This window comes from Gossypium hirsutum, chromosome A08 (assembly GCF_007990345.1).
Source record: "Gossypium hirsutum isolate 1008001.06 chromosome A08, Gossypium_hirsutum_v2.1, whole genome shotgun sequence".
Lineage (NCBI taxonomy): Eukaryota > Viridiplantae > Streptophyta > Magnoliopsida > Malvales > Malvaceae > Gossypium > Gossypium hirsutum.
Window position 1 is genome coordinate 11,269,858 of NC_053431.1, and position 72,089 is coordinate 11,341,946.

Below are 72,089 nucleotides of genomic sequence, written 5' to 3' on the forward strand. Positions count from 1 at the left end.
GGAAGAGACAATGAGAGCACAGTATCCTCATCTTTTCTCAGGTAAATTTCGAGGACAAAATTTATTAAGAGGAAAAAAATGTAATGACCCAAATTCACGGGTACCGAAAAAGCGAGTTATAGGGCCTCCGTCTTAGTAAACTGAGTTCATAAATATTTATTAGAAATATTTGTGAGTCTAGTTGTGTATTTAATTAGGCTTTAATTAAGTGAATTTAGCTTAATTAAAAATAATTAGGGAAAAAGACTAAAAGAATAAAAAAAAAGAAATGAAGGAAAAAGAAGAAATAGAAAACATTCGAACAGGGGAAAGAAAGAAAGGAAGAAAAAGAAAAGAAAAAGGAAAAAATAGGGTTTTAAGGTTTGAAGCTTTAAAAGGTAAGTCAATTAAGTTATTTTCTATTAATTTTGATGTTTTAGAAACTTTAGAACAAAGTTTTGTTGGAATTAAGTTGAAATTTTGAAAGTTCTTAGGTTTTTGAACATAGTTCATGTTGAACAAAATAATGAATTAGGGGTTTAATTGAATGAATTTCAAGTTAGAATTATTAAAGGATTAAATTGTAAACTAGGCTATAAGTTTTGTGTTGTAGGGATTAAATTGAAAGAAGTTTTAAATTAGGGTTTTATTATGAACATTAGATAGTTAAGTAGAATATGGAAGGAAATTGAATAGAAATAAAGTATAAATTGAGTTAGAAAAGAAAATGAGTTAATTAGGATTAAATTAGAATTAGGGTATAAATCGGATAGAAATTCAATTATTATTAATTAGTGTTGTAATTAATAGTGTAAATTACTATTTTCGTAGCTAGCAAAGAACCCGAGGCATCAGCACAAAAAGGAATAGAGAAATTTATTGAGGAGTAATTACGAAATTCGGGTTTGTATTACTATAATTTAAGTTATTTTTATTAAATGTTAAATTTTTAATTATATGTATGGTAAGTAAATTATGAGGTAAGTATTATTAGGGAATTGAAAAGGAAATTGAATTGATGATGGATAAGTATTGATAATGAACTGTATATTGATGAAAAGTGAAATTGAATTGATTCGTAAATGAATTAAAAGTGATATTGAATTGAAAAAGTGAACTGAATACCCTATTAACTAGTCGGGCTGAATTGGATATAGTTGGCATGCCATAGGATTAAAAGTGTTCAGGAATTCTTCGACCTCGAGTCGATGAGACACTGGGTGTCACTATATTTCTTCGGATAAATTCGATGAGGTACTGGGTACCAACTTTCTTCAGCTTTGCCGATGAGACACTAGGTGTCAACCATTGCTTCGAACTATCCGATGAGGCACTGGGTTTCATTCTGGTGTGTTTGGTTGGATCCGTGTATCCGTTAAGGTCCGAGTCTTGTTAATAGGGGTAAATAAATGAAATGATAAATCACTTGAAATTTATTGATTGAGCTATAATGCACCAAATTTTATGTTTCGGCTTTTGTGGTTTATTGACTCAAGTGTGTATCTGCTTCAGTGGTTAAGTGTTCTGGGTGTGTGTGTGAGGCCTTAAGTTCAAGCCTTGCATTTGGAAAATTTTGGGTGGATTAGTGGGAGGGAAATTAGGGTGGTGACGGGATTGCCGATTCTGTCAGTTGAATTCTTTTTTCCAAAATTTTTCCAAATTGACATTTTTCTTTTCTCTCTATGTTTCTTTCTTTTTTTTTCCTTCACTACCGAAATTCTGCCATCTTCCTTCTTCTTTGTTGATTTTCTTATTTCAATTCGCATCCTTTGTGCGCACTTCCTATTTTTGTGGGTCGGTAAGTGGAGTTTAATGCTTTGATAATCTATTTCTTTGACCATTTGGACTGATCTCCAAGTTTTGACAGTAGCAAGTCGTGGGGTTTAAGGTTTCCGCCGCACTGTTTTGTAGAGAGTCGATTTGAAGTTCTGCGGTAAGCGTTCATTTCTTTTTGGATGAATATTTTTAATTTTGGGATTTTAATTAATCGCAAGTAGGATTGATTGTGGACTCGGAATTGTCGATTTTATGTTCTAGAGTGCTTGTGGTTGAGTTAGCAGCGAAATCAAATGAGGTGTGTACTCAATTACACAGAAAACGAGAAACTACGAAAGTCGAAAAATAATTCTGTTGATGCCATACGGGCGTGTGGTCGCCCGTGTGGTAGGCCTGTGGTAGTATACGAGCATGTGGTCTACGAACCAGGCCGTGCGCATAAGACACGGGCGCATGACACGGCCGTGTGTTGACCAGTGGGGCTGTGTGCGACACACGAACTCGATGTATTAGGCCATATGAGCCACACGGGTGTGTGGGCCCACACAGGTGAGCAAGCCACATAGGCGTGTGAGCCCCTTTTTTCTGAAGCAGTTCTGTAAGGTTGCACAGGTCGCCCAAGTCGACTGTGACCTATCGTAGGGTCGGTAAGCATTATTTGGACCTCTAAATGTATGATCTATTGTGTGATATATGTACTGAGTCTGATAATACTGAACTAATTGTTTGAATGATTATTGCATATTAGCATGCCATTCATTGTATGTTGCATTGCATCGGGGTGGGTTGATGATTTATTGGAGGAAGTGTCTAAAAGGCTCTTAAGCCTATTATCTGGCAGCACAGCTGTAAATATCTGTTTATGTGCCGTGTTTCGGCACAACATGGTGTGTAGGGATGGGTGGGTGTGAAGGGTTGGATGGAGATGGTGTGTAAAAGCTGGTGGGTAGGATTCTGATATTCCGTTCTGCATCTGAATCTGATTGGGCTAAAGCCCTAATTTATATCTGATTCTATATCTAAATGGGCTAAAGCCTGAACTGATTCTGTAATGGACTCTGGCCCCAGACTGTTTATTTTTGACTTCTGATGATTATTCTGTATGTTTTCTGTGGGGATTTCACACTGAGTTTGCGAAAACTCACCCTTTTCTGTTTAATCTACGCAGGTAATCCCCAGTCTTGACGGATCGGTGTAGCGGAGAACTCAATGGTGACCACACATAAAACTTTAGACTGACTTTCCATTTACTTCCAATTTTATTACTTATTTGGGGTTTTTGATGTAATTTTAGACTTGGACTGTTTGGTTTTAACTCGAAACTTTATACGGTTTTATGATTATTTAAACTGCAACTCCTTAAAACTCGATTTTCCTAAAAACTAAGGTTTTCGTAAATAAAAACAGTTTTCCTAAAATAGAATGTTTCTAAAGCATCCGTGCAAAAGAGCTACATTTTAATCACAACAAAGATTAAGTAACTGGAATGGTTTTAACTCGTCAAATCCAATTTCAAACTCCATATCATGTGACATCGCCAGATTCGGCCATAACGTCTTTGGGGTGTTACATGAGCCATTGAAATGAGAAGAGAAAATTGAATTATGAATTAAGATTGAAATTAAGATAGAGAATGAAAGGCATGAACTAAATGTTCATAAAGTGACTTAAATTCAAGTTTATGATATGTGTATTGAATGATGAATAGTTAAATTGAATTGTTATTGTGAAATAATGAAAGATAAAGAATGAATTAGTATATAAGAAATTAAATTGTTACATGTTTAATATCTATATTTTATTATTGTTAATATAATTTGAATTATGGTAATACCACTGAGTATACCCATATTCAACATACGATTATTTCTGTTCGCAGGTCAATAGAAGTCAAGAGTCCCGGATTAGCATCCAAAGTAATCCCGATTTTGGAGAAAATTTGGTGATATAATCTTTCTTTTGGGTAAAAGTGACATGTACTTAGGAGTTGTATAGGTCACTTGAACATGTCTTATGTTTCGGTTGTAAAGGATGATTTATAATGTTTTGATGGTTAAATGAAATGGTAAGAAAAGTTATATGACTCTGGTATTTTTGATACTAAGTTAAATAGAAATGAAGAAAATTATCAATAAATTTTGAATGATATTATGAATGTTTATTTAATTAAAATATTAAGCTAATGTTTTAGATATAATTTAGGTGTATTTAAATGTGAATTGGGTTGGTTGTGATTTTTGTTTGGATTGGTCTCGATTTGAATTTGCATGGAATGTTTGATATTTATAAATGGGTTATATTGAGTTCGCACAAAAAAATAAAAATAAAAATAAAAAAATTCCCCAAGCACCCGAATTAGTCCTGAATCACTGCTAACTCGTATTTTAGGCCTCGAGGCTTCATCTAAGGGACTTTAAGATTATTTTATATTATGTTCGATAATTATTTGTATATTAATTGTAAATTGTCCGATAGGTCCGGTAATGCTCTATAACCTTGTTCTGGCGACGGTTTGGGGATAGGGGTGTTACAAGCTTCCAACTCGAAAAGCTTCTGAATTATTATAAAACACAAAAATTAACTCGGTGTAAACATTTAAGCTTAGTAAGTTCGTATAAGAAAGAAATTAACTTACCATTTAATCACATTTAAGGTAAGCATATAAAACATATCCAAACTAATTTGGCCAAAAGCCTAAACACATATCATCAACAACCATGTTAGTCATGTAATTCAACCATTATTCAAATTCCATATACATGTAACATCTATACCACGTATCCATATTTCATATATAAATCATTTCCAAGTAATTCATGTAAATACCTGTACTAGTTCGTATTGAACTATTATAAACTCGTAACAGAACTATGCCCATTGAACCATTTAGAATATCATTGGATACGCGGGTAGTACACTCGAGGTGTACTGAATTGTAATCCATCAATTCATATACATGTCTGCTCATTCGAGCTATGAATCGGTATGCTCTTACGAGCTATGAATCGATAAGCTCATACGAGTTGAGAATTGGTAAGCTCTCACGAGCTGTAAATCAATAAGCTCATATGAGTTGTGGTGTGTCCACAACACATGTAAGACTTCAACCAAATCGGTAACCCTAATGACATATCATTTGTATCCTACGAATTCCTAAGGTTCAAACAGGACTCAGTAATCGTTGGATATATGATCGGTATTTATACATGACAATTATACAAATCACATACATATAATTCAATTTAAAACTTATAAATATACAATTTAATTACACGAACTTACCTCGATAAGTGTACATATATTATAAGACAACTAATATGATATTTTCTCTTTGTCTCGATCTAACTCTGTACAAGGTCTAACAGGATCTATACGAATGAATTTAACTCATTTCAATATAATTCTCATTCAATTTAATCTAACATGGAAATTTTGGCAAAACGGTACTTTTAATTCCTTTGTAATTTAGTCTCTAGGCTCAAAAATGAATTTCATGCAATTTAATCCTTACTCAATCCCAGCCAATTTTTATACCTATTAATAGCAGCCCATATAATTCACAATTTCACCATAAATTTACCACCTTTTTTTTTAGTTTAGTCACTAATTGATGATTTCACCAAAATTCTCTTTACAAAAGTTGTTTATCTAACAACAATCATTCATTTACTATCATCAAACTTCAAAACTCAAGCATTTTCATCAATAGCAAAACCCCAATACTTTAACAGTTTTGCAAATTAATTCCCGGGCTAGCTAGATTAAGCTACAACGATCTCGAAAACATTGAAATCATAAAAAACGGAACAAAAATACATACCTGATTAAGCAAAATAAGCTTGCCTAAATTTCAAGCTTCCATGGCTAGGTTTTCTTTTTCTTTTCTTTTTTTTTTGTGGAAGATGATGATAACAAATTATATTAGTTTATTTTATTTTATTAATTATAACTTTTATCACTAATTTCCAAAATTAACCTTAATAATTCATTCAAATTCCAATGATGACTACTCATGCTTATCCACTAACAAACTTAATGGCTAATTACTATATAAGGACCTCCAATTTTAAATCCTATAGCTATTTAATACCTTTAGCTATTAGAACATAATTTTTGCATTTTACGCAATTTAGTCCCTTTTATCAAATTAAGTATGTAAACGGTAAAATTTCTTAACAAAATTTTTATATGGTATTTCTATCATATAGTAAAACATAAAATAACAATAAAATAAATTTTCTAACTTTGAATTTGTGGTCCCAAAACCACTGTTCCGATTTCACTAAAAACGAGCTGTTACATGAATGCTTTAAAGAATCAAAGTTATGATAAAACTCGATCTGCTTAGACTTGACAAATACTCGAACATTGGTATAATCGAAGTCTCCACACCCCGAAATGGGTTACGAGATGATAAGACAACTGGTAAACGCCACAAACTTGTAAAAGTTTGATAAGTTTGAATGAGGTTCAGTTAAGAACTTTGAAGAGAAGAATCTCACAAATAATGTTTTGTATTAAAAATGGTCTAACCATGAAATGTCCTTTTACACAGTTTATATAGCACCTAAAATGGCTATTCAAATTTGGCACAAAAAGTGTTTCACACTAGACTTAATCATGTTCACACCTAACACTTAAGTTGTTCATACTAGGCTTTAAAATTTGATTCATGCTTAAAGGATGGTGCATGCTTTGGCCGAATGGTCATGTTGTTTCACTTGGTATATTCATGCATTCTTAGCCATGAAGTAAGCTTCATATTCCTTGACTGTTCAGCCATTAATTCTTCTTAATCTCCCCTTTGGCCAAATGTACATTGCATGGAGCATACATGTCTTTAAATGTTATCTTTAAGGAACTTATGATGTATGGATGGAAACATGATTCTAGAAGGTCCTTCCTCCACCATCCATGTATCTCCATTAATGCCATGTATCCTTCCACTTTAAGAAATGTATGTTGAAATGTATTTGGCACACCATATGAGCAACCACACGAACCATATTGAAAGCTTGATTCATGAAAATTATGGAAGGTTCCTTTGTACATGAATTTGGCTTGAATGTAGAAGCTTAAAGAGTCAATCTTGTCCCAACCATATGGTCACCTGCACAAGTATTAGTAGGCATCAATTACTTGCAACACTCACAAGCTCATTCGGCTAAGACAAATAACTTAAGAATTAGACACTCGAATTCTTGACCCCACACGCATGAAATTCAAGTTAGCTATATATAATGGACACAAACACATACACATAACTAAAATATATCAAATGACACAAACTAAACCATGTGATAATTAACACACGCACATAGGCTAAACATAATTATCAACTTAGTAACTTGAACACAAAAGACATATAACAACATGCATGATAAAAATTTGTGGAATTAAATGAAAAGAACTCAAACTTATTAAAATAAACTTAAAATAATTAAAAGTCTTAGAATTGGTTGGTTAAATTAATCAAGCCCTTTAAAGAATTCGTCCAAAATTTGAATGATTTGGACTCGTATGAAAGTTGGACTCGACCCAACTTGGGCATAACCAGATTGGGCTTGATTCCAATGTTTTTGCATAAGCCCACAAAAGCCTTCCACGTAGCTTGAACTTAGGATCACATCACCATCAACATCTCCACATCCCTTCCAATGATTCTCCATTTCCTTCCATCACCAAGAATAACCTTTCCTGTATCACATTTTAAAATGTCCTTCAAAAAGCTCTTCTTTCTAGTCATATGCCTCAAACACCCATTATCAATGTATCAAATCTCATTGGTCACAACTTTTAAGGATGTATGAGCTACCAGCAAAAAATTATTCCTTTTCTTGACCCAAACTTGTTTTATACCAAACTATCTTGTCCTTCTACCTGTTTGAACGATTGTTTAAATAGCTGCTGAACCAAATTTGAACTTCCATCAGTTATTTTGCAACTTGAAATAGTAAGGCTTGATATGACCAGCCTTTCTACAATAGTGACGAATTATCCTCTCAAATCCTTTTTCTTTTTTTTTTTGGCATAAAGGAAGTTTCATTAACTTTAACAAGCTTAGCAGATGGATCAACTTTCTTACTTGTAACCAGGACTCCTATGGCCATGCTCGAATCTCCTATTTGCCAAGAACTCATCAAGTTTTTCGTTCTACCCACTAAACCTCTTCAGAACAACTTTGGACTCAACAATCTCTTTTTAATGTTCTTTAAGACTTCATCTTTCTCGTGTACTAATTTCTTGAGCTTCTCTTTTTATTCCTTCAAATTGTTCACCTCTTCTCTTAAATCATCATTCATCTGACACACAATTTCTAATTTTTTTATCATTTAGAAATATGCATCTCTAAGAGATCCAATGTCGTAATCTAGTTCCTTAAATGTTTCACAAGCTGCCGGGAGAATATGACAATTCATGATAAATAAAAATATATTATATTAAATTAATAAAAGCATTTAATAATATTTATTGGAAGTGATTTATACTTGTACGAAACAAATAAAATAATTTTAACTTTTCTTTCTAACCTTGATCTCGTATATTTTTAACTTCATATAAAAAATAATAATATCATAACATTTTATTACGTGATCACCAATTAAAAAATAGAAAAAATAAAAAAAACATCATAAATCAACAGTTGAACAGTTTTGAAGCACATGGCATGCGTTTATGGCATACAACGTTAAAAGGGGTATCTGTTACAATTTTTAAAAAGTAAATCTGGTGCTAATATTCACTCCCCTTCGTTGTTAAACTTGGACACAAATCAAGAGTGTTCTAGAATTTCAAACTAACATAAATGTGGAATGTCACCATGTGTGGTTTCTTCGACACAAATGCAAAGCACAATTGTGCCATTCTTTCTGAGATATTTTAATTTATTACTGCTATTCATAATTTTTTTTAAATATTACTTGATTGAATATGTTTAACTATTATAAAATTTTCAAGTTATAATTTTAATTTAAGTAAATAAAAATTAGGGTAAACAATAAAAATGGTTGCTAAATTATTGCTTTCGTTCTATTTTTGTCATTAAACTATTAATTTTTTCCATTTAATCATTAAACTTTTCAAAATAAAATATTTTGGTTACTCAAACTTATTTGGGCTTATTTTATTAGTTTACTAACAAATTTAGCTTTTTAATGTTTACACATTATATAAATTTGATCTTAAATATAAAATATTCAAAAAAAATTAGCCTTCAATGTTTACAAAATTTATCATTTTAGTTTAAATTCTAAAAAATTCAACAAATTAATCCCTCAAAATTACAAAAATTTGTCAATTTAATTCTAATTCTAAAAAATTTAATACATTATTTTTTGGTCCTTTACAAAAATTAATAATTTAAGCTTCTTAACCTAGAAATGTTGGCTTTAGGTTTCAAAATTTTATAAGTTTGTCCTACTCCAATATAAAAATTCTAACATCATCTTTGGCATAGATTGTTTTTATACACAACGTTTACCAACCCAACAGATGGAAAAGGAAAAAAAAAAGAATGAAAATAACATCATATAGTAATGATATTTAAAATGTTACAATTTATGAAGCAAAGTTAATTACAAATCTCTGCCAAAGGCTGCAATAGCCAACCAACCAACTTATAGTAAAAGCCGTCACCAAACAACAAAATTCAAAACCTGAAATAGAAAAAAAGTGAGCTCAATTGCCATCTCTAGCTTCAAAGCAGAAGATAAAATTATGTGAAATTGATGGTTTAATTATAAATAAAGTTATGTAATCTTTTTAGAATTCAAACTAAAATGATAAATTTTGTAAACATTGAGGGCTAAAATTGTTGAATGATTTATATTTAGGATCAAATTGATATAACTTGTAAACATTGGAGGGCTAAATTTGCTGTTAGAGCAATAAAAAAACCCAAGTTAACTTTAAGTGACCAAAATATTTTATTTCAAAAAGTTTAGTGATTAAATAAAAAAATTAATAGTTTAGTGACCAAAATAGAACAAGGACAATAATTTAATGACATTTTTATAATTTACCCTAAAATTTAATTATATAACCTTTTTAATAGAACTAACCTTTAAAAAATATCTACCTTATACTACTTTTTATTTTTAACTAATAAATCTAAATTATATTATAATTATCACAACTTAAAAAAAAACCTACTATATACAATTCTTTTTAATTAATAAATCTAAGGAATAATATTTGGTACACTACTGGTAGAATTTTTAAATTTCACAAATAGGTCAAAGGGTTTATAAGTATCCTATAAATGTATAGTAAAATATTAAAAAGAATAAATAATAAAAAAGAAAAAGAGACACATTTTAATTAAGTCTTAGCTCAATTGACATCGACATTATTGCTAATGTAGGAGGACGTGGGTTCGAGTGCGCTAAAGTGTATTATCCTCTTATTTAAGTGTTGGAGAGGGGTTATGGATAGTTCTAGGCACTATATAAAAAAAAAAGATATGATACGAACTTATAATAAAATTATTATTCAAAAATATGAAAGAAACATATGGTAATTTTTTTAAAGCTAATACAATCAATGTACCAAATACTAGTCCTAAATCTAAATCTAAATTACATTATAATTATCACAAATTTTTATTATAACTATCATAATATATTTCTTTTTTCAACTTTTTTTAATTATATTAGAATTATCATTAAAAAAATTTAATATAACTATCGTAATCTACTTTAAAAAACTACCATTATCTATTTTTAAAGGTAATTTATTTATTTCTTTTTAATTTTATTATAATTACTTTTAAATGCGAATTTAGTAATATGATAGAAAGGGCATCCTTATCAATTTAATTAGTAATATGATTGAAAGGGCATTCTTATCAATTTTTTTTTTAAATTCACCAGCGAGCTTCAAACAAAAATTCGATGATCGGTATGGTGGATTAATACCCATCGATAAGTAGAAGAACACATCTTAGATCCAAGTTGATCTGACAGTTAGTGTTGATGGTAGGAGAAAAAAGTTGTTTGAATTTCTCTTTGCAAATTCGTGACTCCCAAAGTTATTTCATGAAAACAAATGAACTATAAAAGAGCAGGGGAAAGAGAGGTTTCAGTCGATGCAAACAATGCGAATAGAGAAAGCCATATAGCACTGATTTTAACAGTCTAATGACTTAAATGAAAACTTTCAAATAGTTCAATAATCAAATTGTTTTTCTGTTAAGTGACCGAAACGAAAACTTACCAATAATTTAGTGACTAATGATATAATTTACCCTATTTTTATCTATTACTATTATTTTAAAGGGTGAATATTTAGTACATTGATTTATATTTTTTATTCCACAAACAATCTTAAAAATTGAGCACATGTTTTTTTTTAAAATATTTTATTGTATCGTTATAGGAGACTCCTAATTTTCCCATTTAAAATCATATCATGTTTCCTCTCTTTTTTAAGTGTTACAATAAAGAAGTAATGACTAAATTACTCAAAAATGTCCTTTTGTTTTAATTACCAGAATAGGCCGATTTTTGGAATATTTACAAGTATAGGCCGATTTAAGGGAAACACTTGGAAGCGTTTCCCTCGTGTTATATTGGGGTTTTAGGGTTTTTAGTGTGTTAAAGTTTAGGGTTAGGGTTTTAAAGTTAGGATTTAAGGGTTAGGGTTTTAAGTTGATTACATTCTTAACATAATAATTGCAATTATTGAATTCGATATTTAAAATGTTTATATTTACACAAATCGTATGTGGTTGCCTGTATCGAGCGCTCTATTTAAGTTGTTACCTGATAGGTCTTACGTCACAAAATAAAAGGTCGACCAACATCAACTCGAATACTCGACAACATGGATTTTCGGAACAGGTCAAATCAACCAAGGAAGATGCAAACTAGAAAACAAATATCAATTCCATTATAAATGTAAACGCATGGTTCTGTGAAATGATAACAAATATCAACTTTCATTTTGTGAAATGGTAACAAATTACAACTTCAATTTTGTGAAATAATAACAAATATCAATCAGATTGTGCCACATCAGGGTTGTCGACGGTTGCGCGCTGGATTCCTTCTTGGTTCAGCCTTCGGGCAGGGTTGTGGTCTCAGTAGCTCTTCTTTTTCGCCTTCGTCAATTGTGATCCTTGCATTCTTGGTTGCCATCATGCATCCTCCAGTCTAGAAATGGTGGTTGGAAAGATGACCCAGCTTGGCAAAACAAAGATCCTAGAGGTGTTTGTGTCACAAATAGTGAATGAGCATAACTATGTTGAGTCCCATACATTGATGGGATAACGAGTGTACTCTCCGTCGGTGCCTGGAACATATAAGACCTATACATTATTGTCAATATTTTCATCGTCAAAGGTGCCGATGGCATAGGTGTGTAATACATCAGGGACGAATGTATTACACTCCAATTTGATATAGGACTAGAAGTAGAAAAATGTGGTGCAATATATGGTGCTTGTGTGAAGATTATAGGGTTAGAATACACAATAGAATAAGACAGTACATACTAACCGGTGGGTGGTATAGGCATCGATTCTGTGGTCGTCGGTGCTGGTTCTTACGTGGGCTCTAATAATGGACCTGCCTCGCCGGCCTTTGGATTTAAAGGGGGTCGTTGTGGCCTACTCATATGGGGATGCCAAGGCCTCGCTTCTTCTTCGTATAAATATGGTTTGCCATGGATCCTAGACCATGGCATGTACTTCGAATTGCATGCTAACTTCGAAATGATAATAGATTCACGAGTAGGTAAGAAATCATACCAATTATTCCACCTGTTGATATGTTGGGAGTGGAATACCAACCAATATCTCATCTGGCCACTGTAAGTTTATAGGATGCAGATCACTAAGGTCTTGAGGTGCCACAGGAATAGATTGTCGGAATCTAAACTGCCACAACACTCTATCAATCTTGTGCATCTTAATGGTAGCGTACACTACCAATGGGACCTTCACGAGCCAGATGTTGGGATTCACAAAGAATTCATCGGGGATGACTTCTCAAATTGTCGGATCCTCGTATGGTGTCCATTCAAACTATATTAACATGATAAAAACATTAACTATATATATACTACTAAATACGAAATAGACTACGTTAATATTATATAATTCAAATTTAAATAAAAAAATATCTCTGCTTCTAATCGCCGGTCTAATAGAAGCCGTATATCTTAAAGGTCAGTAGGTAATCCCACTTAACTTAGCCCATGGTTTCACCTATTTAAATAACTTGTCAGCATAATAATATTTATTTAAATAAATCTTATTATTAAAATGTCTACTAAATTTTATCTTGTTACGAGTGGGAATGTATACAAGTAGTTTGCTCGAGAACATAAAAATGAAAATTAGTACCGCATCCATGATTGCAATAGTAAAATCCAACTACCAATTTTGATTTTTCCTAGTTGTGTCGCTCGACATATCTCTCGGTACAATGTTACCAACACGACAAACCTCCAACTGAAGTTTCAACAACCATCTTAGATGGACGAGTGTTCATGACTTGTCCGGCATTAGGATACCCTTGATGATCTGAAGGATGTACGTCCAAGTGTGTCATTCTCTTTTGACTTCAGTCGAATCCTCATCCAGCGCGGCGAAAGTTGTTCTTATCCAAGCTATTTTGATCCGACCTCCGTAAATTGTTTCCGAAACTGAACCCAAAAGTTCACCACATATGCCTTGTCACTCACCAGACTAAACAGACCTGGTGACTACTGACCCATCTATGGTCAAACCCAACTGTAAATGCACGTCCTCTAGAGTGATAGTACACTCACCATATGGAAGATGAAATGTGTGCATCTCGGGTCTCCACCTCTCCACCAATGCGCCTACGAGTTTTGAGTCCAACTTACATCCCCGGCCTACAAGGGCCATGTGCCAAAACACTGGTTTCCCTTAAATATGTTCAATCGACGATGATGGAAGACTGAGTGGATTACGGATATAGCATTGAAAAATTCGATATTTCGCCTATTTACGTAAAAAATCAAAATATTAAGTTAATATATAACAATGAAATAAAAAATTAAACAAAAATTGAAATTTATTAAAATTTATTCTTACCATTTGCAATTGAATGACGAAAATGTACTTGTCATCATGATTGATTAGAGAATCGACCATTGCTAATTATATAGAACACGAATTAATTTAAAAAATATATTTTCAGAAAATATTAATAAAAAATCTAATAGAAAATATAATTTAGATTTTTGAAAAAAAATTGAAAATTTGAAAGAATTTTGAGAGTGGTTTGAGAAATTGAGAGAATTTTATGAGAAATGAGTAAGGGTGGGGGTTTTATAGTTTTTTTTTTACCATTGGAGAGGGGACAACAGCTATTTAAAATAGTCGTTGGAAAAGTATCCATTGAGGGGAAAACACTTCCAAAATAGTCGTTGGAAAAGTATCCATTGAGGGGAAAACGCTTCCAACTAGAAGTGTTTGGAAGCGTTTTACTAGTGACACACAAAAAGTACTTCCGGCTGAAATCGTTTTTCTAGATTTCACCTAAAAATACTTTCAGTCCTAAATCGGTCTATACCCATAAATATTTCAAAAATCAGCTTATTCTAGTAATTTTAAAAAAAATCAGCATTTTTTTAGTAATTTAATCAGAAGTCATGATTCGGCCCATTGATGTGTATTCTTTGGAAAGAAAGGGCCATCGAAAGTCTATGATAGACCTAGACCTGCTTTTTACAATCAAATGAAACTTAAGAAAGCCTTGTTGGGACTCTCTCAGGCCTCAACGCTCCAATGGTTCACTTCTCACTCAAATAAAATCCAAAGGCCGAACTACGAAATTCTTCAGGCTGAAAAGCTTTTTTTTTTTTTAACGTGAAAAGCTTGTTACAAATTAGTGAAAAAATAAATGGAAGACTCTGTACGACTCCAGAGCTTCGATCAACTCCCATCAGCTGCACAGTTCGCCTCTCAGATTGAATCTCGAAATGTTCCCGCCGTAATTTTTCTGTTTTCTCAACTTTTTGTTTCTTTTTTCCCTTTCTCTGTTCGTTTTTCGAGAAAAATTGGTCCGAACTTTTTTTTTCCTTTTGCTAATTTATATAAGCGGTAGTTGCTTCAATCTTAGTTCATTGATTTTTATTTCGTTTTGAAAGGTGTTCGTTGGATGCGTTAAGGACTGGAAAGCCGTTTCCAAGTGGAATCCTTCTAATGGAGGCCTCGGTTATCTGGAGGTTTGCTTATCCTTTTATAATTACTACAATTTTTATGCTCGCTTTTCGAGTCAAAATATTTTAAGTTGCTGGATTTTTAGTAAAATGGATAACGTTTTGGAAGTAAATAATATTTTTGTATATAATGTTGAAAGACATAATTATGCATTGAGTTTCAAATCTAGAAAAGTAGCACTAGTTTTACATTTGTTTTATTTACATCTGTGATAGTCTATTCAATAAGTTAATTAATAGGCAAGAGCTTGAATTAGTGCGTTATACATGTTGGATATGGTTTCTAGAGTTACATTTTTTTAGTGGAATTGTGCATTTTATATATTCAATTAAAGTATTTATTTTAGTATTTTTCTTGTTTGAGTATAACTTTAGGAACGGGTAGGATCATTCATGGTGGAGGCTATGTTATCTCAAACTGCACCGGTGTTTTACGGTGATCTTAGAAGCCATGAGAGGGTAATTCACTAATTCTCATGTTCTTCATACACTGAGGCTTGTGATACATTTTCTCTCTTGGGTGGATGCGAGAATTGTGATCAATTTGGTTTTGCATTTGTTTACAGGTTCCATTACCATTTTCCACTTTTATTGCCTTTTGTAAATGGCATAGGCAAAATGTCGGTAATTCTTGCAGTATTAATTCTAATTCACAAGGGCATCAACTTGAAGAATCTGACACAGAGCAAGGCTGTTCACCATTTGTAGATGCTGCTCCAAAACAAATCTACCTAGCACAGGTCGCTACTCAAAGTTCTGTGATCACTGACGTCTCTGTTAACATTTTTTTCTGCTTTTGCTTTGTTTATTTAATATGTTGAGACCAGATGGATTTCACTTTTCCTGTGTGTCCTTCATTTCAATTTTCTTTTTAAGCATGAATGTAATTGTTGAATTTTTATACTTCCGATTCAGATTCCAATTATAAATGCTGAGAATGAAGAGAGAGTTCAATTGGAAACTCTACAGGAGGACATTCAGTTGGTCTGCATATTTCTTTCTCAACTGCTTGTTATTACTAGTTAGTTCTCTAAAGAAGAACTAGTAATGCTAGGAAATTCTGATTGCAACTGCTTGATTTGCACAGCCTGCAATTTTGGAGGAAAAAAATCTTTCTTCAATTAATTTGTGGATGAACATTGCTCAAGCTAGATCAAGTGCTCACTATGACCCTCACCATAATCTTCTATGTATAATCACTGGAAGAAAACAAGGTGCATCTTCTGTTTTTACAAATTAAATATATAGATTTGTTAGTTTTTTTGTTTCTCTTGGTCAGCTCTCTATAGATAGGTGTTCTCATTTGTAATCTGTAGAATCATAACTTTCATCAACATCCAGATTGGAGGATATGACATTCTAACTCATAAATTTGTATTGCCTAGCACATATCAGCTCTGGATATAGGACTGCTGTAACTTTCTTCTTATGCTTAATCATGAAAGGACCTTGCAGACCACAGCATGAATAAGGGATATTGTCCACGTGCTGGTGTTTGAGAATGCTTGTGTACAAGGCATACAATGACATTACATTTTTACTTCCTTCTAAGTCATTCATATATGGGATGACTGAATAAGGAATATTGTCCACATGCTGGTGTTTGAGTTTCATTATCTTACTCACGGTTTTTAAGTTGTTTGTAAATAAATACTGCAGACCCAAAAACCCTAGCCGAGGTAGTCCTTTTTTCCTTTGTAAGCCATAATGGTCCGTTTCTATCTGCTTTACTTGTCATTGATTGTTAATAAGAATACACGTCTTTCACCTAGCTTGTCTTCCTTTCTTGATCAATGCATTTATTATGTGAGTAATATTAGAACGAGTTTTTGTTTTCTTGATGAACTATATGGCGTTGCAGTTGTTTTATGGCCCCCTTCTGCAAGTCCTATGCTATATCCCATGCCTATATATGGGGAGGCCTCAAACCATAGGTATGCTACTTTGTCTATCTGCATCAAGAACCTAACTTTCCTTCTATTTTGCTTTTTTTGAACTACTCTGATTATGAAAAAGGAATGCTTGGCTGGCAACATGATTGACTTTCAAATTTACTTTCTTAGCATGTTAAAATGTTTGATGTCTTTAACATTATCTATGCTCTTTGGTTGGTTCTTTTTTTTTTTTTTTTTGGGGGGGGGGGACTGTCTTGGCAGCTCTGTTGCTTTGGAAAACCCTGATTTTTCAATTCATCCAAGAGCACAATGTTCCATGGAATACTCTCAGAAGGTTACTCTTCAAGCGGGAGATGCACTTTTCATTCCCGAAGGCTGGTAAGATTAAGCTCTTATTTTTTATAAAAACATCATCTTTACAGGCTTCTCTTCCCTTCTCTTTTTGCTTGGCCTATAAGTTCCAGCATAAGATTGATTCTTTTTTATTTATTAATTCTCTCTCTCTAGAAGCTCAGCAACATCTTAGTTATAAATTACTGAGAGCATCCACTCTCTTCGTTAATGATCTTAGATTTGATTGAGTGTAGTCAAGCTAGTGCTGTCAGACTCGCACTAATGGTTTGAAGTTAGATATTCCAGTAATGATTTTGATTTGGAATTCAAACTTTTCTTTATGAGAATGGAAAGCAAGAGTGATCTGTGCCTTTTTTTTTTTTTTAACTAGAATATTTGTGACCGTACATTCAACAATACTAGCTAAATGTGATCTGTGCTTTTTCACATTTACTCAGGCTGGTGGATCGCTTAAAACATTATCTCCTCTTCCATTTTTCAAGTTTGAAAATTTCATTTCCTAAGAAATGTTTGCTTGTTATTCCTCATTTGCAAGTTTTATCTCCTTTTGAACTAGAGTTTCAAAGACATCCAATCCTACTTAGTTTGTTGTAAATGAAAAAACAAAATATGGAAAAATCTCTTTTTGATGCTACCAATACTTCAAACATACCCTCATTTCTCTCACTGGTTATATTCATGAGAGAAATGTTGAATTTGGAAGCAACCCCATTGCTTTGATGCCTAAGCACTTTGCTTTTAGATAATAGCTACTGTTTTGGATGGGAAAAACAAAATTCGAAGTAAAGTTGGCTTTCTGGTGCAAGTCAATATAGTATCTTTTTGTTGATGCCTTGACGGATGTGGTAGAGAATCATAAAAGCTGCAGTGAATGAACAAAGCATATACTGTGAGGTATCTCATAATAAGACAGTGTAAAACTTGTTGAGTAGAATTAAGTTGTGGAGTAGAATTAACAATGAACTAGAAGTGTTGTACTGGAGCTACACTTTCTTTTGTACTGCATTGAACTTGGTGATTTTTGTTTCCTATTGATACAGGTTCCACCAAGTAGATAGCGATGAGTTGACTATTGCTGTTAATTATTGGTGGCGCTCCAGCATAATGTCTAGCTTGGCAGACCACATGGATGCATATCATTTGCGCAGAATACTTAGAAGGTAGCTGTGGATCATCATCTTTTAAAATATTTTGGCTTCTTATAGTTTATCCCTCCCCCCCTTAGAAAACGAATCTGTTATTGCTATTGGTATTATTATCTGACTTGAGTTTATGTTGCTCATGGAATGAACCTGTTGTATGAAGATTGACAGACAGAGAAATGGTATGTACACTGCTATACTATTTGTTGCAGTTATATTTTTAAGTCTTGATCAGCACAACACTACTCTTGTCTGGTCATTTTGACATTCTATGATACACCATATGCTTAACAGTGGATCTTTTTTTTCCTGGCTTGTTATTTCTATCCAAATTATAGGTTTGAGTTTGCACAACTTGCATCTCTCATCAGGATTGTCTTTTCAGATCCTTTTCTTTGGTTTAATGGTTCATTTGCAACAAAAGAGCCTGTTTTCTTTGAATTTGGGTTAAAATCTTTATAGCTGTAGGGGAAGCATGAATTTTATGTTGGCAAATATGATTCTTCATCTGCTTTTTTGAACCTGTTTTTTTAAATATCATAAATTCTTAATGAGATAAATCAAATCATCTCATAAAGTTAATTAAGTTAAAGCTTCAGTGAGTTTCAGATATCTTACTGTCAATTGATCCTTGACTAGTATGGACTGGACCATGATAAATGATGCATTAGGCAGCACTAGTTAATGCAATGGACAACATTGTACATTTTTTACCGGTTATACTGTATTCCTGAGGATTTACATGTACTAAACTCTCTGCTTTTTCTGATGGTACTTTCCTTTTTGTTTCCATGTCTATCAATTAATGTGTTGTGTATTTTATTTTGAAACTAGGACAGGATCAAGTGCTTCTGAAGGGTTCTACTCCTACGTGGAGACAGGAGAGTAAGCCACATCTTCTGTGTGATGAACGTTAGATTCTGATAAGCATGCAGACTTGTGCCAAAAACAAGAGAAGATAAACATGCTGAGAAACTGATTATTTTTCAGCCATGATTAAACTTGATAACTTTTTCCCCAGGTAATGTAGACCATAGCTTGGATCAGGCTGGGCAGAGCAAGGATTTGAAAAGGAAAGAACAAGAACAACATAGCCTTCTTTTGCATGAATTGAGACCCTGTGCTCTCCAGGCCCTTCATGAACTGGTTGCTTTAGTTCATGACCGTGTTAATGCTTCTGATCAAAATCAACCAGTGTCGTCTGATTCAACAAATGGATTGATGTGTTCTAAGACAAATGAGCAAGATAAAACTTTAACAACTGAAATATTTCATTTAGAAGAAGATCCTGTAGCTAAAAATCTTTGGATCCTTGAACCAGGCATCTTTAAGGATATTTTTGTTGCCATGGCGGTGAGTTTGCAATCTCCTATAAGCATTTTTTACACTTTCACTATGCACCTAGAATTTTCATTAATTCTATTTTAAATTTTGATGAGTTTGGAAGAAATATTATTATTTTTATTTTAAAATTGAAGGAGTTATGTTGGGGATTTTTATGTCACATACTAGATTTGGTGCTTGTCTAAGTGAGGCTTCTGTTCTAACATTTGTGGAAAACTAAATATGAGAAAGATGGATTCTACTTGAAGGAATTTAAGAAAACAACAGCATAATGAATGGGTTACCCATCTCAGTTTATTTTAAATTGTCTTGGTTTCTTTCAATATGCCTTGATGGTTTTCTTTGTTACTCTTACTTTTTATGAAGGAATGCTTATTTGTTTGTTTGTTTGTATCGTTTTCCAGCATAACTTCCCCAGAACTTTGGAAGCTCTAGTACTGCACTTACTTTCACCAGTGGGGGCGGAAGTCCTTACACGGAAGTTTGATGAGATAGATCAGCAGAACACCGAAGAAAATCGGTACGTGTCAATTATTCTTGGAGTCAATCCTGATTTAGTTGTTCTTTGCTATGTAGTTGCTTTGGCATCAGTATTATTCTTTTTCATGGTTTCAGGAACAAATTCTACCAGATATTCTATGGGGTATTTGATAACCAATTTGCAGCAATGGATGCTATTTTAAATGGGAAAGAATCATTTGCACGCCAGGTGATGCATTGACCCTTTTGAACTTTTTCTTCCAAAGAAATTAAGTATTTACCAGTTTATGATATAGATTTGGGACATCATCTGCTATGAGATATATCTATAAGACAAACCCTTCTGCTCAAATTCAAGTCCAACAAATGTTTTGAGTTCAGTTTTCTTCTGTCGGTGAGGAGGTAGAGGTGGGTGGCTTGAGTTTATTGGAGGAATAATTGCAATCTTCATCCTGAACTACATGTTGATTAATCTAAATTTGTTTTTCTGAGGAAATTATATAGTCAGGCCAACATTGTTTTTTTAACATGATATGCCTAATTTGGAGCTGCATAAAGCAGCAAAAAGAATATTTTCGTTACAGTTTTCTGATCCTCTTCACCATTGAAGACCTTCTTTCATCCCCCCTACCTTTCCTCTTAGTGACACTTCTTCTCATTTGTTCTTTATTCTTTTCCGTCATTACTTCTTCAGCAGGTTGGTATGTTCTTTAGCTAGTTTGTGTTTCTGTTCCCACAAGATATCCAATAGGAAGTTTTGCTGAACTATGATGCTTCATACTCTCAACACAGTCTAAATTCTGAACTTTGCATTCTTAGCCTTATTATTTTCTAGCGCAGGCATTCAAAAATGTGTTGGATAAATACGTAGGAGGGAACTTTGATGTACCAAAACTGAGTGTTGGGCGAGACATCTCATGACGCAATATTCTTCTTTAGGTAATTGGTTCCATGGAGATCTGAGGATAGAAATTGATGCATATTTCATCTCAGAAGCTTTCTATTGCAATCGGTGCTTCTACATGTAAGTCTTCAACAAATTTGTAGAATACAAATCATTTCAAAACTCTTACGATCTAAACTACAAAGCTCTTACTGTTGCATTAGATGATTTCTCCATTAAGACTCTATATATAGCTTCACATAAACAACAACTTTAGGTTAGGAATCCTCTTGTACGTAACCTAGATGAAAATGGTAACTATATTTTGCTAAATTCTAAAATTTTTTTATTGATGAAAATAGCAAGTATTGATGAAAATGAGCTTTGACAGTTATTGCCTTAAGCAACACGGTAGAATGATGCTTTTTATATGCATTTCATGTTTTGTCCATGTTAGGCTTTGAACTTGATAATTGTCCTCACATTGGGGCCTAAACTAGGCAACCGCTTTTACATTGGGGTTTGAACTTTTTTTTTTCAAATTAGTCCTTGAACTTGGCAAATGTTTCCATGAGGGCCAAAACTTGGCAATTATTCTCATATTGAGATTTAAACTATAAGGTTTTCAAGGAAATATCAGTGACTAAATTGAACAAAAAAAGTTCAGGTCCCAATGTAGACAAAATTGCCAAGTTTAGGGCCTAACATAGACATAAAAAAGTTCAAGCCCCAGAATTGGAACAATTGCCAAGTTCAGGGCCTACTTTGGACAAAAAAAAGTTTAGGCTCCAATTTGGGAATAGTTGCCAAGTTTAGGTCCCAAAAAGTGATTAACCTTTTTTTTATCTGTAGTGCGATTGTTAATACTGAGGGGAGGGGTGTGGAAAAGAGGGATTTGCAGCTGAAGGTAAAACAAAAGGAAAGCATAGAAAAGAAGGGTTTGGTAATTATTAGAAAAAGGGCAGAAGTAAGGTATGCTGAGATGAGATTCCCTGATGTAATATGACATATAGAATATAATATTCAAACTCCTATTGAGAGAGAGAGAGAAGAGAGGTGAATTATTGCATGTTTAGATATACTCATAAACAGTGAACTACTTTGAACTATTTTCATTAATCCAAATGCTGTCTCTGTTTGAATGTACTAGAATACTAGCAAGGATTTGTTTTACGTTTCCTCCTTTTGCCCTTTTGGTGGTTAAAGTTGTTAAAAGAGTAAATGGTAATTGGTCTCCCATATGTTACTGTAAAGCAAAGTTGACCTACTGTTTGTCTCTCTCTGTTCTGAGGCTCAGTTTGGTACATTTGAACTATTCACAGCTCTTAATAAAATAAATAAATTTATATAGACTGAGCAAGTAGCACATTAAGTGTTATAGCTACAGTTTTATTCTGTTCTTGCAATGAAAGCAAGTAGATGTTGTGAACCAGAAGAGGCCCAATAAATTATATACATATTGTGAAATAAGAATTACAATTAGAATTGATTATTATAAAGTAATTATTTATGAATCTAGATCATAATAAATTTAGATATAACTCACATGATTTTGTACCTACATAACAACTAAAGTAAGACTTCATTCCAATTTCAAAACTTCAACCTTATAGCGCTAAGAGTACAGCATCAATAGAAAATTGGTAGAGGAGGAAGGGTCATCAAGGAATAAACATATACATAAACTAAATTTGTTCATTCAAACTTTCAAAGTTGTATCTAAACATCTTTCTTCATTTTTCTTTTGTAGCCTCTCCCTCTCCTATTTAGAAAAGGTTATAAGTTTTCAAATTTTTAAAATTTAAAATTTATGTCTATCCATTTCCATCCGGTCCTTATATCTTTGGAACTCGTTTGGTATCTGAGCCAAGAAAGAACATATAATTCTATTTGTTTTAAATATTTTTGAGTTTTGGTTTAACTGTTTTTATTAATGTATTATCATTTTTATTGAGTATTGATACATAAACCAGTTAGCCATGGGTTAGACGTGTTAAAGACCAAGACGTGCTAAAGACCAACTATCCCTATATGTAGTTTTAGTTATCCAAAAATTTTGATATTAGAATCCTTTGTTGGAAATCCGAAACAAAAAGATTTTTGCTTTGCTTAGGAGAACCAATTCTCAAGGGTCTGACCAAACCTCCGATAACACTGTTAATGAACAATAACATTATGAAAATGTTCCCCAAAGATGTGACAATTGAACTCTTTCGAGAGTTCCAAAAATCCAAATGAAAAAAAATAATATTTGAAACTTTAAATGTCTTTTGAAGTTATGTAATAAAAACAAAAGAAAAAAGTTTATCTATCTAAAAGGAATATGAAACTATTATTAGATAGAGTCGTCGTCAATAAGCTTAAGGAACAAAATTATAAACATATCCATTTTGGATTAGTCTAAGTCGATGTTAAACCATTTAGGGTCAGTTTGGCAATGCTTTTGAAAAGTGATTTTGAAAAGTGCTGTGAAAATGTGCTTTTGAGAAGTGCTTTTGAAAAATTTAAGTGTTTGGTATTGCTGTAAAAAAGTACTTTTATGAAGTAAAATGTCTATTTTAGACATGATATTATAAAATAATAAATATGTATTTAAATAATGTTTAAATTAGTTAATATTATGATATTTTAGCAAAAATATAAAAAATAATTTATTATAACTTATTATTAATATTTTAATATATTATTAATATTTTAATATATAATATTAATTTTAAATATTTCTAAGTAATTAATATTGATTAATTATTAAATTTAATTAGAATATATAAACTATATTTAAATATTTAAATATAATAATTAAATATTTGCAATTAGATATTGACACAATTGTATTATTTTAAAAATTATTTTATATTTTTAATTAATGCTTTTAATATATTTGTAAAACTCATATTAGATATTAACATAACATAGAAAACATAAACCTAACAAATTAAAATATTACATATATTTGGATTAAAGTTTCAAAAAGGGATAATATTTATCTACCAAATATAAATACTAAAAATTTTATAATAGCATTTATAATTTAAAGTGAATTCATTAAACTAGAAGCTATAGCATCTCTTGTTAATTCCATTTCAAAACCACTTGAATTGCTTGATTCACCATCATCATCACCATCATCATCATCGTCGTCATCATCATCACTTTCTCGACTATGCGTATTTTCTGAATCAATAGTATTCTCATATGCCCAGTTAATATCTTCGTATTTCATAAAATCTGCATCATTTCGACCGACATGTTTTCGGATAAAATTGTGTATCGTCATTGTAGCAACAACGATCATCGTTTGCTTTTCAAAACTATAACTTGGCATATCCCTTAAAATGGCCCATTTTTTTTCAAAACACCAAAAGTTTGTTCAATCACACTACGTAATGATGAATGTGAATGATTGAATATCTCTTCTTTACCAAACACCGGTCTACCTCTACGAAAGTCAGGTAAATGATATCGCTGACCTCTATATGGTCCAAGATAACCTTTCATTTGAAGATATCCAGAATCAACAAGATAATATTTTCCTACATGTCATAATATAACAAACAATTAATTCAAGAATTTTTTTATAAAAATTATCAATTAAAGAACTTATACTTTTTTTTTAAAAATCACATATAAATAAAATATCTAACCATTTGGTGGGTGCGGAAATTTGTATTTTGGATCTCGAATTGCATCAAGAAATATTCTAGTGTCATGTGCCGATCCTTCCCATCCAGTCATGACAAAGGTGAAACACATATTAAAATCACATACTGCCATAACATTTTGAGTTGGGATACCTTTTCTTCCAATATAGGGAATTTGTTCATTTGGTGGAAGAATAGCGGCAATATGAGTACCATCAATTGCACCTATGCAATCCTGAACAAATAATCATATTAGTCTCGTGCATATTTTTAGTCGACCAAAAATATTAAAAATATAAAAAGATAAAATTAAATTTTAACCTTAAAATGCGGCATATATCTAGAATCATTACGTATTTGTTTAGGTATTGAGCTAAAGAAAGGATCTTCGGGTGCAATTAGATCAGTGGCTATCCTTGAAACTTTCTCAAGCACAATTGCAAAGTATCGACTTATTGTTGATCTAGACCTTTGAAATCTTTCTCGACATTAGGAAACTTTTGCACCGGTGCCCAAGATGTATAAAAAAATTCCCAACATTTCACTAGAAGATATGTTTCTTGAAGTTTGCAAGTTGTATGTTATCTCCAAAACTCTCAACAAACTTGTGAATACCATTTTAGACATCCTAAAATTAATCATACAACGTGATTCGTGACCGTTAAGGATCTCTCGAATCCATGTCTCACCTGACTGTTTTGAATTCATGCATGGTTGCTTTAATATATACTTCTCGTAATATAATTGTACGGAAGAAGATGCAACAACAAATAATTGGTTAAAACATTCCATGCGTTGTAAAATCTCTTTCTTTTCCCTTTCATCATCACTTTCATCACCGCTGTAATTCTCAACTATACTCATCACCTGTGAAAAAATTTGAACATCTAAAATCATATATAAACAACTATTGATAAAACTAATTTAGTATAAATAAGTAGAACATAAATCAATATCCAAATACCAAACATAAACAACTTTTAATAAAACTAGATTACACATAAATAAGTAGAACATAAATTCAATATCCAAAAACCAAACATAAACAACCATTGGTAAAACTAGATTACACATAAATAAGTAGAACATAAATTCAATATCCAAAAATCAAACATAAATAACTATTGATAAAATTAGTTTAACATTTTTAGTCGACCACATAATAGATATCTCCGAACCCTAGAAGATCAGAAAATTTTCAACTATCCTCCATTTCCGTCTTAAGCCACAAAGCTCTAATCTTGGGATTAATTGATAAAAACATAATTCGCTTGTCCTTATTGAGCAATAATCTAAGTGCGAAAAAGTATAGCGGACTAGCTTCAGGAACTTCTTCCGACATGCTGTCGAGCACTTTGACTGCTTGTGGAATACCATATGGATCCATAACAGGAGTCAAACTAGATGTGGCTTGACTCATATTGTCAGTTGCATTGCATAATTTTTCTATTTGACTGGACAATCTTGCAGCCCCTTCAATTTGCTTTGAGGATTTCTTTCTTCCAGTCTTAAAATGTGAACTTGATATCTCAGGGTTTTTTCTTTTTTGACCGTTTCCATCAATTTGAACATCATTTGAAATGTGAACATCATTTAAAATGTGAACATCATTTCTCACATTTTCTTCATCATCCTCTTCATGTATTTCATTGTTAACATCTTCAAAAAAATCACTACGCAGTGTACCAGAAGAAGGTGCCCATGCTTTATCACCTGTTGCAACTATTCCCATAAATATTTGGTCCAACTTCCCTTCGAATTCAGGATCAATGCCCAATGTTCTAAATTTTTGAGCTTCAGGCACAACCTACATATCAAATAATAGTTTAATAACAGTAATTATCAATAAACTCATAAATAAGAAAAAAAATATTCAGAATTATTAATGTATCTTTAGCCTACTCTCCCACCAATCATCCGAAGCATCGACAGTTCTTTTAATAGGATTCCACCCTAGACCAGTATCTTCACCTTTAAGTTTCTTCCAAGCTTTCCATTCTTTTTTTAGGGCATCCCACCTATTTTTAAGTTGTCTTTGTGAAAAAGCCTTGCCCGTTTCTTTCTCAAAGTTGATCATTATTTTCAACCATCCATCTTTTGTGAAATGAGTACCAAGCCTATTGCCTTTCAATATCTCTTTAATACAAATATCACAAAATGTTTCTGTCAATCTCTTATCCCACACTGCTTTCACTTTTTCACCACTAACTTCAATCGCCGACGTACTCATCTATTTTGTATACGAAAAGATTCGTTTCAGCCAGTAAAGCAATCAAGAAAATTAAATGTCACAAAAGTATATTTTTTTACATGTGTATCAAAATCAAGATAGGATCCTAAGATTTTTTTCTCAATCAAAATCAAATTTCCAAGACCTGAATAATAATCAAGAAAGAGAACACAACTAATAATAGCATCAAACACAATTAAACCATGCAGCTTCAATGGCAAAACAAGCATACTAATAAAACATAGAGAGGTTGTTTAACGCTAAAACATATACAAGCTAATACTAGGGTAATCACGCGCATAAGATAATATATATAAATATATATGGTCATAGTATAAAAATATTACAGTCAATATGTAAATATATATGGTCATAGTGTAAATATATATGGTCATAGTCTAAACCAATGGAGAAAAGGATAGAAGGATCGTTTGTCTTGCAAGAATGATTCATGGTTATATATAAATATATAAATATATATTGGGTTCATTGACTACAGCAAAAATAGTTCGGGCTTTTGATTTCAGTCTTACAGATTTTAAACCATTAACTTATATATATACCATTAGCAAAGTTCAAATTAATCCAATTTTCATGAGCAGGGATGTTATGATTACTAGCTTTTCGGGTTTAAATATTTTACATTCATTTGATTTTTTATAAATAAAAGTTTTATATAACACATATAGGTGAATATTTAGTATATTGACAATATACTTTTTTTCATACCTTAAAATTTTAATATATGTTTCATTTTTTTTTATCAAAACATGTTTTTTTTTAACATTTATTTTTAAATATTTTATACTTATCAACTCGCTAACCTTACCTTTTTTTTACCATAATTCATCGTATCTGTGGGGGACAAAATTATTTTTAAATAATAGTTTTTCAAAACAATTATATTTTGGGGTAAGATCCAACGTGCCTATAACGTTGATTATGGATTGTAGAATATGTCGGTATTGCTAAAAAGTGAAGATCCTTACAGTTTAATCCCCTTAATAAATAAATAAAAAACTGATAATCTTTGGTTTATAAAATCATAATGGAAGAACAAAATGCAATTAAGTAAAAACCTACAACTTCCATGACTAAAATCATACACAATAGAACATCATTTCAATTTAGGCATTTATATATGTATATATATATCAAGTAGTTTAGCAAAATGGATTAAAGAAAAAAGTGCCTAAACAGGGTATTGGTAATATTCTAATATTAGAAATCATTTTATCAACCGACCTAGAAAATCCATACCATTTCTGCAGTTGACATTGTGTGAGAATGCTAAACGTGCAGTGTAAAAACTAGAAGCCAAAGAAAGCTAAAGGAAGCTGCAATCAAATCTTTGAGCCTTCAGGTAATAGCAAGCACGGCACAAAAAGGAAAAAATGACTTTTTTCTCAAGAGGGTATCCAACTGTCTCCCAACTAAAGGAAAATGAAAGGTAAGCCAATTCCAAGGAGAAATAACATTAAACTAAAGGAAGAAATTTTAGAACTTTTTTGTGCCAAATTTGTGAGACCAAATTTCTAATTACACAAACTACCAGATTATCATAGGATGTCAGATTATTGCAAAGACATCTCCAACTAGACAACTAGATGAGCATCTAAAGATTCTAAGGATCAGTTATATTTTTTAATTGAGAGCAAAAGATTGACAAATGCAGACACAAACAATGCACCCTGCAGGCATGATTGATGGAGGCACAATGAGTACTCCTTTGACAAAGAAATATACTAATACATCAGGTAAAATAAACGATAGAAAGAAACCAAAGTTTTGATACCTCCAGCGACATGCATCAAAAAGTGAGGTGGGTACTTATCAAATATTTTATATGAAATGGTTTGTAATCGAGTTAAAATCCAAACAAGAAGTTTTACACATATGCTTACAAAATCCAGTGATTGATTGCTTGCACATTTATGACATACTATCAGCACAAAAATTGATTTCTTGTTTAGATCATTTTTTTGACAGAAAACTCAATTTGTATACTTTATTATTTAACTTAATACAAAGGAACTGTAAGGATTCGTCAATTGGGTTTTGCTGGGTCATCAAAGATTGAAGATTGTTATCAGATGAGGAATCGTAGAGAGGAACCAAAGGAAGATCAAAATGGAAGTGCTCATTGAATGTATCAGGCGGAACAGATATATTGTAAGACATTTGAAAACCCAATTGGCTATGTTAAAAGAAAGATAGTTTCTTAGCTGCGGCATCTACAAAGCAAACACCATCTGGTTTTTGGCTACTGAACATAAGCTTTTAAAAATTTTCATTAAAGTGAATTCAATGTTGTAGTATCACATAGATATCTACCACACAAATGCAAGCCAGTATTAGACCATCACAGATTATTTTATGAGCAGTAAAAACACAGCAGCAGGTTACAATGTTTCTCTTTTAAGCATAATCCTTGCCAAAGTACCAAAGATGAAAAGGATAAAACCTTGAATATGAAGCAAAACAGCAGTTGCAGAGATGTTGAAAAGCTCGAATATGAAGAAAAACAGGATGCCCAGCTGAAAAAAAAAGTGAAAAAATGTGAACATCATTTCATAATTATTTCAAAAATGAAAGAGAATAAGAGATGCAAAAAATAAAACTCACCACCAGTGGAGAATAAGAACAAAGCAGAGAAGAAAGAGTAAAGTTACAGAGAAGAAAGAGTAAAGGCAAAGAAGCAGGTTAAAATAGGAAATACAAGCCAAAGAAGCACTTTTGGCTGAGAAAAGCCAAATTTTTCTGCTTCTCCATCTGTGCAAAAGCACTTTTTTAAAGTTAGATTTTTTTTTTCACTGATGCTTGTTCTGCAATGCTTTTAGGCAAAAAGTACTTTTTTGAGCAAAAGCTCATTACAAACGGGGAGAAGACCGGGGCCTTAGTGTTGAAGGCACCAAAAATATCTCAATTTTAATTATCCTAAAGGACCAAAGACACATAATGTTTAATGATTTCTAACTAGGAATAGTTGAAACAAGCCTATGTATTGACTTTATACATTTTTGTTACCCAAATTTTATGGTTTCATTAACTGATAAAAACATTTTAAAATCATTAACCTTTCAAATTCATACTCATAATTACAAAATGCACCCCAGATCCGAAGTACTAACGTGAGTTTATCGGGGCTATTTCAAAGTCATGTATTTCGTTGTTAACACCAAGGCTTTACTCCAAAACCCAAAAGGAAAAACCCTTTTAATAGAATTAGGCACCTCAAGATCTCATTTCACAATTCCAGAAACAATACAATGGCATGAAATCAATCTCCATGCCAAATGGAAGTTAAAAGGTGTTATAGACCTTGTTGCACCAACCTCTATTAGAAACACTTCATATTTCTCAACACCAAGATGACACAGTTGAACTAATATTCAATAAGTCACCCATAATACCCTCAAGACATTTCTTTGAAATAGGAAGTACTAGTACAACCTTTAGAAAGCTAAATATAGAATAAGAATCAAATCTTGTAACACAAAGAAAAGACTTTAGGACTGCTAGAGCCTCAGTTTTTTCTGTCCCAACAATATTTCGAAGTAATTTATAAAGAATAGATAAATCCTCAAATATAGCTCAAACTATCTATACCAGACAGAAAGGGAGCCCCCAAAATTCACCTAATATGTCACCAATATACTCATCAATGACTAATAGTGCAAGTTAGAAGAAAATTTAGAAATTTTTGTACTAGAAAAATCTTTTGAGATCAATAAATAATAGTGTAGAAGACACTTCTATTCCAACAAGAATAAACAAACAAGAAAAGATTACTTTAAAAATTATAATAATGAGAACGAGAACATTCTCCAAGAATATTAAAAATTTATAAACACTCATAAAATTTATATAAAATTCTTTGAATAATTTGAAGAACATTATTTGGAATTTATCAGTACAATAAAAATTAATACTAGATGGAAAACAAATAGATGAGAAGTTGAATCTCAACATCCCCGCTTAACGAAGGTTCAATATCTTCATAGAAATATTGGAATAAAAATAAGCTCTTTAAGAATAAGAGCTCCTGATGCATAAGAACAAATTACATCAAAAGACACTAAGATGATAGTGGAATAAAACAATTATACAAATCTTAGCCTTTATACAATAAGAAAATAATTAGATTCAATTGAAAACCTGATTGAAAGCCAACCAATTAAGAAAGAATTAGTAAAAGAAATAATTTGAAAGAAGTTTTAAAGAATCAATATTTATACCATATGAAATACCAAAGTGATTTCTTAAAATAAATCTAAAATAGACTTGATGCTTTGGAAGGTTACAAGTCTGAATTAATAGCCTCAAATAACCCAATGCAAGCTGAACACTCAGTAAACATTTTACACCAATCTTCCCAATATAACTTTGACCAGTATAATGAACAATAAATTAACAAAATGGCTTGGAAATAACCAAAAAGATTATATTACCACGAATCACTGCACCTGACCTATGCTACACTATTTATGAATGAAATATGGGCGAAATCTGGATATAATATTCTCTGTTTATTACAATAAATAAAAATGGTTTCAAATGTTTATAAAACTCAAAACCAAAATGGGCTGATTAATGATCATACTATAGTCAATCTTTTAATTGCTGGATTTATTGGTTAATTAAAGGGGTGGTGGGACTATACATTCACTAAAACCCAACAAAAAGAAATTCTAAAAGCAATAAAATAGGATGATCAATGAAAATTTATTTTAGATAAACAAAGAAAAGAAATTCAAGATGCAGTTGTAACTTTGATTTTCTCAATCTTTAAACATTTTATAAGAGATCTTTCTCATTGTAAAGATAGGAATTCAAAATTATTATCAAATTTAAAATAAAAAATTAACAGATTTTAAATTGTATAAAGATGTCTTTATTACCAGGGTCATACAAAGATCTGATAATCAACAACTATTCTGGAAAGAAAATTTTCTAACAAGACTTCCCTTCTTTATTAGGAGAAAAGTTAGAAACCAAATTAGGGAGAATTACAAAGATATTATTCTATATGAAAAACTTGCATAGGGTGAAACTAATCCAAAAAGAAGGATTAAAAATCTGTCAAGATTTAACATTACAAAAATAACTTCAAAAGAAATATATCAATGCAAAAAGGAATTGAGATCATTTCGCCGTCAATTTGAAATTAAAAGTAAACCTTTTTCCTCAAAAACATGTTGTCCTATAAAGCCAAAAAATAGGAAAAAGAATATCTCATAATATTATAAAAAGTCAAAATATAGAAAATATAGAAAATAAAAGAAACAAAAAAAATCTAAAAACAATAAAATGTTAAAGATGTGGAAAAGTAGGACACATCTCAAAATATTGTAAGATTAAGAGAAAGATTAATAATTTAAATCTAGATGAAGAAATAGAACAAAATATAAATAAAATTCTTCTAGAATCTACTACCTATGAATTACAAAAAACATTCGAATCCTCTGATGAAAATGAACATTCAATAAATATTTAACGCCCCAATTTTCGGGAATTCTGTGAATGTTGGCAAAATTTCATGCTTTGATTTTGTCATTTGTGAATGAAATTATGAAATAGGACCTATGTGAAAATGTTTGAAAATGTTATAGGCTAAATTGAAGTGGCCAAATAAATAGGAGTGCAAAATAGGAGGATTTGCATGACAAACCTCTCATTTTACATGAAGTGGCCAGCCATCATGTTGTTGTAGACAATATGAGCACTTGATATCCATAATTCATGGTACAAATTGATAATGGGTTAGGTAAATGTTCCATGATAATGGATTAGGTAAATATTCCATGATAATGGGTTAGGTAAATGTTCTATGATAATGGTTTAGGTAAATGTTCCATGATGGGCATTTCATGTCTTTTGTATTAAAAAATTAAATGGATGAAATATTAAATTTTATTAAAAGAAAAAGGCGTGAAAAGAACAAAGTTTTGTCCATCTTTGTTCATCATAGCCTAAAGTTAGAGAAGAGAAAGGAGAGGAGAAAGCTCTTGAATGTTCGGTCACTTGGGGAAGAAAATTGAAGGTAAGTTCATGGCAGTTTGCTTCTATCTTGATGTTCATGAGTTCTTCTTGATTCGACCTTAACTCTTGAAGCATATTTTGGTTTTTAGCTGTGTTGTGAGCATTTAGTCATGAATTAAAATCAAGGAAATGGTTGTTGTTACATGTTCTTTTGATGAAAAAAATGGAAGATAGGTGAAGTTGAGCCAAACAAATGAGCATGCATGTGCCTTAGATGTTAAAGGGAAAAATCAGCTAACATGTTGTGCTTTAAAATGATGAAATGGAGATTATACTTAAGTAAAATCATAGATATGTGATGATTGATTGGTGATATACATGTTTAAATAACAAGCATGCAAGTTAGGTGTGAAAGAGTGATTTGGTAATAAATCTGCTTGGGACAGCAGCAGTAACGTGACTTTGGAAAATCACCATAAATTGTGGGAGATGAGTTAGAAGCTGCATAAATTATGTAATTAAAGATTAATGAGTCTAGTTTCAAATGGAATAAACGAGAACATATTTTGAATTCTGTACAATGAGAAATTTTATTCCTAATGAATAGTGGTCAGATTAGTCAAACAGTGAAACATGGGAAACTTTGAGAAAAATCTGGTATTGATTGGCTAAACCAAAAATTCTGAAAATTTTATTGATAGAAGATATATGAGTCTATTTTCAAGGAAAATTAACGGAACTTGATTTGGAGTTTCGTAGCTCCAGTTATAAATGATTTAGTGACTGTTGCTCAGGAAGACAGCTTGCAGTGAAATTATGATTATGTGGTAAACATTGACAAAAATTTGTTAATGAGTTGCTTATTGTTTTCTTATAAGCTTACTATGATCTGTAGGTGTGGTTGGCCGAATATTGTAAGGGGTTAATACGTAGTTTGTATTTGAATAGTTAGATTAACGTGTTAGTAATCCAATTGTAGGCGGTTCGTGTGTGGATCTCGTCAGCATATCGTCGCAAATAGGTGTGTAACTAACACCCTCTTTCTTAGTCTGGATCGGCAAAAGTCGAAAAGTCGAAATGCCGAAAACCGGTATTTTGTAGATTTGCGAGTGTGCGAATGCTCGTGAGGTAAATCGATTAATATTTTTGGTAAGCTGTAAAATTTGGACTGCAAAGTGCATGATTTCTGTGCCCTCGATATTTTTGGGCTTAATGAGCCAAAGTTGGAAAGATGGGCCAACGGGCCCAATTCGGTAAGAACCCTCGGTACGTGATTCTGTTAGTACGTGAAAAGTAGGAATATGCATGAAAAACCCTAAAATAGATAAATTACTGAAATACCTTTAAAAGTGAAAAATTTACAGTTTTTCCCCTAGTAGATAAATTACCGAAATACCCCTAGGGTTAAATTGACCTAAATGCATGTTTGACTGTTATTATTTACTGCATGCCATGTTGTTATTATCTGATGCATGGGATTGGGATATTGACGGAAGAAGTACTGAAAGTGGCTTGTCCACGTACTGGAGGCTTTGTCTCAATTTACTGTTAACTGAGCAGCAAGGCTGCAACTGTGGAGTGTTGGGCTGGGTGGGTTGAGCTATTCCCCACATGGAGTGTAGGGCTGGTACGGGTGGAGTGTAGTAGTTGGTAGGTTGAGTAGTCTCCCCAAATGGGCTTGCATATGTTATTGATGTTGCATGTATTTTAAAATGGGCCTATGGGCCATACTGTTATCTGAATAATGGGCTAAGGCCCAGTTTATTGTAATCTGAAAAGGGCTCTGGTCTAGTACCACTGTTACCTGAATGGGCTTAGGCCCAATAGGCTTGAGCTGACTTGGGCTTTGAATGGGTTTTCCTTACACACTGAGTTTCCCCAAACTCACCCTTTTTATTTTTATCCACGCAAGTAATCCCCAACCATAGTGGGCTTGGAGCTGTGAGGGAATTCGGAGTGGCCGCCCGTTCTGAAAGTTTGATTTTCTTCTGGTGAACTAGACATCCTTTTATTTACGTTTGAAGTTTTGGGTTTTTAAATGTAATAAGGCCGCTTAATTATTTTTGATGGTTTTAATATGTATATCTAAGATAAGTATTACTTATTTTAACTGTTGAAGTTGGAAAGCTTTAGGGCGCGTTTTCAAAAACAACAATTGATTTCAAAATACCACGATGACAAGCAAAGCTTTCGCAATGAAAGTATTTTCCAAAATTAATCACTTTTCCTAAAAAGGACTTAATCAAATCGGTTTCCTAGAAATATACATGACGTTAAGGTGTGGTAATGGCGGTGTGCATGTCTAGGATTGAATCTGAAGGGAGCTTGGTACTTAAGCAGTCCGATGGACTCACCTCCTCTTTTTCGGTTTCCTACCTGGTGCACAGCTTCCATCCACTTTAACCTATAATCATCTTTTAAAACACTAAGTAAGTTTTTCTAGATCAACAATATAAAATATTTTGAACGCTTCGATGTGGTATGTCGGATCCGGCCATAACGTCTGGGTCGGGTTTGGGGTGCTACATTTAGTGGTATCAGAGCCTAGGTTGCAACAACTCAGCTGTGGAATTGGTTTACAAAAACAAAGATTTTCGAAAACGAAAATTTTATAAAGAATGCGAAAAACTCGATTTTTAAAATTTAGATCTTTAGAAGGTGGCATTCCGAATCTCCGGCTCAAGTCTGTAAGTATTACTTTGAACTTTTCTGAATATTTTCCTGAATTATCTGTCTGTATTGAAACCCTATTAGGATACTCTAGATAGGATGATACTGAAACCATAGGAAAATCTGATAAGAGACTGAAACTCTAGCTAGACTTCGATTCTGCGAAAACAAACTCTGAACTACTGTCTGATTCATAAAACATCTGTAATAAATATTGGAATATTGAATCAATGCATAAAAATTCGTAATCAAGATAATACGATATGAGTACAAGAGCCGTTCGTGGAAGAGGCCGTGGACGGGGCCGAGGAAGTGCTTGAGCGAGACATATACCGGCGGTGGATGCACCGGTACCACCGCAACAGAGGTAGAGTCTCATGACCGCGGTGCCGAGGATGATGCCCTGTCACAGGCAATGCTTCGTGTTCTGGAAAGGGTTGCCGGGGCAAGTAAGGGCAATGGAGTTCGGGGATCTATTTCTGAATGACTTCGGGCTAACGGAGCGGAGATCTTTAGGGGCGTGTCTGGTATAGCCCCGAATGTAGCTGAATATTGGTTAGAGGCCACAGAACGGATTATGGACAACTTGGACTGCTCTGAGGAGATTGTGAGTGGGGTATCTGTACTAAGTCCTTTGGGTCACTTGGTTAGGGTAGACAAACTATATAGGGATGTACCCTTAGAAACTCAAGGTAGGATTTTCCCTGGAGATCTGATGGAGTTACCGTTCGGAGAGTTTGATCTCATTTTAGGAATGGACTGGCTTGTTAAGCATAAGGCCATCCTGGATTGTGCTACTAAACGAATGGTGTTAAGGACCACAAAGGATGAGGAGGTTATGGTGATAGGTGAGCGAAGAGATTATTTGTCCAATGTGGTGTCAGCATTAAGAGCCGAGAAGTGGATTCAGAAAGGTTGTGAGGCCTATTTGGCATTTGTAAGTTAGTTGGAAGAGGAGGGACTGACAGTGGATAAGGTTAGGACCGTAAAGGAGTTCCAAGATATTTTTTCGAATGAGCTTCCAGGATTGCCTCCGAACCGAGAAGTGGAGTTTGGAATTAACTTATTGCCTGGAACGGCACCAGTGTCTATCGCACCGTATAGAATGGCACCGAAGGAGTTGGTGGAGCTAAAGGCACAAATTCAAGAGTTGTTGGATAGGGGCTTTATTAGGCCAAACGTGTCTCCATAGAGAGCACTGGTGCTATTCGTGAAAAAGAAGGATGGTACGTTGCGGATGTGCATTGATTATCGCCAGTTGAACAAACTGACGATTAAGAATAAGTATCCACTGCCAAGGATTGATGATTTGTTCGACCAGCTTAGAGGAGCTTTTGTATTTTCCAAGATCGACCTTCGATCTGGATATCATCAGTTAAGATTCAAGGAGGCAGATATCCATAAGACGGCATTCAGGACTCGGTATGGTCATTACGAGTTTCTGGTTATGCCATTTGGACTGACGAACATTCCTGCAGCGTTTATGGATCTGATGAATTGTGTGTTCCAACCATTTTTAGATCAGTTCGTAGTCGTCTTTATTGACGATATCCTGGTATATTCTGAAACTGAAGCGAAACATGATGAGCATCTCCGTATAGTGCTGCGAGTGTTAAGGGAGAAGGAACTCTTTGTGAAGTTCAGCAAGTGTGAATTTTGGTTGAGGGAGGTAACCTTCTTAGGGCATGTGGTCTCTGCCGAAGGGATTAAGGTGGACCCTCGAAAGATTGAAGCAATTTTGGAGTGGAAGCCACCTCGGATGGTGTCGGAAATTCGAAGTTTCCTAGGGTTGGCAGGATACTACAGAAGGTTTGTGGAAGGTTTTTCTGTGATGGCAGCACCTTTGACAAAACTCATAAGGAAATGAGTACCGTTTGTATGGACTAAGAAGCAGCAGGAAGCTTTTGAGAAGTTGAAGAAAGTTCTGACTGAAGCACCTGAGTTGATTCAGCCGGAGTCTAGGAAGGATTTTAGTGTGTACAGTGACGCATCAGACGTGGGTTTGGCCTGCGTGTTAATGCAAGAGTGTAAGGTGGTTGCATATGCATCACGACAGCTTAAGCCTCATGAGGGGAACTATCCGACTCATGATTTAGAGTTGGTAGCAGTGATATTTGCACTTAAGATTTGGAGACATTACTTGTACAGAGAAAGGTGTATTATATACACTGACTATAAGAGTCTTAAGTATTTGTTGACTCAGAAGGAGCTGAACCTTAGGTAAAGGAGATGGATTGAGTTACTTAAGGATTATGACTGTTCGATCGAGTATCACCTAGGCAAGGCTAATGTGGTAGCCGATGCTTTAAGTCGTAGAGCTGTATCTGATCTGAGAGCAATGTTTGCTCGCCTGAGTTTGTATGATGATGAAAGTCTGTTGGCTGAGTTGCAAGTTAGGCCAACCTGGGTGGATTAGATTAAGGAAAAGCAGTTGAACGATGAGTCTTTGGTCGCTCGTTTCCAACAAGTTAAGGAAGGGGAAACTTCTGAGTTTGGGTTAAATGGCGAAGGAGTTTTGTGTTTCCGAGGAAGAATTTGTGTTCCGAAGGACTCTGATTTGAGGCAGACAATATTGAAGGAAGCTCATGGAGGATTTTGTGCCATGCACCCTGGAGGTAACAAGTTGTATCACGACTTACGAGAATTGTACTGGTGGCCTGGACTTAAATAAAAAGTAACGAAGTTTGTAGGGAAATGTCTGACATGCCAGCAAGTGAAAGCTGAGTATCAATTACCCTCTAGACTATTACAGTCAGTGAAGATACCACTTTGGAAGTGGGAGAGGGTAACTATGGACTTTGTGAGTGGGCTGCCCTTGACACCATCAAAGAAAGACTCGATGTGGGTGATTGTGGATAGGTTGACCAAATCGGCCCATTTCATACCTGTTCGTACTGACTTTTCACTTCAAAAGTTAGCCAAGTTGTATGTGGCGGAGATTGTGCGACTTCATGGAGTCCCAGTTTCAATTATTTCTTATCGGGATCCCAGATTTACATCTCGGTTTTGGCAAAGGTTGCATGAGGCGTTGGGGACGCGATTGAATTTTAGTACGACTTTCCATCCCCAGACTAATGGTCAATCGGAAAGGGTTATTCAGATTCTGGAGGACATGTTGAGGGGATGCGTGATTGACTTTCGAGGTAGTTGGGAGGATTACTTACCGTTGGCAGAATTTGCGTACAATAACAATTACCAGGCGAGTATTCAAATGGCACCGTATGAAGCACTGTATGGACGAAGGTGTTGTACACCTAGTTGTTGGACCGAACTAGGAGAGTTACAAGTTCTTGGACCAGAGTTGGTAGCTGATACTGAGGATAAGGTCAGAATAATTAGGGACCAGTTAAAAGAAGCATCTGATAGGCAAAAGTCGTATACAGATTTGAAGTGTAAAAAGATTGAGTACCCAGTAGGTGATATGGTCTTCTTAAAGGTTTCTCCTTGGAAGAAGATATTAAGGTTTGGTAAGAAGGGCAAGTTGAGTCCGCGGTTCATTGGGCCTTATCGGGTTTTGAAGCGAGTAGGCCCAGTGGCTTATCAGTTGGAATTCCCTCCAGAGTTAGACAGGATTCACGATGTTTTTCACGTCTCCATGTTGAGGCGTTATCGTGCTGACCCTGCTCATGTCCTACCAGTTGCAGAAATTGAAGTTCAGACTGATTTGACCTTTGAGAAGGAGCCTGTGCAAATATTGGCTCGAGATGTTAAGGTTCTCAGAAGGAAATCTGTCCTGTTAGTGAAAGTACTTTGGCGTAATCATGGAAGGGAAAAAGCTACTTGGGAATCAGAAGAAACTATGCGTCAACAATACCCTCAACTAGTTGGATCAGGTAAATTTCGAGGACGAAATTTTTTTAAGGAGGGTAGAGTTGCAACGCCCCAATTTTCGGGAATTCTGTGAATGTTGGCAAAATTTCATGCTTTGATTTTGTCATTTGTGAGTGAAATTATGAAATAGGAACTATGTGAAAATGTTTGAAAATGCTATAGGCTAAATTGAAGTGGCCAAATAAATAGGAGTGCAAAATAGGAGGATTTGCATGACAAACCTCCCATTTTACATGAAGTGGCAAGCCATCATGTTGTTGTAGACAATATGAGCACTTGATATCCATAATTCATGGTACAAATTGATAATGTGTTAGGTAAATATTTCATGATAATGGATTAGGTAAATATTCCATGATAATGGGTTAGGTAAATGTTCTATGATAATGGATTAGGTAAATATTCCATGATAATGGGTTAGGTAAATGTTCCATGATAATGGTTTAGGTAAATGTTCCATGATGGGCATTTCATGTCTTTTGTATTAAAGAATTAAATGGATGAAATATGAAATTTTATTAAAAGAAAAAGGGGTGAAAAGAACAAAGTTTTGTCCATCTTTGTTCATCATAGCCTAAAGTTAGAGAAAAGAAAGGAGAGGAGAAAGCTCTTGAATATTCGGTCACTTGGGGAAGAAAATTGAAGGTAAGTTCATGGTAGTTTGCTTCTATCTTGATGTTCATGAGTTCTTCTTGATTCTACCTTAACTCTTGAAGCATATTTTGGTTTTTAGTTGTGTTGTGAGCATTTAGTCATGAATTAAAATCAAGGAAATGGTTGCTGTTTCATGTTCTTTTGATGAAAAAATGGAAGATAGGTGAAGTTGAGCCAAACAAATGAGCATGCATGTGCCTTAGATGTTAAAGGGAAAAATCAGCTAACATGTTGTGCTTTAAAATGATGAAATGGAGATTATACTTAAGTAAAATCATAGATATGTGATGATTGATTGGTGATATACATGTTTAAATAACAAGCATGTAAGTTAGGTGTGAAAAAGTGATTTGGTAATAAATCTGCTTGGGACGGCAGCAGTAACGTGACTTTGGCAAATCACCATAAATTGTGGGAGATGAGTTAGAAGCTGCATAAATTATGTAATTAAAGCTTAATGAGTCTAGTTTCAAATGGAATAAACGAAAACATATTTTGAATTCTTTACAATGAGAAATTTGATTTGTAATGAATAGTGGTCAGATTAGTCAAACAGTGAAACATGAGAAACTTTGAAAAAAATCTGGTATTGATTGGCTAAACCAAAAATTCTGAAAATTTTATGGATAAAAGATATATGAGTCTATTTTCAAGGAAAATTAACGGAACTTGATTTGGAGTTTCGTAGCTCCAGTTATAAATGATTTAGTGACTGTTGCTCAGGAAGACAGCTTGCAGTGAAATTATGATTATGTGGTAAACATTGACAAAAAATTGTTAATGAGTTGCTTATTGTTTTCTTATAAGCTTACTATGATCTGTAGGTGTGGTTGGCCGAATATTGTAAGGGGTTAATACGTAGTTTGTATTTGAATAGTTAGATTAACGTGTTAGTAATCCAATTGTAGGTGATTCGTGTGTGGATCTCGTTAGCATATTGTCGCAAACAGGTGTGTAACTAACACCCTCTTTCTTAGTCTGGATCGGCAAAAGTCGAAAAGTCGAAATGCCGAAAACCGGTATTTTGTAGATTTGCGAGTGTGCGAATGCTCGTGAGGTAAATCGATTAATATTTTTGGTAAGCTGCAAAATTTGGACTGCAAAGTGCATGATTTCTGTGCCCTCGATATTTTTGTGCTTAATGGGCCAAAATTGGAATGATGGGCCAACGGGCCCAATTCGGTAAGAACCCTCGGTACGTGATTCTGTTAGTACGTGAAAAGTAGGAATATGCATGAAAAACCCTAAAATAGATAAATTATTGAAATACCTTTAAAAGTGAAAAATTTACAGTTTTACCACTAGTAGATAAATTACCGAAATACCCCTAGGGTTAAATTGACCTAAATGCATGTTTGACTGTTGTTATTTACTGCATGCCATGTTGTTATTATCTGATGCATGGGATTGGGATATTGACGAAGGAAGTACTGAAAGTGGCTTGTCTACGTACTGGAGACTTTGCCTCAATTTACTGTTAACTGAGCAGCAAGGCTGCAACTGTGGAGTGTTGGACTGGGTGGGTTGAGCTATTCCCCACATGGAGTGTAGGGCTGGTACGGGTGGAGTGTAGTGGTTGGTGGGTTGAGTAGTCTCCCCAAATAGGCTTGCATATTTTATTGATGTTGCATGTATTTTAAAATGGGCCTATGGGCCATACTGTTATCTGAATAAGGGGCTAAGGCCCAGTTTATTGTAATCTGAAAAGGGCTCTGGTCTAGTACCACTGTTACCTGAATAGGCTTAGGCCCAATAGGCTTGAGCTGACTTGGGCTTTGAATCGGTTTTCCTTATACACTGAGTTTCCCTTAACTCACCCTTTTTATTTTCATCCACGCAGGTAATCCCCAACCATAGTGGGCTTGGAGCTGTGAGGGAATTCGAAGTGGCCACCCGTTCTGAAAGTTTGATTTTCTTCTGGTGAGCTGGACATCCTTTTATTTATGTTTGAAGTTTTAGGTTTTTAACTGTAATAAGGCCGCTTAATTATTTTTGATGATTTTAATATGTATTACTAAGATAAGTATTACTTATTTTAACTGTTGAAGTTGGAAAGCTTTAAGGCGCGTTTTCAAAAACAACAATTGATTTCAAAATACCATGATGACAAGCAAAGCTTCCACAATGAAAGTATTTTCCAAAATTAATCACTTTTCCTAAAAAGGACTTAATCAAATCGGTTTCCTAGAAATATACATGACGTTAAGGTGTGGCAATGGCGGTGTGCATGTCTAGGATTGAATCTGAAGGGAGCTTGGTACTTAAGCAGTCCGATGGACTCACCTCCTCTTTTCGGGTTTCCTACCTGGTGCACAGCTTCCATCCACTTTAACCTATAATCATCTTTTAAAACACTAAGTAAGTTTTTCTGGATCAACAATATAAAATGTTTTGAACTCTTCGATGTGGCATGTCGGATCCGGCCATAACGCCTGGGCTGGGTTTGGGGTGCTAAAAAATATGTTAATCAAATATCAATGATTCATGATTGAAATTATTGATAAAATTCAAGACTCGGAACTTAAACAAGAATATATCTTAAATTAAAATCCTCATTGAAATGCAAACCAAAAAATGAAAAAGAAATTATTCCTCGCCAATCACAAATGTACAATATATAAGATATAATATTTAATAAATATAAAAAACAAATGAATAATAAGAAATAAAGAAACAAATGCAAACTTTAGAAATTAAGTTAATACACAATCGGAAATAAAACAAATTAAGTTAGAACTTTCTCAACTTAAAAATGAACAATAAGAAATGAAGAAACAAATGTAAACTTTAGAACATGAAATCTTAAAAGATAGTTTTTCAGAAACTAAACTCGAGCCAGAAGATAATACACAATGGTTCTTACTGAAGTATCCATTCAAAGATAACTGACAAAAATAAATCTTATTATAAATAATAAATTTTAATTTGAAATAATAGCCCTTTTCGACACATGAGTAGGTCAAAATTGTATTAAAGAATGCATAATTCCAACAAAATACTATGACAAAACATTAGAATCATCATAATCTCTTAAAACTGCAAATGGTAAAACCTCAAAATAATACCTACAAAATTTCTAATGTTGAAATCTATAATAAATGTATCAAATATCAAACATGTTTTTTAATGGTAAAAGATATTACCCAATACGTCATATTAGAAACCTCATTCATATATTTACCCAAACCCTATAAGGTAACAAATCATTCAATCTCCACCAAAGTTTTATGGGAAAACCCAAAATAAGAAATATGAACTTGTTAAGTCTCTATCCATCTATAATTGGGAAAATCAACAATTTAATTAGAGCTAATTTAGCATTACTTTTGAGAAATACTTTTAAAAAAATTAGTTTAAGATTTAAGTGTTTAATATTATTGTCAAAAAGTACTTTTGAGATGTAAAATGACCATTTTAGACATGGTGTTATAAAATAACAAATATGCATTTAAATAATGTATAAATTAGTTCAAATTAGTTAATATTATGATATTTTAGTAAGAGTATAAAAAATAATTTATTATAATTTATTTTTAATAATTTAATATATGAAATATAAATTTTAAATATTTTTAAGTAATTAATATTAATTATTTATAAAATTTAATTTGAATATATAAAATATATTTTAAATATTAAAATATAACCAATAAAAATTTAAATATATAATATTATTTAAAATAAATTTCAATAGAAAAGTAATTATTAACCCAATATAAATATTATATAAAATACTTTGTAAGGGTTAAAATTGTTATTTATTCCTAAAAACATTTTTGCCAAAAGCAGAAGTACTTTATAAGTGGTCGAGGGTTCAATCCTCGCCCTGGGTATAGAGCAACTTTAAAACCCGTGGCCAACATCTATCCCATAATGGGCTTAAAGAATGCGAATGATTAGTTACTAGGCTCGCTCGGGTAGATATCTTGAAAAAAAAAAGCAGAAGCTAGAAAAAACTTTTTTGTACTTTTGGGTTCAAAAGTATACCTGACTCCAAAAGTTATTTGTTTAGTATTGTTTATGACTCCAAAAGCACTTTTGAGAAGTAATACTAAACTACAACATAATCGTAAACAAAGACAAAGTTATTTTCTAAAAGAAGAAATATGTTTTAAAAAATTAATTGAATAATTAGCAAAAAAAGATCCAATAAAGCATAAATCAAATTAAAGAAGAAATAGAATCAACAATATATTATGATATTCCTAATGCCTTTTGGAATAGGAAAAAAACATTAAGTAATTACCCTATGAAAATGATTTTGATGAAAGACAAATTCCAACAAAAGGTTGATACATATGAACAAAGAAATGGAAGAATTTTGTATAAAAAATACAAGGTTTTCTCAATAAAAAATTAATCAGAAAAAGTAGCTTTTCTTGGAGTTATTCAATATTTTATATGATAAAAAATTTAGAACTAGAAAGAACTACGCCAAGATTAGTTATTGATTACAAACCTTTAAATCAAGCTTTAAAATGGATCAGATACCCAATCCCAAATAAAAAAAGATTTATTATAAAAATTTTGCAATGTCAATATTTTTCCAAATTTAACATGAAATCATGATTTTGGTAAATCTAAATAAAAGAATAAAGATATAAAACGACATTTATTGTATCATTTGGGCAATACGAATGGAATCTAATTTCTTTGGATTAAAAAAAATCTCCATTTGAATTTCAAAGAATTATGAATGATTTTTTTATCTATATTCCCAATTTACAATAGTATACATTGATGATGAGCTAGTGTTTTTTGAAAATCTAAAAAAAATACTTAACCATTTTTATCAAAGTTATAAAAAATAATAGCTTAGTAGTATCTAAATCCAAGATTAATTTGTTTCAAACCAGAGTAAGGTTTCTAGGTCATTATGTTACCTAGTGGACCATTACTCCAATAAAAAGATCTATAGAATTTGCCAACAATTTTCCGAATGAAATCGTTAATAAAGTTCAACTACAAAGATTTTTAGGTAGGCTAAACTATGTCAGATTTTTATCCTGGTTTTAGCAAATTATTTAAGCCATTGTATGAAAGGCTCAAGAAGAATCCACAGCCATGGACAAATGTTCACACCAATATAATTACCCAAACAAAAAAAAACAAATCATAAAACTTCCTTGATTGTTTATAGCTGATCCAATTGTCCCCAAAATAGTAGAAAATATGCTTTTGATATAGGGTATGGTGGGATTTTGAAACAAACCAAGGGAGGAAAAGAACAAATAGTCCATTTTACATTTAAACATCGAAATCCAACTCCAAAATATTATAGTACAATCAAAAAAGAAATTTTATCAATTGTTTTATGAATTACAAAATTTCAAAGTGATTTATTAAATCAAATTTTTATGTATTAATTGCAAATCTACAGAACAAGTTTTACAAAAGATGTTCAAAATATTGTCTTAAAATAAATTTTTGCTAGATGAGAAGCAATTTTGAGTATATTTGATTTTGAAATTGAATATATCAAAAGAGAAACTAATTATTTGCCTGATTTTTTCACCAGAGAATTCCTTCAAAAATGTCTCTAAAACTTAGAGATAAAGGAAAATGAAAAGTAGAAAAATTCTCCTCCAAAACAAAAATATCCTTAAAATCGATCAAATCATGATCATGAAATTTTTCTGCAAGAAAAAAAATTAGGGATCATCATCCACATAAAAATTTGAATGAATACAATTCGCAAATTAAAAAATAGACATAGTCTCTCTCAATCCTCAAAAATGGTGTTAGTCATAACCCAATCCAAAGAGGAAACTCCTTTCAAACAAATTATTGTTGAAGCAAACAAGATTTTAAAAAATAGAGAGATCGTTTTACACAAATCAAAATCTCTCACAAATAATTAAAAAAAACATATCTTCAAGAGGTTTTTCCAAAAGAAGTAGCATCTTCGCAAAATGCTATACCAAAATTCTCACAATATTTTACAAACAAATGTATTGAAAGAAATTTCATTATGAAGGAAGAATTTTCTGAAAAATTTCCACATAGTGTTATCAAATAACTTTTCAATGATGGCATTTGAAGCCATTAGATTCACAAAAAATCAACAATATTATGAAAATATACTACTTTAAATTGGATCAATATTTGTTCAAACATTACACCGATGCAAAAGACCCTAACTTCATTACCCATTCATCAACCCAAATAATAAAATTATTAGACCAAGAGATTGGGGTGAAAACCCAAACTCTCCAAAGAAATTCCCAACCAAATTTACCACCAAAATAAACCATCACTCATATTTTACATGTTGGGACTATCAAATAGAATGCCTTCCTTATCAATAACTAACATATGAGACATTCTTAGTTCATATGTTTCAAGTATGACACCCAATTCAATTCCCAAATTGGTTTTAAGAATAGTGGAATTGGGTATAAATAATCTTCTTTTGATATCCTACTAGCAAAAATCCAAAATTTATGGCCCTTGACAAATTTCAACCAGAACTAGACCAAAAACACATATACAAAATAATTCATTTCTTTTCAAAACTGTATATTTCTTGGATTGTTCATTGCAATTATGCTTGTGAACAAAATCCATACATAGGAATGAATGAAATGGTGGGACAAATTCAATGATAAAAAATATGATTCTAGGTATTTGGATGAATTTTTTTAACAAAACCCCGATAGTATACAAATTCGTTGCCCCAACCAAAATATTGCAAAGTTTCTTCAAGAAAAATCAACTTCCAACACATTATTGGCTCTAGCCAAGACAAAAAAAGGAATACAAAAAATTTATGGCTGAGATACTCAATTCAATGGATTCCAACTCAGAAGATGAAAAATCCTCAACATCTTTAATCAAAATGGTGGATCTTGCAAATGACACCACAACAATATCAATCACCAATATTAGAAAGAATTTTTGTAAAAAATAGAAAGATGAAGAAGAATTGTTTTGCAACCTTCAAAGATTCCTTGGAAGACAAAAGACAAAGATGAATAGAAGTAATTCCCTACAAAGAAAAGATGGAGATAAATAGTAAAGATCCTCTACGAAGAAAAAATGGAGATGAACAGAAGTGATTCTCTACAAAGAAAAGACAGAGATGAACAAGAACAATTCTCTACCAAAAAAAAAAAAAAAAGAAAAAAAAGATGAATAGTAAAGATTCTTTGCAAAGAAAATACAGAGATGGATAGTAACATTTCTTTATAAAAATTCTCTCAAAAGAAAAAGAAGATACAATAGAGATTCCTTGAAAAAGTTTTGTATTTTAGAGAATTTCATTTGCGATTGTAATAATAGTCTTGAAAATAGTAATTGTGTCATCTTTATAATAATAATGTAAGGTATCACATTCCCCAGAAAGACGTTGTAAAAAGGTAAGAACCCTCTATAAAAGGCTCCCAATTTAACAATGTAAGCCACAACTCAGAATATGAATCAAAATAGAACTCAAGAGTTCTCTTGTGAAAGGTTTCTTTACTTTCAAAAATTTCCTATTTTCAAATTTAAGTTTTCAAAATTTCAAAATTTTACTTCCATCCACTTCCATTCAATCCTCAAATCCTTAGGACTCGTTTGGTATCAAAACCAAGGAGGAATAGGTAAATCTAAGTTTTGAAAATCTTCAAATTTGTTTTCAATATTCCTGAATTTTGGTTTAACTATCTTTATTAATTTACTATATTTTTTTTAGTATTGATGCACAGTTTGGTAATAGTCAGTTTTAGTGGTGTCGAAAATGGTGGTTTTAGGAACCACAAATTTAATGATTGACCTTGTAAATATTATTAATTTAATATTTATAAGTCAATTATAATATTATTGAAATTTTTATTTAATAAATTTCATTAATTGATCGTATAGTTAAGTTAAGTGGTTCATTCCTTAATTCAATTGGTTTTGAAAAATGAAGTATTGAGACCTCATTTATAAAAATCAAACCCGTAAATATTTTTATTAAATATTTATTGAGTTATTATATAGGTATATGAATATTTGGTTAGGAAATTTTAATTTTTAATTAGTTAATTAATTGAAAAAGGACTAAATCGTAAAAGTAGAAAAATCTAATCACTATTGAATTTTAATGGTTAAATAACTTAACTAGAGGATGTGTGAGGACTTATGAAATAATTATACCATGTTTTCATATTAGTGGATGGTTAAGACATTTATTTATAGATTATATATGTTATATTATATAAAGTAAATAAAATAAGTAAAGTTAAAAATAAGAAAACTTAAAGAATTAGTGTCATCTTCTTCTTCTTTTAATTTTAACATCGAACCATCATGGGAGAAATTGGGAAGCTTCAGCTTTGATATTTCCATTGCATGTAAGTGAGTTTTTCACTCATTTTTTTGTAGATTTTATATTTTTGAGACCGTTACAAGTAAGTACAGCTAACATGTATCTCCGTTTTTAAAACTGTTAAAGATTTTGGATTTTTCCATTAATGAATTTTAGTTGTGTTGAGAATTTAATTGATGGATTCTTGAGTTTTATAGCTAGATATAAGTATTTTGTTAAGTGATTTTTAGTAATTTCAATGTTTAGGGATTAAATTGTTTAAATAGTAAAATTCAATGAAAATAGTGTGAAATGATAAGAAATAGGGGCTGTAATGGACCCTTAGGAAAATTGGCTAGCATAGTTTTTCATTAAATGTGATTAATTTGTGTGTTTCGGATTTAGGGACTAAATTGCATAAAAGGTAAAAGTTTTGAGTAAAAGTGTAAAATGATGATTAAAGGTCAAATATATGAATTTTAATATTTTATAATATTTTAATTGGTTAATTGAATAAATTTATTATATTTAAATCAAGAAACGAGCTAACCTGACATTAATTGTGGGAAAGTTAAGTTAAAGGAGAAATTGTCGGTGTTGTGTTTGTAACTATTTTTAATTAGGTAAGTTTGTAAATTGATTAAATTAATTATTTGTTATTTTTGTGACTTAATATATATATATTTATGTTTTTATTCAATTTAACTACTTGAGATTGATATGTGATGAGTTGGACTAAGTTATGATGATATTTAAGTTGAGTATTGTGTTTGGAAAATGTGAAATACATGGATGTGAGTTTGAAATGGTATAATGGAAATGAAGTTAAATGATTAGGATATGAAATGTGTCACATTTGAACCATGTGAGTACTTAGGATACAAATGACATGTCATTAGGAGGTTATTTACAGTTTCGGGTGCTGGTCTTGGATGTCCTACCGATGGTTGAGGTCCTGTATTTGTTGTGGATTCTCAGCAGCATCGTGTAGCTTAATATCTCGGCCTATAGCTTGTGTGAGCAGGCCCATTTCACAGCTCATGTGAGCATATACTATTACATGTTACAGTCACAAATTGTGTGAGCAGTTCCCGAGTATCCGATGTTATTTCATTTGGTTCAACAGGTAGTAAAAGTTTAAACGAATATGCACATATATAAAATGTTATATGGTCAAGACCTGTGAATTGGAAAATGTTGATATAAATACTTGGAATGGGAAGCTATGTTTATCAAACACATGATGATATAATATGTACTTGTTATGTTATTATTACATGTTCCATTATTGTTGGAATTATATGTTTCTTTGCAATACCTATTAACCTTGTAAGGTTGTGTTGTATAGAAAAGAAATGTAAGTATAAGATTTAATGAATGAATGTGTTAAATTTTAAATAAATATGTGATGGTTGATTATGCACCAAATGAGTTTTTAGGTATATGTTTGATGGCATGATAAAGTTACATGTTTTATATATAAACTTACTAATCTTGTGAGACTTGTGATGTGTCTAGGAAATTAACGAACTCATGACCAGGGCATAAAATTATCTTGTAAAATGTTTTATTAAATCGTTTTTGGTACGTCAAAGTTTAAGTTTATCACAAACTTACTAAGCTTTATGCAAACTTACCTCGTTTTGATTTTTCTTCTTTGTAGATTGTTGGATTTGATCTGTCAATTAGATTACTTTTGGAGATCACACTATTTGTTCAATGATTTGGTGTAAGATGTGATTATTTTTTATTTAGTTTATAAGTGGCATGTTCTAAGAGCATATAAGTTCTTTTGCTATAATGATGTAACCTTAGTTTAAGCATATATGTGTATAGATTTAGCTTGTATATGTCCATATATGTATGTCTTTAGTTGTTTGGTATATGCTTATTGGATGTGTCTGAAATATGGTAAGATTGAATGTGAATGGAATGGTTGAATTGGTAAAAATGTTTAGGTAATTTGATAAATCTTGGTTGATAATTTTGGTCATAGTAAATGAGGTAAATTTGATAGTTGAAGAAGTATGAAATGCTAAGTAGTTGCACTTGAATGGATTATGTTTCAATGTTTGAATTGTGGTGCCAAGTGATGGCATATTGTTTAGGCATATAAGATGAATGATTTTGGCATGTTTTAGGTATGTTTGAATGTGTTTTAACCAAGTGAAAGTGATTGGAAAAGGTTTGGTTTGGTGACCAAGAAATGGATATTGAATTGCTTGTATTAGGGGTCATTTTGGGTGCACGCGACCTGGGATACAGGCTGTCACACGGCTACGTGCCACACACGACCACCTCATACGGCCATGTGTCTTATTAATTTTAGGTGTAGGATTTTTTATATGGTTACATTCAGTTACACAATCTGAGCACACAGGCGTGTGGAATAGCCACACGGGCTGGCCTTTGTCACACAGCTGTGTGACCCCTGTTTTTGTTTTTTTTTACATTTTTCTATTTTGTTCAAATTAATTCTTGTTTGTTTGCGAATGTTTCTAAAATCCCATAAGCTCAATTAATGATGTTTTTGTATGAATTCTATGATTATTGATTGGACATTGATTTATGATATTTAAATTGATTTTTTAATTATGTTTAAATATTATCAAAAATGTTAATCGTCGTAATACCATGTGACACTATTCTGACGACGAGGATGGGTTAGGGGTATTATAAGTTCGGTTAGGCATGTTAAGGACAAAGTATCCTTGTAGGGTTTAGAGTTAGGGTTCTTGTTTACATTTAGTTGATCCAACCGTCTCCAAAATGGTAAAATCAGATGCGTCTGAGATTGAGTATGTTGGGATTTTGATACAGATCAAGGAAGAAAAAGAATAAATAGTCTAGTTTACATCTAGACACTGGAATCTAACTCAACAAAATTATAGTACAATCAAAAAAGATATTTTATCAATTGTTTTATGTATTACAAAATTTCAAAGTGATTTATTAAATAAAAAATTTCTATTACGAATTGATTTCAAATTTACAAAAGAAGTTTTACAAAAAGATGTTCAAAATATTGTATCAAAATAGATTTTTGCAAGATGACAAGCAATTTGAGTATATTTGATTTTGAAATTGAATATATCAAAGTAGAAACTAATTCTTTACTTGATTTTCTCACTAGCAAAATTCCTTAAAAAATGCCCCAAAAACTAAAGACAAAAGAAAATGAAAAGTAGAAGAATTCTTCCAAAAAAAATATCCTCAAAACCCATCAAATCATGGTATGAAATTTGCCCGCGAGAAGTAAATGAGTGATTATCCTCATCAAAAACCTCCAATCATGCATCCTCGAATGAAATTAGTTCACAAATAAAAAAAATTAAGTCTCTCTCTATCCCCAAAAGTGGCATTAGACATAACCCAATCCAAAGAGGAAACTCCTCTCAAACAAATTGTTGTTGAAGTAGTCAAGATTTTAAAAAATAAATAGGTTGTTTTACATAAACCAAAATCTCTCAAAATAAACATATCTTCAAAAGGTTTTTTTTCAAAAGAAGTAGCATCTTTGCAGTCCGCCACACCAAAATCCTCATAATATTTTACGAAAAAAAAATTTGAAAAAAATTTCATCATGGGGGAATAATTTTCTGAAAAACCTTTAAATATTGTTATCAAATAAATTTTCAAATGATGGCATTTTAAGCCATTAGATCAGTATTGTTCAAACATTACATAAATGCAAAAGACTCTAACTTCATTACCCATTTAACAACCCAAATAATTAAAATTCTTAGACCAAGTGATTGGGGAGAAAACCCAAACTCTTCAAAGAAATTCCCATCCAAATTTACCATCAAAACAGGCCACCACCTATATTTTACATATTGAGACTATCAAATAGTCTAGTACAACACCTTTCTTATCAACACCCAACATATGAGAAATAATTAGCTCATATATTTCAAGTATGACACCCAATTCAATTCCCAAATTGGTTTCAAGAACGGTGGATTGGTATAAACCATCTTCTTTTGATATCTTACCAGCAAAAATCCAATATTTGTAGCCCAAGTTCTTTAACAAATTCTAGCTAAAACTAAACCAAAAATACATATACAAAACAATCCATTTATTTTCAAAGTTGTGTATCCTCTTAGACTGTTTCCCAGAATTATGCTTACGAAAAAGTTCCACACATAGGAATCCCATTGTTAGTTCAAAATTTCATAACGAAATGGTAGGAAAAATTCAATGATGAAAAATATGATTCCAAGTATTTAAATGAATTTTTCAACAAAAACCCAAGATTATGCAAGTTTGCTACCTCGAACCAAATTATTGCAAAGTTTCTTTAAGCAAATCGACTGTCAACACATTGTTGGCTTAGGCCAAGACCAAAAAAGAATACAAAAAAACTTATGGTTGAGATGCTCAGTTCAATAGATTCTGACTCAAAAGATGAGAAATCCTCAACATCTTAAATAAAAATGATGGATCTTGCAGATGACCCTACAGTAGTGATAATCACCAAAACTAGAAAAAAAAATAAAGATAAAGAAGAATTGTTTTGCAACCTTCAAAGATTCCTTAGAAGACAGGATACAGAGATGGATAGTAAAGATTCTTTATGAAGAAGAAATATAGATGAGCAAGAGTAATTCTCTACAAAGAAAAGACGGAGATGAACATGAACGACTCTTTGCAAAGAAAATACAGAGATGAATAATAAAAATTCTCTGCATAGAAAAAAAGATGAACAATAACGATTCTATTCAAAATTTCTCTCAAAAGAAAAAAAAAGAAAGATACTATAGAGATTCTTTACAAGAGTTTTGTAATTCAGAGAATATATTGTCTGCAAGTTTAATAATAGTCTTGAAAATAGCAATTATGTAATCTTTGTAATAATGTAAGGGATTAGAGTCCCTAAGAAAAATGTTCTAACGAGGCAAGAGCCCTCTATAAAAGGTTCTCAATTTAGTAATGAAAGGCATGACTCGGAATACAAATCAAAATAGAACTTAAGAATTCTCTTAAGCAAAGTTTCTCCAAAAAGTATCTTTACGTTCCAAATTTTAAAATTTAAAATTTTTACTTCCATCCACTTCCTTTCAACTTTTAGATTTTTGGTACTCGCTTGGTATCAAGGCCAAGGAGGAATAGGCAAATTTAAGTTTTGGAAAACTTCAAATTTGTTTTCAATATTTTCGAGTTTTGGTTTAACTGTCTTTATTAATGCATTATGACTTTTTTAGTATTGATACACAATTCGGTTAGCCATGGGCTAAGTGTGTTAAGGATAAAGTATCCTGTTGGGTTTAGGGTTAGAGTTATCATTTACATTTAACTGATCCATTTGCCCCCAAAATAGTAAAACCAGACACTTCTGAGATTAGCTATGGTGGGATTTTGAAATAAATTAATGAAGGAAAAGAATAAATAGTCAAGTTTACATCTGGACACTAGAATCCAACTCAGCAAAATTATAGTACAATAAAAAAAGATATTTTATCAATTATTTATGTATTACAAAATTTCAAAGTGATTTATTAAATCAAAATTTTCTTTTACGAATTGGCTGCAAATCTACAAAATAAGTTTTACAAAAAGATGTTAAAAATATTACTTTAATAAAAAAATTTTCAAGATGGCAAGCAATTTTAATTATATTTGATTTTTAAATTGAATATATCAAAGAAGAAACTTTTTTTTTTGCTTGATTTTCTCACTAGAAATTTCCTTTAAAAATACCCCCAAAACTTTGAGGCAAGGAAAAGGAAAAGTAGAAGAATCCTCCATCAAAAATAAAAATATCCTAAAACCCATCAAATGGTATAAAATTTGCCTATAAAAAGAAAATGAAAGATGGTCATCCTCATAAAAAAACCTCCAAGAATGCATCCTTCCTGAATGCACAAGACTTAAAATGAAATAAGTTCGCAAATCAAAAAATGGATTTAGTCTCTCTGAAGTTGCATTAATCATTACTCAGTTCAAAGAGAAAACTCCTCTCAAACAAATTGTTGCTGAAGCAATTAAGAATTGAAAAAAATAAAGAGATTGTTTTACACAAACCAAAATCTTTCAAAAATATTTCAAAGGAAATATCTTTTAAAGAAGTTTTTCAAAAGAAGTGGCATATTTGTAGACTACTACAGGCAAATCCTCACAATATTTTGTAAACAAAAGTTTTGTAAAAATTTTCATTATGGGAGGAATTTACTGGAAAATCTCTACATATTGTTATCAAAGAACTTTTCAAAGTATGATTGTAGAAGCCCAAAATTTGCCACTAACCCACTAACCCATCAAAAGCCCCAAAACCCATTTACATTAAACCCCAATATAAACCCAACAGAAACCCAAATCCCCTAGCCCAATAATATAACCCAAAATCACAAACAAACAAAAAAAACCCCTAAATCTAACCCTAGCCACCGCCCTAAGTCTTCAACCAATTGCCCCCTTTCTAACACCACTCAACCGCTCCACCACTGTTGCACCGGTCACCGCCCAAGGTCACTTCTACCAGCAAGTTGCACCTACAAAAATTGAAATGGAAAGGACAGGAATTAATAAAAAAAAAAGAAAAGAAATCCATGAACATGGCTATAAAAGCCAAATTGAAATTCTTTGTAAGGGGTTCGGCAAGTTTTTTTTAGAAAATACAAAGCATTTGATTTTTGAGTAAAAAGAGAACGATTCCAAAATATCAGAGTAAGAAAATAGCATCAAATCAAACCGAATATCAAAAATCAAAGAACCCAAAGACCAAAAGTCGAGATCAAAGCCCTAAGGTGAACTTTCTATTTTCATTTCCATTTTATTTTCGAAGCTACTCCTATAAATACATAATATATATTAATAATGATAAAAGAAAATATTTCAAAACATAAAAAAAAAATTACCTTTTCCGGCCACCGTGTACGGTGGCCGGCAACGGTCCGGCGACCGGACGGTGACCGGCCCTGTGGCCGAAAATCCCCCCTCTCCCCCTCTTCTTTCTTTTTTTTTTCTCTTTCAAATGATACAAATGATTTTTTTTCACAAAATTTGGCCTTATATAGCCCCCAAAACGACGTCGTTTTGGGGGCTGCCCTTTAACCCCAAAACGACGTCGTTTTGACTTGGACCCGGTCCGACCCGACCCGACCCGACTCGCCTCAGGATCCGCGTGTTTTTGGAAAAGGGGAAATTTGCGCGTGCGATCCTTCCGCTTTTTCAAGCTTTTGTAATCAAGTTTTTTTATTTTAAAATTTGCCCCATGAAGTTGTCGCGCTTTTCAATTTAGTCCCCACTGATGTGCTGTGTTTTGATGGGAAGGAATATTTGCTATTTCAATCCCCCTACGTTTCACGCATGTTCAAAATGGTCATTTCCCTTTATTTTTATGTCAATTTCGCCCCAAATATTTTGTTTTTAGCTCAATTTAATCTTTGTTTAGCTATTTTACTATTTAAATTAATTATTTTAGTATTATTATTTTCATTGTATCTATTATTAATATTATTACTATTATTAGTCTTAGTATTTATTTTAATTAATACTCATATATATATATACGTTTTGAAATAGTATTAAATTATTATTTTTAATATTTTAAAGAAATATATATATATTATTAACTTCCATGTTTTATTACTATCACTATTATTTTATGTATCTCTATATTATATTTAGCTTTATATATATCACGTCTTACTATTATATATATTATTATGTATATTTTTAGTATATATATATATTTATGAAGTATTATTAATAGTTGTTTTTAACATTATTATTATTTCTAATATGTATATATTATGTAAATATTCTAATGTTATATTATATATATATTCATAATATTATGTATATATGTTTTTAGTATCACACTTTTATATTATTATGTATATATCTATATATAGTATTTTTATTATTATTACTTTATTTTAGTATTATTATTATATTTTATTTACTTATGTGTGTTTCGTATGTATTTTTATATATGCATATATATACGTATTCATATAATAGTATTTGTAATTACCTTATTTTGTATACGTATTCATATAATAGTATTTGTAATTACCTTATTTTAACATTATTATTATATTATACATTTTCCTTTTCATATTTATTTATCTATTACTCTATTAATAATTAACTTAATTTATTGATTATTATTATTATTATTATTATCACTATTGTTATATTTAATATTACCTTTATTTTCATTATAACTATTCCTATTATTAATCCTCGTATTATTATTATTGTTTTTTTTGTTTTTATATTGTATTATATTATTAGTTTTGCTACTATTAGTATTAGTTTTAGTTTCAATTAGTATTTTAACATTCATATATATATACTTTTATGTAACATTGTTAATAATTATTTTTAAATATCATTATTATTTTTAATACATGCATATATATATTATGTGTATATTCTTTTCATAGATATTATGTATATATATATTTTATATATTATTTTTAACTTTGTATTATGTATATATTTTTAATATTATCCTTTTATATATCATATACATACTTTCAATACTATTAATGCACTATTAATACCTATTATTGTATATATCTTAATGTGTATGTATGTAGCGTCATTAGTATTATTAATATTACATTTTTTCACCACCTTACGTACTATCATATGTTCATATATATATACGTTTATTGTTTTTATTTCGTGTTTAACACTATTATTACGTTTAATATCGTATGCATGGTTATTGTTTTTAATTTTATTATCATATTTATTATTTGCCTCGATGCATTTCCAATTCTTTTTGGTTCTTATCCATTCTGCATTAGGTTGCTTTTCTTATTGTATTATTAGCATATCGTTATTTGTATTGTTATCTTCTTTCATTGTAAATATTGTTTTTATTTTTATTTTTATCCTAATACTCTTATATTATATGTTAATATTTTTCATTCATTATATCGTTTGTTTGCACCGTTTATTTATTTATGAATTTTTATTTTAAGAAAAATATTTTATTCAATTTTCTTTTTATCAATAAATAAGGCAATGAACCGATTTAACATTAAGTCATCGATTTCATCACTGTGTTGGGTGAAATTCGTCGGCTCGTGTTGAAAACGGGACACCCTTCTAAAAATTGAAAACTAAAAATTCTCATTTTTCAGTCGGATCACGATTAAATTTCAAATTGAATTCGTATTTTTGAAAATCAAGACAACACGTGTTTAACAAGATACCAATTTTGGGCGTCGCGAGGGTGCTAATACCTTCCTCGTGCGTAACCGTCTCCCGAACCCTATTTTTCTCTGGATTTTCGAGTAGACCCAAATTCAGCCTTCCTTTTGTTTAAAAAATAAATTTTCTTTTAAAAAAAAGATGATTTATTAGGTGTCTGATCACACCTAGAAAAAGATCGATGGCGACTCCTTTTCTTTTTATAAAATCGAAAGTCGGTTTTCAAATTTCCAATAAATCGCCTCAACTAGCGACCAAAGCAAAAAAATTTACTCGCTACAATGATCTTTTTAAGTCATTAGACTCACCAAAAATCCAACGATATTATGAAAACATACTGGTTCAAATTGGATTAATATTGTTTAAACATTACATAAATCCAAAAGACCCTAACTTCATTACCCATTCAACAATCCCAATAATTAAAATTCTTAAACTAAGATATTGGAGTGAAAACTCAAACTCTCCAAAGAAATTCCCAACCAAATTTACCACCAAAATAGACCACCACTCATATTTTACATATTGGGACTATCAAACAACCTAATACAACGCCTTTCTTATCAACAACCAACATATGAGACATTTTTGCTCATATATTTCAAGGATGAAACCCAATTCAAATTCCCAAATTGGTTTCAAGAATGGTGGAACTGGTATAAACCATTTTTTTTATATCCAACCAGCAAAAATTCAAATTCAAAACTTTATAATTATTAGATTGTTTCCTAAAATTATGCTTATGAACAAGATCCATACTTGTGAATCCCATTGTAAAAAATTTTAGAATGAAATGGTGGGACAAATTCAATGATGAAAAATATAATTCCAAGTATTTGGATGATTTTTTCAACAAAAACCTGAGATTATGCAAGTTCACTGCCCCAAACCAAACTACAACAAAGTTTCTTCAAGCCAAATCAACTGCCAGCGCATTGTTGGCTTAGGCCAAGACTAAAAAAGGAATACACAAAGCTTATGGTTGAGATGATCAACTCAATGAATTTCAAATCAAAAGATTAGAAATCTTTGACATCTTCAATAGAAACGATGGATCTTGCAAATCATACCACAAGAATGAAGATCACCAGAACTCGAAAGAAATTAGAAAAAAAAAGATAAATAAGAATTGTTTTGCAACCTTTAAAGATTCCTTGAAAGACTAAAGATCGAGATGAACAAGAGTGATTCTCTAAAATGAAAAGACAGAGATGAACATGAATGATTCTCTACAAAGAAAAAACAGAGATGGATAGTAGAGATTATCTACAAAAAAAAAAATAGAGGTTAACGGTAACGACTCAAAAGAACTCAAGAATTCTCTTGAGCAAAGTTTCTACAAAAAAAAAATTTCTTTACTTTCAAAAATTTTCTTGTTTTCAAATTTAAATTTTTAAAAATTTAAAATATCAAATTTTTACTTCCATCCACTTTCATTTGATCCTTAAAAGTCGCTTGAAATTTCTTTTCTATTTAATTAGTATTGCTAATAATGGGGGAAAGGGAATTTCTTTGGACTTGATTACACATCATTCTTTTAAGTGGAAATTGAGGTATGTTATATGAGGAGCTGCAAAAGAAAAACACAAAAGAAAAAGAGTTGTGATTGAATTTGTAAAGTGAAGAAATAATTTTTATGAGTTCTTGACATGTTAGTTTGATGTATTTTCCCAAAGTTATTTGTTTCGGGGAAAAAACACTTTAATATGTTTTCGTCCAACAATTTTTTTATGAAATATTATTAAACTTTTTTTATAATTTTTTTTATAATAACAATTTTTAGATTTCGTTTAAATTTTGAGCCAGATCAAATTAGATTTCTAAATGGAATAAAACGACTTTTTTTTCATCTACAAAACTCAAATTCAAGACCGGACTTAAGAGGCATTAAGCTTCTTACCATTTAACCCAATAAATATTAATATATTGAATATGATTATTATAAATCTAATTAGTGTTAAAAGTTTTATTAGACATCAATTCAGTAAAAAAAATTACAACCAGTTTTTTTTAAAAAAAACTAACTAATATTGTTATAAAGGTGATGTTTTTATTATATTAAAAAGGAAAAACTATCCACTTCCGTACAAAATGAGATAATTTAGTTTCATGAGTTAAAAGTTAAAATATCAATTTAATTAAGCAAATTATGTAAACACTCAAATCAAATTATTATGTAATTGGTCATCAGGAAGACTTGTAAGTTATAATAAAATTTAAAGCTAAAAATAACAACATTTACTAGAAAAAAAAAACAATTCACTTAAAATATTATTTTATATTTTTCTCAAAATATAATTTTTTGAACAATTTTATTATAAGTTCTAATCATATCTATTCTTTTTAATACAATAACTAGAACTACTTGTAGCCCCTCCTCAAGCCATAAATAAGAGGATAAACACACTAGAACCCATGTCATGCCAATCAAATTAAGACTCAATCGATAAAATATAATAATTTTTAAATATTATGTATTTTAAAAATATTACTATTATTTTTCATATGAAAAAGATGTCACTTTGCGAAAGGTAATTTAATGTTAATTAAATAACTTGAGCATTTTGACCCCAAGAAAAAGCTACCTATTCAAGTAATTTCTCATTGTTTAAAAACATGACTCTGTTTCTTATTAAAATATAAATCTTGTATAGTTTTTCACCATATATTTTGCTTGTATATGTGTGTACTAAAAAAAAAAAAAGACAGAAAATGTATACTAACCAACCATTTTGGGTGTCGTAATTTAATTTATATTCAAGTAACATAAATTGCACAAACAACTTTTCAGCTAGCATCCTATTAAAGAAAAGCTGCCTTCTTATACATTCATTAAAGTGATAACTAAACAAATTTTAACCAATATTTATATGGGGTAATATTTCATTCACTAACTGTGCTATTAATCAATGATATCAGATATTATTAAAAATGAAGTTAGGATAATTTATTATTATTATTTTTTTAACATTAATGGTATGTTAACTTATAATTCACCACTACAAATATACATAGGTCGGTTCGAGGTTGGATTTTAAAAGAAAAAAAATTCAATTTAAAGTTCAAGCTAACGTTTAAAAAATTTATAACAACTTATTTTTATTTAAATTTAATTTTAAGAGTATTAATATAAATATACTGTAACACCCGAAACCCGGCCCAGACGTTATGACCGGATCCGACATGCCACATCGAAGCGTTCAAAACATTTTATTTTGTTGATCCAGAAAAACTTACTTAGTGTTTTAAAAAATAATTTCATTATAGGTTAAAGTGAATGGAAACTGTGCACCAGGTAGGAATCCGGAAAAGAGGTGGTGAGTCCATCGGACTGCTTAAGTACCAAGCTCCCTTCGGATCCAATCCTAGACATGCATACCGCCATTGCCACACCTTAACGTCATGGATATTTCTGGGAAACCGATTTGATTAAGTCATTTTTAGGAAAAGTGATTAATCTTGTAAAATACTTTCATTGCGGAAGCTTTGCTTGTTGTCATGTTATTTTGAAATCAATTATTGTTTTTGAAAACGCGCTCTAAAGCTATCCAATTTCAACAGTTAAATATAAGTAATACCTATCTTAGTAATACATATTAAAACCATAAAAAATAATTAAGCGGCCTTATTACATTTAAAAACTCAAACCTCAACGTAAATAATAGGATGTCCAGTTCACCAGAAGAAAACCAAACTTTCAGAACGGGTGGCCACTCCGAATTCTCTCACAGCTCCAAGCCCACTATGGTTGGGGATTTCCTGCGTGGATGAAAATAAAAGGGGTGAGTTTGGGGAAACTCAGTGTGTAAGGAAAACCCATTCAAAGCCCAAGTCAGCTCAAGCCTATTGGACCTAAGCCCATTCAGTTAACAGTGGTACTGGACCAGAGCCCTTTTTAGATTACAATAAACTGGGCCTTAGCCCCTTATTCAGATAACAATATGGCCCATAGGCCCATTTCAAAATACATGCAACATCAATAACATATGCAAGCCCATTTGGGGAGACTACTCAACCCACCAACCACTACACTCCACCTGTACCAGCCATACACTCCATGTGGGGATAGCTCAACCCACCCAGCCCAACACTCCACAGTTGCAGCCTTGCTGCTCAGTTAACAGTAAATTGAGGCAAAGCCTCCAGTACGTGGACAAGCCACTTTCAGTACTTCCTCCGTCAATATTCCAATCCCATGCATCAGATAATAACAACATGGTATGCAGTAAATAACAACAGTCAAACATGCATTTAGGTCAATTTAACCCTAAGGGTATTTCGGTAATTTATCTACTAAGGATAAAACTATAAATTTTCTACTTTTAAAGGTATTTCAGTAATTTATCTATTTTAGGGTTTTTCATGCATATTCCTACTTTTCACGTACTAACAGAATCACGTACCGAGGGTTCTTACCGAATTGGGCCTGTTGGCCCATCATTCCAATTTTGGCCCATTAAGCCCAAAAATATCAAGGGCACAGAAACCATGCACTTTGCAATCCAAATTTTGCAATTTACCAAAAACATTAATCGATTTACCTCACGAGCATTCGCACACTCGCAAATCTACAAAATACTAGTTTTCGGCATTTCGGCTTTTCGACTTTTGCCGATCCAGACTAAGAAAGAGGGTGTTAGTTACACACCTGTTTGCGACGATATGCTGACGAGATCCACACACGAACCGCCTACAATTGGATTACTAACACGTTAATCTAACTATTCAAATACAAACTACGTATTAACCCCTTACAATATTCGGCCAACCACACCTACAGATCATAGTAAGCTTATAAGAAATCAATAAGCAACTCATTAACAAATTTTTGTCAATGTTTACCACATAATCATAATTTCACTGCAAGCTGTCTTCCTGAGCAACAGTCACTAAATCATTTATAACTGGAGATACGAAACTCCAAATCAAGTGCCGTTAATTTTACCTGAAAATAGACTCATATATGTTCTATCCATAAAATTTTCAGAATTTTTGGTTTATCCAATCAATACCAGATTTTTCTCAAAGTTTCGCATGTTTCACTGTTTGACTAATCTGACCACTCTTCATCACGAATCAAATTTCTCATTGTACAGAATTCAAAATATGTTCTCGTTTATTTCATTTGAAACTAGACTCATTAAGCTTTAATTACATAATTTATTCAGCTTCTAATTCATCTCTCACAATTTATGGTGATTTTCCAAAATCACGTTACTGCTGCTGTCCCAAGCAGATTTATTACCAAATCACTCTTTCACACATACCTTGCATGCATGTTATTTAAACATGTATATCACCAATCAATCATCACATATCTATGATTTTACTTAAGTATAATCTCCATTTCATCATTTTAAAGCACAACATGTTAGCCAATTTTTCCCTTTAGCATCTAAGGCACATGCATGCTCATTTGTTTGGCTCAACTTCACCTATCTTCCATTTTTCATCAAAAGAACATGAAACAACAACCATTTCCTTCATTTTAATTCATGACTAAATGCTCACAACACAACTAAAAACCAAAATATGCTTTAAGAGTTAAGGTAGAATCAAGAAGAACTCATGAACATCAAGATAGAAGCAAACTACCATGAACTTACCTTCAATTTTCTTCCCCAAGTGACCGAACATTCAAGAGCTTTCTCCTCTCCTTTCTCTTCTCTAACTTTAGGCTATGATGAACAAAGATGGACAAAACTTTGTTCTTTTCACCCCTTTTTCTTTTAATAAAATTTCATATTTCATCCATTTAATTCTTTAATACAAAAGACATGAAATTCCCATCATGGAACATTTACCTAAACCATTATCATGGAACATTTACCTAACCCATTATCATGGAATATTTACCTAATACATTATCATGGAACATTTACCTAACTCATTATCAATTTGTATCAATTTGTACCATAAATTATGGATATCAAGTGCTCATATTGTCTATAACAACATGATGGCTGGCCACTTCATGTAAAATGGGAGGTTTGTCATGCAAATCCTCCTATTTTGCACTCCTATTTATTTAGTCACTTCAATTTAGCCTATAGCATTTTCAAACATTTTCACATAGGTCTTATTTCATAATTTCACCCCCTTTTTCTTATGGAACAAAAATTAACTAAAATTGCTGGGTTCTATCTTAAGCTTGGGCCTTCTAAAGGCCCACTAACATAATTAAACCTATGCCAACATTCACAGAATTCCCGAAAATTGGGGCGTTACAACTCTACCCTCCTTAAAGAAATTTCGTCCTCGAAATTTACCTGATCCAACTATTGAGGGTATTGTTGACGCATGGTCTTTTCTGATTCCCAAGTAGCTTCTTCCCTTCCATGATTACGCCAAAGTACTTTCACTAACGGGACAGATTTCCTTCTGAGAACCTTAACATCTCAAGCCAATATTTGCACAGGCTCCTCCTCAAAGGTTAAATCAGTCTGAACTTCAATTTCTGCAACTGGCACGACATGAGCAGGACCAGAACGATAACGCCTTAACATGGAGACGTGAAAAACATCGTGAATCCTGTCTAACTCTGGAGGCAATTCCAATTGATAAGCCACTGGGCCTACTTGCTTCAAAACCCGATAAGGCCCAATGAACTGCGGACTCAACTTGCCATTCTTACCGAACCTTAATATCTTATTCCAAAGAGAAACCTTTAAGAAGACCATATCACCTACTGAGTACTCAATCTCCTTACGCTTCAAATCTGCATACGACTTTTGCCTATCAGATGCTTCTTTTAACCGGTCCCTAATTATTCTGACCTTATCCTCAATATCAGCTACCAACTCTGGTCCAAGAATTTGTCGCTTTCCTAGTTCAGTCCAACAACTAGGTGTACGACACCTTCGTCCATACAGTGTTTCATACGGTGCCATTCGAATACTCACCTGATAACTGTTATTGTACGAAAATTCTACCAACGGCAAGTAATCCTCCCAACTACCTCGAAAGTCAATCCCGCATCCCCTCAACATGTCCTCCAGAATCTGAATAACCCTTTCCGATTGACCATCAGTCTGGGGATGGAAAGCCGTACTAAAATTCAATCGCGTCCCCAACGCCTCATGCAATATTTGCCAAAATCGAGATGTAAATCTGGGATCCCGATCAGAAATAATTGAAACTGAGACTCCATGAAGTCGCACAATCTCCGCCACATACAACTTGGCTAACTTTTGAAGTGAAAAGTCAGTACGAACAGGTATGAAATGGGCCGATTTGGTCAACCTATCCACAATCACCCACACCTAGTCTTTCTTTGATGGTGTCAAGGGCAGCCCACTCACAAAGTCCATAGTTACCCTCTCCCACTTCCAAAGTGGTATCTTCACTGACTGTAATAGTCCAGAGGGTAATTGATGCTCAGCTTTCACTTGTTGGCATGTCAGACATTTCCCTACAAACTCCGTTACTTTTCGTTTAAGTCCAGGCCACCAGTACAATTCTCGTAAGTCGTGATACAACTTGTTACCTCCAGGGTGCATGGCACAAAGTCCTCCATGAGCTTCCTTCAATATTGTCTGCCTCAAATCAGAGTCCTTCGGAACACAAATTCTTCCTTGGAAACACAGAACTCCTTCGCCATTTAACCCAAACTCAGAAGTTTCCCCTTCCTTAACTTGTTGGAAACGAGTGACCAAAGACTCATCGTTCAACTACTTTTCCTTAATCTGATCAACCCAAGTTGGCCTCACTTGCAACTCAGCCAACAAACTTCTATCATCATACAGACTCAGACGAGCAAACATTGCTCTCAGATCAGGTACAGTTCTACGACTCAGAGCATCGACTACCACATTAGCCTTGTCTGGTGATACTCGATCGAATAGTCATAATCCTTAAGCAACTCAATCTATCTCCTTTGCCTAAGGTTCAGCTCCTTTTGAGTCAACAAATACTTAAGACCCTTGTGGTCTGTGTATATAATACACCTCTCCCCGTACAAGTAATGTCTCCAAATCTTAAGTGCAAATATCACTGCCGCCAACTCCAAATCATGAGTAAGATAGTTCCCTTCGTGAGGTTTAAGTTGTCGTGATGCATATGCAACCACCTTACCCTTCTGCATTAACACGCAGCCCAAGCCTACATGTGATGCGTCACTGTACACAGTAAAATCCTTCCCTGACTCTGGCTGAATTAACACAGGTGCTTCAGTCAGAACTTTCTTCAACTTCTCAAAAGCTTCCTACTGCTTCTTAGTCCATACAAACGGTACTCCTTTCCTTATGAGTTTTGTCAGGGGTGCTGCCATCACAGAAAAACCTTCCACAAACCTTCTGTAGTATCCTGCCAACCCTAGGAAACTTTGAATTTTCGACACCATCCTAGGTGGCTTCCACTCCAAAATTGCTTCAATCTTTCGAGGGTCCGCCTTAATCCCTTCGGCAGAGACCACATGTCCTAAGAAGGTTACCTCCCTCAACCAAAATTCACACTTGCTGAACTTCGCAAAGAGTTCCTTCTCCCTTAACACTCGCAGCACTATACGGAGATGCTCATCATGTTTCGCTTCAGTTTCAGAATATACCAGGATATCGTCAATAAAGACGACTACGAACTGATCTAAAAATGGTTGGAACACACGATTCATCAGATCCATAAACGCTGCAGGAGCGTTCATCAGTCCAAATGGCATAACCAGAAACTCGTAATGACCATACCGAGTCCTGAATGTTGTCTTATGGATATCTGCCTCATTGACCCTTAACTGATGATATCCAGATCGAAGGTCGATCTTGGAAAATACAGAAGCTCCTCTAAGCTGGTCGAACAGATCGTCAATCCATGGCAGTGGGTATTTTTTTTTATCGTCAGTTTGTTTAACTGGTGGTAATCGATGCACATGCACATTGTCCCGTCCTTTTTCTTCACAAATAGCACCGGTGCTCCTCATGGAGACACGCTTGGCCTAATGAAGCCTCTATCCAATAACTCTTGAATTTGAGCCTTTAACTCCACTAACTCCTTCGGTACCATCCTATACGGTGCAATGGACACAGGTGCCGTTCCAGGCAACAAATCTATTCCAAATTCAACTTCTCGGTTCGGAGGCAATCTTGGAAGCTCCTCCGGAAAAACATCTTGGAACTCTTTTACGGTCCTAACCTTATCCACTGTCAGTCCCTTCTCTTTTGACTGACTTACAAATGCCAAATAGACCTCACAACCTTTCCGAATCCACTTTTCGGCTCTTAATACCGACACCACATTGGACAAATAATCCCTTCACTCACCTATCACCATAACCTCCTTATCCTTTGTGGTCCTTAACACCATTCGTTTAGCAGCACAATCCAAAGTCGTTTTATGCTTAACAAGCCAGTCCATTCCCAAAATGAGATCAAACTCTCCGAATGGTAACTCCATCAGATCTCTAGGGAAAATCTTACCTTGAGTTTCCAAGGGTACATCCCTATACAATTTGTCTACCCTGACCGAGTGACCCAAAGGACTTAGTACAGATACCCCACTCACAATCTCCTCAGAGCAGTCCAAGTTGTCCATAATTTGTTCTGTGGCCTCCAATCAATATTCTGCCACATTCGAAGCGATACCAGACACGCCCCTAAATATCTCCGCTCTGTTAGCTCGAAGTCGTTCAGAAATAGATCCCCGAACTCCATTACCCGTACTTGCCCCGGCAACCCTTTCTAGAACACGAAGCATTGCCTGTGACAGGGCATCATCCCTGGCACCGCGGTCATGAGACTCTACCTCTGTTGCCGGTGGTACCGGTGCATCTACCGCCGGTATATGTCTCGAAGACAGATCTCACTCGAGCACTTCCTCGGCTTCGTCCACGGCCTCTTGTACTCATATCGTATTATCTTGATTACGAATTTTTATGCATCAATTAATATTCCAGTGTTTATTACAGATGTTTTATGAATCAGATAGTAGTTCAGAGTTTGTTTTTGCAGAATCGAAGTCTAGCTACAGTTTTAGTCTCTTATCAGATTTTTCCTATGGTTTCAGTATCATCCTATCTAGAGTATCCTAGCAGGATTTCAGTACAGACAGATAAGTCAGAAAAATATTCAGAAAAGTTTAGAGTAATACTTATAGGCTTGGACTGGAGATTCGGAATGCCACATTTTAAAGATCTAAATTTTGAAAATCACGTTTTTCGCAAAAAAAAATTGTTTTTGAAAATCTTTGTTTCTTGTAAACCAATTCCACAGCCGAGTTGTTACAACCTAGGCTCTGATACCACTAAATGTAGCACCCCAAACCCGGCCCAGACGTTATGACCGGATCCGACATGCCACATCGAAGCGTTCAAAACATTTTATTTTGTTGATCCAGAAAAACTTACTTAGTGTTTTAAAAGATAATTTCATTATAGGTTAAAGTGAATGGAAGCTGTGCACCAGGTAGGAATCCGGAAAAGAGGTGGTGAGTTCATCGGACTGCTTAAGTACCAAGCTCCCTTCGGATCCAATCCTAGACATGCATACCGCCATTGCCACACCTTAACGTCATGGATATTTCTAGGAAACTGATTTGATTAAGTCATTTTTAGGAAAAGTGATTAATCTTGTAAAATACTTTCATTGCGGAAGCTTTGCTTGTTGTCGTATTATTTTGAAATCAATTGTTGTTTTTGAAAACGCGCTCTAAAGCTATCCAATTTCAACAGTTAAATATAAGTAATACCTATCTTAGTAATACATATTAAAACCATCAAAAATAATTAAGCGGCCTTATTACATTTAAAAACCCAAACCTCAAAGTAAATAATAGGATATCCAGTTCACCAGAAGAAAACCAAACTTTCAGAACGGGTGGCCACTCCGAATTATCTCACAGCTCCAAGCCCACTATGGTTGGGGATAAAAGGGGTGAGTTTGGGAAAACTCAGTGTGTAAGGAAAACCCATTCAAAGTCCATTCAAAGCCCAAGTCAGCTCAAGCCTATTGGGCCTAAGCCCATTCAGTTAACAGTGGTACTGGACCAGAGCCATTTTCAGGTTACAATAAACTGGGCCTTAGCCCCTTATTCAGATAACAATATGGCCCATAGGCCCATTTTAAAATACATGCAACATCAATAGCATATGGATGCCCATTTGGGGAGACTACTCAACCCACCAACCACTACATTCCACCCGTACCAGCCATACACTCCATGTGGGGATAGCTCAACCCACCCAGCCCAACACTCCACAGTTGCAGCCTTGCTGCTCAGTTAACAGTAAATTGAGGCAAAGCCTCCAGTACGTGGACAAGCCACTTTCAGTACTTCCTCCGTCAATATCCCAATCCCATGCATCAGATAATAACAACATGGCATGCAGTAAATAACAACAGTCAAACATGCATTTAGGTCAATTTAACCCTAGGGGTATTTCGGTAATTTACCTACTAGGGGTAAAACTGTAAATTTTCCACTTTTAAAGGTATTTCAGTAATTTATCTATTTTAGGGTTTTTCATGCATATTCTTACTTTTCACGTACTAACAGAATCACGTACTGAGGGTTCTTACCGAATTGGGCTCGTTGGCCCATCATTCCAATTTTGGCCCATTAAGCCTAAAAATATCGAGGGCACAGAAACCATGCACTTTGCAGTCCAAATTTTGCAATTTACCAAAAACATTAATCGATTTACCTCACGAGCATTCGCACACTCGCAAATCTACAAAATACCAGTTTTCGGCATTTCGGCTTTTTGACTTTTGCCAATCCAGACTAAGAAAGAGGGTGTTAGTTACACACCTGTTTGCGACGATATGCTGACGAGATCCACACACGAACCGCCTACAATTGGATTACTAACACGTTAATCTAACTATTCAAATACAAACTACGTATTAACCCCTTACAATATTCGGCCAACCACACCTACAGATCATAGTAAGCTTATAAGAAATCAATAAGCAACTCATTAACAAATTTTGTCAATGTTTACCACATAATCATAATTTCACTGCAAGCTGTCTTCCTGAGCAACAGTCACTAAATCATTTATAACTGGAGCTACGAAACTCCAAATCAAGTGCCGTTAATTTTACCTGAAAATAGACTTATATATGTTCTATCCATAAAATTTTCAGAATTTTTGGTTTATCCAATCAATACCAGATTTTTCTCAAAGTTTCGCATGTTTCACTGTTTGACTAATCTGACCACTCTTCATTACGAATCAAATTTCTCATTATACAGAATTCAAAATATGTTCTCGTTTATTTCATTTGAAACTAGGCTCATTAAGCTTTAATTACATAATTTATTCAGCTTCTAATTCATCTCTCACAATTTATAGTGATTTTCCAAAATCACGTTACTGCTATTGTCCCAAGCAGATTTATTACCAAATCACTCTTTCACACATACCTTGCATGCATGTTATTTAAACATGTATATCACCAATCAATCATCACATATCTATGATTTTACTTAAGTATAATCTCCATTTCATCATTTTAAAGCACAACATGTTAGCCGATTTTTCCCTTTAGAATCTAAGGCACATGCATGCTCATTTGTTTGGCTCAACTTCACCTATCTTCTATTTTTCATCAAAAGAACATGAAACAATAACCATTTCCTTCATTTTAATTCATGACTAAATGCTCACAACACAACTAAAAACCAAAATATGCTTTAAGAGTTAAGGTAAAATCAAGAAGAACTCATGAACATCAAGATAGAAGCAAACTACCATAAAGTTACCTTCAATTTTCTTCCCCAAGTGACCGAACATTCAAGAGCTTTCTCCTCTCCTTTCTCTTCTCTAACTTTAGGCTATGATGAACAAAGATGGACAAAAATTTGTTCTTTTCACCCCTTTTTCTTTTAATAAAATTTCATATTTCATCCATTTAATTCTTTAATACAAAGACATGAAATTCCCATCATGGAACATTTACCTAAACCATTATCATGGAACATTTACCTAACCCATTATCATGGAATATTTACCTAATCCATTATCATGGAATATTTACCTAACCCATTATCAATTTGTATCAATTTGTACCATAAATTATGGATATCAAGTGCTCATATTGTCTATAACAACATGATGGCTGGCCACTTCATGTAAAATGGGAGGTTTGTCATGCAAATCCTCCTATTTTGCACTCCTATTTATCTGGTCACTTCAATTTAGCCTATAGAATTTTCAAACATTTTCACATAGGTCTTATTTCATAATTTCGCCCCCTTTTTCTTATGGAACAAAAATTAACTAAAATTGCTGGGTTCTATCTTAAGCTTGGGCCTTCTAAAGGCCCACTAACATAATTAAACCTATGCCAACATTCACAGAATTCCCGAAAATTGGGGCGTTACATATACAATCACTTTTAAAAAGTAAAATGAATCGAGTTGAGCTAGGGTTGAAAATAATTAACCTCAAACCCATCCAATTGAAGCCGGTCACACTATTTAACCTATAAACATCTCTATTCACTAATAGTAGACAAATTTATATACTCAATGTATTAAATATAGGAGACTGATCTATTTACATCAGTGTAAAATTAAAGTACATTTACACCCTTTGTATCTTTTTATATGATTAATATTTTAACAATCTAACCTCATTTATATTGATCATGTATGTCAAATTTGATGTAAATTAAAAATTTCTTACTATTTATTTTGTACAAAAGTATTTTCAACTTTTCAATAAATATTAATATGTAGTATTTTAGATCTATCTGATAGAAATATCGAATCAGCTTGAAAATTTACATGCATGACAAAGAAAATTATATCAATAAATTCAACGATTGAATCGTTAAAATATTAATTATACAAATATATACAAAAACATGTAATAACTTTACACTGATATAAATAAATTCTTCCCCATTAAATATAAGGTACACTATACCAGAGGTCACCCTAAAATAACATTATTCCTATTTTGATCATTCTATTTTTTTTTTTGTTAATTCAATCACTATCATAAAAAACAGTCCAAAATATTCACTCAATCGTTAAACTCTTAATAGATTGATGACTAGACTTACAATAAAAAGGAAAAATTATTCTTTTAATCCCTTTAAAAATTAAAAAAAATAATCCCTTAAATCTCTATCAAAAACTCATATTAAAACCTAATATTTACATCCAAGTCTCTTACATTCTTTATCCTACTTCAAGTACCGAAAAGAACTTCCTTAATCCTTTTTAAAATCCCACTAGAGTACAGCAAACACTGCAACGACGTCATTCCAGTGTCGTTGGTGAAGCCTACTACATTTTTTCTAGCCCCATCATTGTTTCTAACAACCTCGACTCTAAAGTCGAGTATTTCAGCGGCTAAAGAGAAACAGTTTAAGTGATGGAAAACTTATTGTATTTCTTCATATCTTGCTGTGAACACCAACTAGAGTTTATATACAGCTAATCCATAACTACCACTAACTACTACTAACTACTACCAATCTTTCACAATTGTTTTGAGCCTTATTATGCCCCCAACTTCTTACTTCTGCTGCCTGATCACGTTTCGCAACAACCTTGAGACACGACCTGAACTTTGTAAACAAAGGAGTGGATAGAGGCTTGTTAAACACATCCGTCATTTGTTCAAGTGCAGGAACATGCCTTACTGTTAA

The 72,089-nt window shown here is 32.7% G+C and overlaps 4 protein-coding genes across 9 annotated transcripts; 1 reads left to right on the forward strand and 3 right to left on the reverse strand.

Moving 5' to 3' along the window:
- The first annotated feature begins 14,471 nt into the window (after positions 1 to 14,471).
- LOC107950900 (uncharacterized) lies at positions 14,472 to 28,425 on the forward strand. Of its 6 annotated transcripts, none has more exons than XR_001698256.2 (16): positions 14,472 to 14,717; positions 14,875 to 14,952; positions 15,322 to 15,405; positions 15,513 to 15,686; positions 15,862 to 15,930; positions 16,034 to 16,160; positions 16,808 to 16,880; positions 17,103 to 17,219; positions 18,236 to 18,355; positions 18,501 to 18,519; positions 19,177 to 19,222; positions 19,359 to 19,690; positions 20,086 to 20,201; positions 20,297 to 20,390; positions 21,002 to 21,185; positions 21,897 to 22,217. XR_001698256.2 is itself a non-coding variant. In XM_016885828.2 (15 exons), exons 1-15 carry the CDS (start codon positions 14,628 to 14,630, stop codon positions 21,122 to 21,124), a joined length of 1,563 nt encoding a protein of 520 aa, XP_016741317.1. In that variant the 5' UTR covers positions 14,525 to 14,627; the 3' UTR covers positions 21,125 to 22,217. The 6 variants fall into 6 exon arrangements, 2 of the variants coding, with proteins under 2 accessions (XP_016741317.1, XP_016741308.1); XR_001698272.2 differs by lacking the exon at positions 21,897 to 22,217 and adding an exon at positions 28,218 to 28,232 and having other exon boundaries at positions 14,524 to 14,717; positions 21,101 to 21,185; XR_001698265.2 differs by having other exon boundaries at positions 14,525 to 14,717; positions 21,101 to 21,185.
- LOC121204963 (putative nuclease HARBI1) lies at positions 24,115 to 25,368 on the reverse strand. Its single transcript, XM_041075850.1, has 3 exons — positions 25,007 to 25,368; positions 24,689 to 24,920; positions 24,115 to 24,577 (listed from the first exon to the last, which is right to left on the reverse strand). Exons 1-3 carry the CDS (start codon positions 25,019 to 25,021, stop codon positions 24,375 to 24,377), a joined length of 450 nt encoding a protein of 149 aa, XP_040931784.1. The 5' UTR covers positions 25,022 to 25,368; the 3' UTR covers positions 24,115 to 24,374.
- Positions 25,664 to 29,812, reverse strand: LOC107950937 (uncharacterized). The gene is made up of 3 exons (XM_016885841.2): positions 29,541 to 29,812; positions 29,380 to 29,452; positions 25,664 to 26,492 (listed from the first exon to the last, which is right to left on the reverse strand). The coding sequence occupies exon 3, from the start codon at positions 26,415 to 26,417 to the stop codon at positions 25,884 to 25,886; it is 534 nt and encodes a 177-aa protein (XP_016741330.1). The 5' UTR covers positions 26,418 to 26,492; positions 29,380 to 29,452; positions 29,541 to 29,812; the 3' UTR covers positions 25,664 to 25,883.
- Positions 26,482 to 26,915, reverse strand: LOC121204991 (L10-interacting MYB domain-containing protein-like). Its single transcript, XM_041075918.1, has 2 exons — positions 26,588 to 26,915; positions 26,482 to 26,492 (listed from the first exon to the last, which is right to left on the reverse strand). The coding sequence occupies exons 1-2, from the start codon at positions 26,913 to 26,915 to the stop codon at positions 26,482 to 26,484; spliced, it is 339 nt and encodes a 112-aa protein (XP_040931852.1).
- Positions 29,813 to 72,089: the final 42,277 nt, after the last annotated feature.

Excerpts from the sequence above, each read along its gene's own strand:
- LOC121204963 (XM_041075850.1), bottom strand. Across the intron at positions 24,578-24,688 it reads ATTTCCGCACCCACCAAATG|GAAAATATTATCTTGTTGAT; the intron begins GTTAGATATTTT and ends TATGACATGTAG.
- LOC121204991 (XM_041075918.1), bottom strand. The coding sequence starts at position 26,915 with ATGAGTACGTCGGCGATTGAAGTTAGTGGTGAAAAAGTGAAAGCAGTG.
- LOC107950937 (XM_016885841.2), bottom strand. The coding sequence starts at position 26,417 with ATGGGAATAGTTGCAACAGGTGATAAAGCATGGGCACCTTCTTCTGGT.
- LOC107950900 (XM_016885819.2), top strand. The coding sequence starts at position 14,628 with ATGGAAGACTCTGTACGACTCCAGAGCTTCGATCAACTCCCATCAGCT. Across the intron at positions 16,881-17,102 it reads GGGGAGGCCTCAAACCATAG|CTCTGTTGCTTTGGAAAACC; the intron begins GTATGCTACTTT and ends CTGTCTTGGCAG. Across the intron at positions 17,220-18,235 it reads CTTTTCATTCCCGAAGGCTG|GTTCCACCAAGTAGATAGCG; the intron begins GTAAGATTAAGC and ends CTATTGATACAG.